This window comes from Vigna unguiculata, chromosome 9 (assembly GCF_004118075.2).
Source record: "Vigna unguiculata cultivar IT97K-499-35 chromosome 9, ASM411807v1, whole genome shotgun sequence".
NCBI lineage: Eukaryota > Viridiplantae > Streptophyta > Magnoliopsida > Fabales > Fabaceae > Vigna > Vigna unguiculata.
Window position 1 is genome coordinate 4,724,275 of NC_040287.1, and position 72,089 is coordinate 4,796,363.

At 29.7% G+C, this 72,089-nt stretch overlaps 4 protein-coding genes, 1 long non-coding RNA gene and 1 pseudogene across 20 annotated transcripts; 3 read left to right on the forward strand and 3 right to left on the reverse strand.

Moving 5' to 3' along the window:
- The first annotated feature begins 3,746 nt into the window (after positions 1-3,746).
- On the forward strand, positions 3,747-19,387 carry LOC114162570 (regulator of nonsense transcripts UPF2). Its single transcript, XM_028046500.1, has 18 exons — positions 3,747-3,977; positions 4,171-4,245; positions 4,488-4,575; positions 6,718-6,920; positions 7,610-7,954; positions 8,190-8,294; positions 8,452-8,579; positions 9,156-9,332; positions 9,492-9,573; positions 9,868-10,155; positions 10,264-10,461; positions 10,561-10,662; positions 11,636-11,887; positions 11,966-12,184; positions 12,493-12,663; positions 15,785-15,970; positions 17,053-17,529; positions 18,214-19,387. Exons 2-18 carry the CDS (start codon positions 4,201-4,203, stop codon positions 18,715-18,717), a joined length of 3,570 nt encoding a protein of 1,189 aa, XP_027902301.1. The 5' UTR covers positions 3,747-3,977; positions 4,171-4,200; the 3' UTR covers positions 18,718-19,387.
- A 1,634-nt stretch (positions 19,388-21,021) lies between these two features.
- On the forward strand, positions 21,022-22,276 carry LOC114163129 (photosystem I reaction center subunit psaK, chloroplastic). Its single transcript, XM_028047246.1, has 3 exons — positions 21,022-21,227; positions 21,446-21,526; positions 21,979-22,276. The coding sequence occupies exons 1-3, from the start codon at positions 21,147-21,149 to the stop codon at positions 22,204-22,206; spliced, it is 390 nt and encodes a 129-aa protein (XP_027903047.1). The 5' UTR covers positions 21,022-21,146; the 3' UTR covers positions 22,207-22,276.
- Positions 22,277-22,710: 434 nt separating this feature from the next.
- On the reverse strand, positions 22,711-24,002 carry LOC114162787 (annotated as a pseudogene).
- On the reverse strand, positions 22,711-30,759 carry LOC114163128 (pentatricopeptide repeat-containing protein At4g21300). Of its 15 annotated transcripts, none has more exons than XM_028047244.1 (4): positions 30,328-30,759; positions 25,533-28,211; positions 24,451-24,563; positions 22,711-23,976 (listed from the first exon to the last, which is right to left on the reverse strand). In XM_028047244.1, the coding sequence occupies exons 2-3, from the start codon at positions 28,021-28,023 to the stop codon at positions 24,526-24,528; spliced, it is 2,529 nt and encodes an 842-aa protein (XP_027903045.1). In that variant the 5' UTR covers positions 28,024-28,211; positions 30,328-30,759; the 3' UTR covers positions 22,711-23,976; positions 24,451-24,525. The 15 variants fall into 15 exon arrangements, with proteins under 15 accessions (XP_027903045.1, XP_027903044.1, XP_027903042.1 ...); XM_028047243.1 differs by having other exon boundaries at positions 22,711-23,988; XM_028047241.1 differs by having other exon boundaries at positions 22,711-23,988; positions 25,246-28,211.
- Positions 30,760-31,861: 1,102 nt separating this feature from the next.
- Positions 31,862-37,079, reverse strand: LOC114164024 (probable inositol transporter 2). Of its 2 annotated transcripts, XM_028048481.1 has the most exons (6): positions 36,838-37,079; positions 36,383-36,453; positions 34,312-34,647; positions 33,766-33,873; positions 33,085-33,678; positions 31,862-32,592 (listed from the first exon to the last, which is right to left on the reverse strand). In XM_028048481.1, the coding sequence occupies exons 1-6, from the start codon at positions 36,968-36,970 to the stop codon at positions 32,119-32,121; spliced, it is 1,716 nt and encodes a 571-aa protein (XP_027904282.1). In that variant the 5' UTR covers positions 36,971-37,079; the 3' UTR covers positions 31,862-32,118. The 2 variants fall into 2 exon arrangements, with proteins under 2 accessions (XP_027904282.1, XP_027904283.1); XM_028048482.1 differs by lacking the exons at positions 36,383-36,453; positions 36,838-37,079 and adding an exon at positions 34,876-35,062 and having other exon boundaries at positions 31,866-32,592.
- A 1,741-nt stretch (positions 37,080-38,820) lies between these two features.
- On the forward strand, positions 38,821-40,591 carry LOC114162216. The gene is made up of 3 exons (XR_003599166.1): positions 38,821-38,912; positions 38,998-39,068; positions 40,373-40,591. It is a non-coding gene; the product is annotated as an uncharacterized LOC114162216 (long non-coding RNA).
- The last annotated feature ends 31,498 nt before the right edge of the window (positions 40,592-72,089 follow it).

Genomic DNA, 72,089 nt, shown 5'->3' on the forward strand with positions numbered 1-72,089 from the left:
TTTAAAGTTAAATGACTTGTTTTGATGAAGAAATTAAAAAAAAAAAATTGAAATTGAAGAATTTCAAAAAGGTATTTCAAATAACTAAAATAGTAGAATTTGAAATTCACTCAAAAACTAAGGAAATTGAAATTCCAATCATTTTCACTCCACTCACAAAGGTTGATCCAAATTGGCCCGTGATAAAGGTCAAACCGAGTCAACTTTGGTCAAATGTTGAGCCTGTGGACTCGGTCGAAGGTTAAGTCAAGTTGGTATGAAAAATTGAAGTCGAGTTAAGTCAGCCTGGGCTGAAGTCGAGCCAAGTTGACCCAGGTTTAAGGTCGAGCCGAGCAGGCCCGAGCTGGAGGTTAAACCGAGTCGAGTCAGGTCGAAGGTCGAGTTTAGTTGGTCTAGGTCAAACATCTCGTCGAGTTGGCTCATGCTAAAGGTCGAGCAAAGTTGAACCAATCTGATGGGCAAGTCGAGTCAGTTTGGGTTAAAGGTCGAATCGAGATTGTTCGACCCAAAGTAGAATTGAGTCTGACAGAACCAACGTCAAACAGAGTTCGTTTGAGCTACGTCGGCCCAAACCGAAGGTCGAGCTTATGGGCGAGTCAAGTAAGCACAAATCGAAGATGGAGCCGAGTCGACACTGAACAAAGAACGAGTTGAGTTGACCCGGGCGAAGGTTGAGTCGAGTTGTCTAGACCGAATGTCGAGTCAAATCGCCCCAAATTTAATTTTCGTTAGTCAATCCAAATCGAAAGACGAGATAAGTCATCCTAGATCGTAGGTCGAGCTAATTCAATTCAGACTTGAGGATAAAGTTGAGTTTGTCTTAAATTATAAATTAAATTGTTTTATCCAAACAAGAAAATTAAAATCTAAGATATTTCAATAACTCCATCAAAACAAACTATTTTATAAACGAAGGGAATTCAACTAAGTAATTCAAATACTATGTATTTCAATTTCTTAAAATTTTTGAAATCCCTCATCCAAACACATGGTAAAGACTTCAAGAAACATGTAATTGAAAAAAAAAGTTTAATCAAATTCTTGAAAAACTTGGATATTTTTATTAAATTTTTTTAGTACATTGAGTTCTCAATTTTTAAATACCTTTTTTTAATTTTTTCATAATTTATTTGTTATATATATATATATTAAGAGATGTAATATTATTTTTGTGATTAACATAAAAATAATAATGTAATTAATGAATGTTATTATTTTCATTAATGTGTCAAGGTATGGTTTAATTAAGAAATATAAAAAAAATATATACTAATATAAAAAAATAATTTAATAAAGACTTAGCATATCTAACTTAAATAAGAAGATGAAAATTAATTAAATGAAAAAATTTGCACCAAAAATTTAAGTGCAAATCTGTTTCAAAAGTTTACACCGATGATTTCTTCAAATGTATCATTTCTTAAAGGCAAGAAACAAAACACGTGTGATATTCGATACATATATCGTATTTGTACTCATCACATAAGAATCGTGATCATAATGTATTATTTTTTTTCAAGTAAAAAATAGTCTATATTTATAAATAAATATAAATGACTCAATATTTTTACAATTTTGAAAATAAATTCATTATTTAAATATACAAAATCAAATTTAATTTTAAGCAAAATATATGAATATCTAAATCACATTTTGCTTTTACCTCAGTTTAATGTTTTTACTTCAGTTTACGCAAAAAAATAATCTTATCAAAAAGATAAATCATGAATCATAAAACTGAAAATACAATATCTATTTTTAAAAACATTTATTTTTTATAGTTACAACAATTTATATATTTAAATAAGTTTATTCATTATAAATTGTAATTATATTCGTAACTATTTTACCATGGGTATTGCACGTGATAAAACATGGATTATAGAATTAAATTAGAATAAAATATATTTTTAATCTATGTAAGACGTGAGAGTTTTTTTTCTTCTTTTTTATACAAAAAATACTTACGTTTGTCATTCAAAAATTTAAAAAATTATTTTCTATTCTAATTATTATGGCGTGATGTTTGTTAGCAACACTGAGAGCAATAATCAATTGACTAGTGCATGTCATTTTAAAATTTGATATTTTGAAAATCATTTTAAGATTTGACAAACAAAATCTTGTTTACCTATTTTAATAAAATGTTAAAGATAAGAGTTGCACTTTCAAATTTTGAAAAACAAAGTTAAAAGAAAAATATTTTATAAAGATTACAACAAAATTTCTGTTATCCACTTTGGTATCGTATCTCATATTTCATATTTGAAATAATGTGTACTCAAGAAATAAAATTTCTCCCACTGAAATAATATAATTTTGTAAAAGAATAGTTGAGATCATTTACTTCTCTTTTACTGATTATAAATTGTAACCGATTATATAAAATTTTAACAATTTATTTTCTTAGAATAACAACTTGTTCTCCAGTTGTATAATATAAATTTCACAGTAATTACACACTACTACACCATCACAAATATTTTTCACAAACTAGTGAAAGCATATACAAAATATATGTATGTATATATTTTTTTATGATAATAAAAATTAATAAAATGATTAAGATTAAAAAAATAATCAAATAAAAAAATCGATTAAATTTTTAAAAAATACATATAAAGGATAAAATTAAAATAATTATTTTAATTTAAAAAAATACTTAAAAGGTAAAATTAGAAAATAAATGTCTATAAAAATTCTCTTTATAGGTAAATATAGATAGATTAAAATAATATATATATATATATATATATATATATATATATATATATATATATATATATATTGTGTTTATAAAAAATATAAGAGAGAAAAATGCTACTATTGTGTTTGATTGTGTAATAAGGAATACTAAATTTTGTAAGTAGTTTTGGTGTCAATATTTTTATCTCTCTTTCCTTTTCCATATTAGTTAACTATTTATTTCATTATAAAAATTTGAAAGCATTTTTATTGTATAATTATAATAATAAATTTTGTAAATAAAAATTGAAATATCCTATAATTACTTATATAAATATATTATTAAAATATTACTAATTACTTTTAGTTATGGTAAATATTTATAAATATTCCTATTATATAAGTACAATATTACAAAATATAATAAAAAAATATTTCTATAATTATTTTATGTGTACCTTTGTTATAATTTTAATAATATTTTATAGTTAATTTAGCTTTCGGGATAACCATCAGTAATTATATTAATTTTTATTACAAACTTTTATAACTCTAATATAATTTTTAATATTATTTTGTTAATTATTTATTCATAATAATTAATTTTTAATTATAATTTTATTTTTTATTATTATAAAATAAAGCAAACACATGCATGTAAAAGCATGCGTTTCTACTATTCATCTATCTCCACCGGTAAACATTAATAATAATAAACATAAATTAAATTTGATCTTTAATTATTTATAATAAGTTTATATGTTTTATTTTAAATTTTAATAATCTAAATAGGTATTTACTACGCTACAAATACATTAAAAAAATATTATTAGCAATGAATAATTCACACTAGTCATTGTAACTTTTTCAGTGCATAATATTATTTATTTATTACTTTTATCATTATTAACAACATTCATTTGACATTTTTTTCTGTTATTATTTTTATTTGGATAATTTTGTTAAACTATGAATAACAATAATAATAAATATAAATATAAATAAATAAATAAATAATTAAATAATTAACCTTCTTCGCTTACTCTTGTTCTAAGGTGGTTTTCTTTTTCGAACACGAACAGTGGTGCAAATAAGACCCAAAAACACACACAGACTCATCTCTCAAATTCGCACTTTCATCTAAACAAAACCACCATTTTCTTCGAATATCAAACCAATACTCACCACTTCCATCTCTTATTCTTCTCTCATTTTTCCCACTCAAAGCAACCTGTTACGGTTACACCAAAACTCACTTCGTTCCTCTACCCGAAATTACGACCCTCACACCGGTAATTTCATCTTTGATCCGTTTTATCCCCTTAAATCCATGCATATGCTGTGTTATCTTTTATCGCTACTGTGTTTTAACCATTCAATTACAGTTTTCTCCAACTATTATTCTGCCTGGGGAACAACTTTCTTTTCTCGCGCTGAACCCTAAGCTAATTGGTGTCAGTGTTCTTCCAATTGTTGCTGTGGCAGGGGCGTGTTTTGGGAGCACAATATACGGCTATGGATCACCACGAGGATGAGAGCAACAGCAAACAAGACGATGAGGTTTAAGCATTAGTCTTTTGTGGACTGCTTTGTTTGAGTTACATAAATGGTTTAGTTTTTTTTTTTTTTTTTTTTTCTTTCTTCTCTTCACTTTCTGTGAGTATTCAGTTGGAAAATTTAGCAGTTTTGTAAGGGTAACTGTAAATTGGCTGCTAATTTTGGTATTCATTAGCATTTGTGGATGTGTATTTTGTATTAGCAAGATGACTTAGTTGAGGCCTAACTTCTCTAATCTTATGCAGGAAGCTGTTGCTCGCCTTGAGGAAATAAAGAAGTCCGTTGAGGCAAAAATGGCTTTACGTCAAAGCAATTTGAATCCTGAAAGGCCTGGTTAGTTAATCTTCTGCTAGTTTTGAATAAGTAGTTATATGCTAAATGACTTTTTGCTGTCAATAGGAATGCATATAATTCTTCCAAGGACTGGAGAGAATATTATTACTTAAGTTCTCCCTCGTTGAGTACCTTTGATAGATGACTACTTTATCTTAGGGTTGACTCCTAGCCATCATGACGTTAGGTCTTATAGCTCGTTCATGACGAAATCAGAAAGCAACAAAATGGCTTCGTAAATAATAGTTTTACTGTTGTAAATAAAAGTCCTTTCTTATGCATGATGTGCTAAACTTGATTGGAAAAGTGCACTAGAGTTGCATTTGTGATCAGAGAGATTCTTATCTTGTTATTGATTTAACATGATTCAGAGCTTCTACCTTTGACAACTATTGCTTGGGCACATACTGCTAGCAGTATGTATTGCTTCAAAGATCATGTATTGGAAGATAGATGGGAAACTCAGTATTTGAGAAAATGAATCTTGATGACACTCTTATGTTAGTTTTTATATAATATAATTCCTTAGTTTGTGTTTTCTAATGCAAATATTTGCAGACACATTCTGGTAGATAGATAGCTGAAGCTGCTTCTTTTTGAATGCGATTCTGGACTGCTTCCTTGATCCTTGATCCTGGAAGCTGCTAGTTGTTTAAACACAACTATCATTACTCAATGTTGTAGTATTTGATTTTTTTTGTTCAATATAGAAGCTTCTCTAATTTAGGAAATTAGTATGTAAGTTTTCAGTGTATTTTTAAACTAATACATAATTTGAGATATAAAAGCAATTCATGTCATTCTCCTTAATAGGTTAAGCTTTTAAAAGAACTGCTCTGTAGCTTGGTGTCAGTTTTTATGACCAAATCATCAGTATTCGTGCTTCTAGTCCAAAAGGCTCTGGCCTGAGGGGAGTGTCTTGGAGATATGAAAACTATTATTGGGCCTTCACTGGAGGATTTCTAAGCACAGTTCATTTCCAAATAGCTCATACTTTGAAATTTTATACATAAACAAATCCAGTTTGTGAATATTGATTATTGGTAATCGACAAATCATAACATAAGTCCTATCTATAATTCTGCTTGAAAAATAAATGAGCAACTCCAAGAAATGTAAGAACAAAATACTGAGAGTCTTGCAACAATTTTTGGGGCTCTCCACTCAAACTATATTAGACTCCCTGCCTCTGTCTGGAGGAGTATAATAAGAAGCTCCATTTTCCTTTATTTGAAAGTAGATTTCCATTATTTGATTTAGAACACAATGAGCTATCAATACTGTGCTATAACTGAAATAGCACAAGCAAGCAAAATACATGGTTTTTATTGAGAAATATGAACATGCCATGCAAAAAATTTAAATTAAGCCATTTTGAAACTTAAACCTACAAAATAAACTGAATGCTTAAAAGATTTCTCGTCGTTCAAGATCACCAAGATTATGATCTCAGAACAGTGTAGAAAGCCAATGGTAAGTTCTGATAATTTTTCTTGACTTGGGAGTCCTTTTGGATCCAAAATGTTCAAACCCCTGCAACACAATTCAGTTGGAAACTAAGAAGCATTCCTGTCTGTAGTGTAGTAATTAAAAATCACATGCATCATTTATAGATTTACTATTGGTCTTCCCCTCAAAATTCACTCCACACCATTCTATAACCATAGAAATTTGAAAATTTCTAAAATGAAATACCGTTACCCTTAATTCACTATTCTATCCTTCCTTTGTAGACAAAGTAATTGCTCAAGCTTTCGGCTCCAAGATCTAATTGCTTGTTTAGGTAATCATTTCAGCAGGGTGAACGTACATTTAAACTACGATAGAGGAAGGATACCCTTTGCTATTTTTGGTTTAAAAGTAATTTTTAGAGGTTGAAACAGAAAACCAAACGTTGGATAAATAAGTCTTAAGAAATGGGTGGCAATCTCCCTTACAGCACGATTCCTAAGTGTTTTCAGAACCCAAGGAAAGTAATTTCACCAAAACGTCAAAAATGTAATGTAGTTGAAATTACAGGCAGAAAAACTGAAAGTGAAAGAACAAAGGAAGAGTGAGGGAGGAGGTGGCAGAACAAGGTCTTTGACCTGTTCAATGCTTGTTGTATTGTCTTAGTATTAATCAAGCTACACTTACTTGCAGATTCAGGATTCTTAAGGACATTGGATTCCAGTATTAAGCGCAACACTGCGGTTATTAAGAAGCTGAAGCAGATCAATGAGGAGCAGCGTGAATCTTTGATGGATGAGTTAAGAAGTGTCAACTTAAGCAAATTTGTCAGTGAAGCCGTGACTGCAATATGTGATGCCAAACTTAGAAGTTCTGATATACAAGCTGCAGTTCAGGTATGTGCTTTTGCAGTTTTTCACCCTGTTTTCTATGTCATTTGATGTTTTTTCCTAAGAAGCAAGGGGATCCATTGATTAGATATTGTTACTGTGTGAATTTTGTACCAAAGTTAGTTTTCAGTTAGTTCATTCTAGTCTGCTGGCATGTGACAACTGGATGTAGTTGTTTCTGTTCTTTGTAGGGCAAGCAGTAAGTTCAGCCTAGCCAGTTGACATGTGACATTTGGCTGTAACTGTTTTTGTTCCTTGTAGAGCAAGCTACTCTTAGCAATATAATCTTTGTTTGTTGTTATGGGATTTTAATGCAATGACAATTATGATTTTCTTGCTTCAATTCTCCCTCTCCTTTCTCTTCTTTATAAACTCTAATTGTACCTGGAGCTCCAAGATCCTATTGGCATAGTGCTCCATCTTCTTCTTCCTCTGCACTTATATCTTTCTCTCACTCAATGATTTGAAAAACCATACAAATCAAGTCTAATTAAATCTGTCCTAAATTATGGTAACTGTACTGCACAACACTTCCTTTTCTTAAATGTTCTATTAATCAAAGATAAATAATTAATTACATAATTTAGCACACAGATGATTTTTCCGCAGAAATTTTATTTCTATATTAATTTATATAGTGCATATCTTAACTACTTGCTTCTGATATGCTCCATCATTTGCTTCTTTTTGGAAAGATTTGTTCTTTGCTTCATCAAAGGTACAAGGACTTTGCACCAAGCCTGATTCAAGGGCTTCTCAAAATCTTCTCTCCTGGAAAGCCTGGCGATGAATCAGATGCTGATAGAAACTTGAAGGCAATGAAGAAGCGCAGCACCCTGAAACTTCTTATGGAACTTTTCTTTGTCGGAGTTATTGAAGATGGTGGCATTTTTATAAATATCATAAAAGATCTTACCAATGGGGAACAGCTGAAAGATCGGGATGCTGCACAAACAAGTTTGACCCTTCTTTCTAGTTTTGCTCGTCAGGGGAGAATTTTTCTTGGACTCTCTGTTAGTGGGCCGGAAATTCATGAAGAGGTATTTTTTTTATTAATCTCAAGTAGAATATTCTCATGCTTTCTATAGCTTACATTTGTCCTTTTTTCCTTTTAGATTTTGATTGACTTTCAAATTACCTTTAGTCATTTTTCATCAGGATTGCAAGTTTAGCTATAGCTCTCATTTCTATTTTTATATTTCTCTGTATCAATCGAAGAATGTTCCCTGTTACTAGCTGAATTCTATATTATCCTGTACTGACATTCTGATGCAGTTTTTTAAAGGCCTTAACATCACAGCTGATCAGAAGAAAGTTTTCCGGAAAGCATGCTATTCCTTTTATGATGCTGCTGCTGAACTACTTCAGTCTGAGCATTCTGTAAGAGCTTGTGCCTTTTAAAACACAGACACATGTATTAGAGATTTCTGAGAGTAAAATATAGTATGAAACCTGAGAATTGTATTTCTAAAGGTCACTTACAAACAGAAGGTTGTTATGCCCTCTATGATTATTGATCAATTTTTCTTTCTGACAGTCACTTCGATTAATGGAGCATGAAAATTCAAAGATTTTGAATGCAAAAGGAGAACTCAGTGATGAAAATATTGCTTCATATGAAAAGCTTCGTAAATCCTATGATCATTTATACAGAAATGTTTCATCGTAAGTTGTTTTGTTTACTTGACTATTTCACTGCTGTTCATCAAATATGTTCTCAGTGTATACTGGCTAAATATATTCTTGAAATACTAAGAACCCCAGTTATGGTTTACATGTGTAGCTTTACATGCATATTTCAGGCCATCACAAGCATATATGTGTGTTCTTGAAAGCTTTGATCTAGTGAGACATTCAGTCAAGCAAATTTGAGGCAAATCTGGATATAATTATATGTTGGTTAGGTTAGTTCAGGGAGATATCTGTCTTTTAGAAACATAATGCATTTAGGTTCATCGATTCCTATATGTTAACATCTCATTGTCTGAGGTGAGGTCCACCCTCCAGCAAGTGTTTATCTCTCTTGGCCTGGTACCCCAAATTGGTTAAAAAAAGAATTTGTTGCCTTTGTATGATAACTCTGCTTCACTATCCACTGAATTCAGTTATTCTTAAATTCAGTCTGTCACTCTCCTGTCTAATGAACACTAAAAGTTTAATGAATCTTGAGTGAATATTGCTTTGATGTCACTAATTATTCCTTTTTTCTTGGATCCTGTAATTATGATTTTCTCGTACTAGATTAGCAGAAGCACTTGATATGCAGCCTCCTGTTATGCCAGAGGATGGACACACGACTAGGGTTACCAGTGGTGAGGAGGGTATGTCTTCTGCTTCGGGTAAAGATTCTTCTGCTGTTGAACCAATATGGGATGATGAAGATACAAGGACTTTCTATGAATGTTTACCTGATCTTAGGTTTGTACTTCTAAAATACTTCTCTGTAACAAATATATTCGTCCAGTTGATTTCTGTTTAATGTTTTGATGTAATCATGGATGGTTTGAAGTTTTCCTTTTAGTTGGTTCAACAGTGTTTTATTTTATAAGGAACTTTTTCCTGCATTGTTTTCTCTAGAGCGTTTGTTCCTGCTGTGCTTTTGGGAGAAACAGAGCCAAAAAGCAGTGAGCAATCTGCAAAGGGTCAAGACCAACCAACTGTAAGAACTTATTGGTGATTGTTTCTGAACATGCCATAAAATTTAGACAATTTATTTATATCTGGTTGTCCTTGTATTGGAACATATCTTATTGTGTGCATTCTTGTATTTCTCTTTTCTGTCTAATAAAATTCCTTTTCTATTAAAAGAATTTTTCTGTCAATTTAGTCACTGTGCCATATAATTCTCTGAAACAATATTATAAGCATTTACTCATATAACCATCCTGTTGGTGTTTTTTCTTTCCTTACCAACCTTCTGAAACTACTCACTTCAAGATATATGTTTATCTAGGAAATAGTACCTGAATCAGACAAAGGTCAACAGACCACCCATGAAAGTGGAGAGATCTCTACAGAGTCTAATGCTTTGCCAGAGGCAGAAAGCACAGAAAGAGTGAAGGATAAGGAAGAAAAAGACAAGTCTAAAGAATCGGACAGAGAGAAGGAAAAAGAAAAAGATAATGATAAAAAGGGGGAAAATGAAAAGGACAAACTCAGAAGTCTTGAAGGGACAAATTTGGATGCTCTACTGCAGAGGCTTCCTGGCTGTGTGAGCCGGGACCTTATAGATCAATTAACTGTGAGGATACTTTATTTTGCTGTATTACTTATTCTTATGTTCTTTCATTGTATTGTTGATTTTTTTGACATTGTTAACTGTTATGCCTTTTTGTTTAAAACATGTTAGGTTGAGTTCTGTTATCTGAATTCAAAATCAAATCGAAAAAAGCTTGTGAGGGCTTTGTTCAATGTTCCAAGGACATCTCTAGAACTGCTAGCATATTATTCACGCATGGTTGCCACACTCTCAACTTGTATGAAGGATGTCTCCTCCATTCTGTTACAAATGCTGGAGGAGGAATTCAATTTCTTAATAAATAAAAAGGTTATTTTGCACAATTTTGCATATATGATTAATATTTTACCCTCTGCTCCAAATTTAGCTGATTACTTTTGTTATCTGTTTTTTGAAATGTCTTTACAGGATCAGATGAACATTGAGACAAAGATAAGGAACATCAGGTTCATTGGAGAACTTTGCAAGTTCAAAATTGCTTCTCCTGGCCTAGTCTTTAGTTGTTTGAAGGTACAATAGATTAATAATCAAATTTTTCTAAATGAAGGCCAGATCCTTCCAATTATGATTACAAATTTCTTAATGGTGCAAGTTATGTTTTTGAGGCATTCCTATATTGTCAACGTGCTTCAGTTTTGCCATGATGATATGTTGTGTTTTTTTAGAACTCCCCTTTTATGTATTTTCTGATATGGAATGGAAGTCTTAGGTATTTATAAGTTGTATGATGATTTATACTTTGTTATCCTCCATATTTGATGAAGTTATTAATGACTGCACAAAACCAATAAATAACTTCTCACTTGAAAACTTTGGATTGTCATTTACTTCGACCACACCCCAAATCAATTATTTTCTCTAATATCTTTTTGAAAAGAGGAAAGTATGTTAGTTAGTCACCTGTTCTCAAGCTGCGCTTAACCTTTTATGAGTAATAAACTATGAAAGAGTTATCTGACACTTGCTTTAGTAAACTCGAATAAGTTCTAGAAACATAGTGTTGGGTTTTCCTAACACATAGCCTTCCAAATGTTGGATAAAAATCTTTTCAATCTGGTTGAGATAACTAATCTCTATCTTGATAATTGACCAAGTTAAACAGCTTAGGAATAATTGATCTTGATTTAGTTGAAGATAATACAAAGGAATTAATTGAATTTGAGAGAGTATGTTTCCCTCTCTTAGGATTTCATATCTATAATAATTTTGGATAAATCAGATACAATGTATGGGAGGGAAGAGAAGAGAATTCAAAGAGATGCACCTAGGAACTAGGTTCAGCACAAAGCACAATAAGTTCTATTTAAGACTATTTATTCTAACAGAATTAATTTGTTCTCTGTTTCCCCCTTTACTTGCTTCAGGTTTAAATCTATTGCACCCTTTCTCTATTTGTTGACAGTCAAAGAGAACGAGTTTATGTAATCTTGATGTGTTTGTATAGTAAATTCAATCCTTGATTGATGTCTTCTTGTCCTTCCAGGCCTGTTTAGATGATTTTACACATCACAACATTGATGTAGCTTGCAATCTTCTTGAAACATGTGGCCGTTTTCTGTATCGGTCTCCAGAAACTAGTATACGAATGGCTAACATGTTGGAGATACTGATGCGCTTGAAAAATGTAAAAAATTTGGATCCGAGACATAGCACTTTAGTGGAGAATGCATACTACCTTTGCAAACCACCAGAAAGATCTGCACGAGTAGCTAAAGTTCGTCCTCCATTGCATCAGGTGAGATTTTTATTTTTCTTTTTTTCTGTTACAAAAAATTTTCCTACTCAATTAGTATTGATGACATCTTCATTGCAGTATATCAGAAAATTACTTTTCTCTGATCTTGACAAGTCTACCATTGAGCATGTGCTAAGGCAACTGCGCAAATTACCATGGAATGAATGTGAAACCTATCTTTTGAAGTGCTTCATGAAGGTCTACAAAGGAAAGTATGGTCAGATCCACCTCATTGCATCTCTTGCTGCTGGATTAAGTCGCTATCATGATGAGTTTGCTGTAGCTATTGTTGATGAGGTATGTTTGATATTACTCTTGATTTGGGGTCTCTTTATTGTACGATAATGCATAGTTTCAGCAATACCTACCCGTTTGTGTGGGAATTTGGTCAGACTGAACAAGGGTTGCCTCAATTTGAATCTATACACTTAATTCAACACATTAACAATAACCAAATTATTTTATTTGTTTAATGATGAAACATTTAATATTTCAAGTTATAGAACAAACAGTATTTCCAAGGCATGAGAGTTTTGCTGAAGATTTAACATTCCAAAAGTTTTGAAGTATTGGAGTGACATTCTGACTTTAGATGAGATTTTCAGGTTCTTGAGGAGATTAGAGTTGGGCTGGAGTTAAATGACTATGGTATGCAGCAAAGACGCATTGCTTACATGCGATTCTTAGGGGAGCTTTACAACTATGAGCATGTGGACTCTTCTGTTATTTTTGAGACGCTATATCTCATTCTCGTCTATGGTCATGGGACATCAGAGGTATTGATTTTTCACTATTACCTATTTTTAGGAGCAGAAGGAATTAGTCTTTCACAGTCTTCTGTATTGCTAAAACCTGAAAGGATGTTTCTTTAAAACAAAGGCTTTCACTCAATATGTAACAAAGTTTGTTTATGTGCCTTAAATTTTTCATGAGCTTTCCTTTCCATAGTCAGTATGAAGATTATACACTTCCCTCTTGTGTCATCTATTTTTTTATCATAAATCCTTACCCATTTAAGTATTACTTTATTTTTAATGACCAATAATTTATTATTCTCTTCGGTAAAAGGTTAAATTTGTTAGAGATATGAGGGAAGATACAATAAAGGGAGGATGATATACTATTCAATTTAGAAGGATTTGAGGATGCAATATCATTGGTTTCATTAGAATTTCATTTGGTCTTGATTAGTTTTGCAATATTTATCACTATTCAACAATCAACAACCAACAACCATAGGTTTCAGGTCTCAGTTAGCTCAACTGGTAAAGTCCTTTGCAGCTTTTGCAACTGCATGTAACAAAATCCCGCCTACACCCATTTCCCTTCATGTTGTGCATAAATAAAAAGAATTATTGCTTCAGTTGTAATGGATTTTGCCAACCAAACTATATATGGACAAGAGAAAAATCATCAATTAAAGCTTACGCTGGTGCTGGCTACACTGATGACTTGATCCTTTTTTATCAAAAGCCAAAACTTTCAACTGAGCATTTTGAATGTTTTTCTTAGATGTTTCTTGTCTCTTGAAGTACACTTTGACATTATCACTTCTCAAAATTTTAAATTATTTTTCTAAATTTGTTCTTGATCTCATTCAAAAATCAACAAAAATAGACAAAAAGTTAGATCCATCTTTCATTAAGTGTACATAAAAAATATTCAGTCTATAAATGTAACAAAATATCTGAAATTTAAAGAAGTTACAATGCTTGGACCCTAATTATTTGTATGATTGGCACTAAAAACTAACTTACATATTTTTCAATTTTTCTTGGGAAAAGCTGACGTAAAATGTTTTCTTAAATGACTTAATTGACAACCTCACGCTTCCAAATTTTTGGGACTTGGAATTGAAGGCTTCAATTTGAACAAACTCAATGGACTATGAATAAGCTTTGGAGACTTTTAGAAGTATAAGAAATATTTATAGATATTGTCTGAAAATATTTTAGAATATCTTAGATTATCTCTTACAATATATATTTTTATTTTATATTTGCTTTGCTATATTTAATAGTGTATTATTAGTTGTAGAAATATCTGATTAGAATCAGATTATTAGAATATGATATATAGATATATTTATATGTATTCATTCATTGTCATCAACTTATAAAAATGGACCCTGTCACTCAATTTTAGCATCTCTTTCAACATAGACAAAACAACAGCGCAAGCTGCCGAGGACTGCATTTCAAAATAGTGGAGACCATGATGTTCATGTCGTTACAAAAATATAAGGACTTAGTCAATTGACTTGTATAAGATTAAAAAGAAGGGATAGATAGAACAAAATTTAGATTCAATGAAGGAGAAAAAGAAACTTGTATGCAAAAGAAACTTGGAGATGTCATAGAACATAGATCCGAGAAGAAGAGATCAAGAAAGAGGGTGTAAAAGGAATATCCATTTCCCACCAGTATGCAAAAGGGAAATGTTATGGCTTGGAATAGATTGCCAACTAGTATGCAATAGTGAAAAAATAATGCTTGGACTAGATCAACAATGCTTCAACAAATACTGCAGTGGTGGATCATGCGTCCACAGAAAATGATTGGCACTTGAGCTGTTAGTGTGTGTGTGAGTCTGATTATGGATCAAGGAACAAGCGTGAAAGTGTGCGTGGGCTGGATTGAGCTTGACAAGTCACATGTGAACCACAGATGTCAAACATCAGTGTGTAGCGACCACCTTCCATTCTGCTATAGCAGGATAGTGGTAGCGGATGATTGCTATTTTGACCCTTAAGTGGACTTATATTGCATTATATACAATGTGCTTAAAAATAATAAAAAAATGCCTAAAATTAAAATCATATTCTCATTAAGTTTCACGCGCGAGTAAGCCAAAGGAAAAGTTATAAAACATGTTACCATGTCTAAAGTGGTAAAATAGAAAGAAGAGGTTGGCCGAACGGGTTGAGTGGCAGAGGGTGGTTGATCAGGTGAAGCCATTGCAGCTGAATAGAAAAGAAAGAAGAGAGAATTGTGAAGTTTTTTGTCGGATGTTGCAGGTTAAGTTGATAGTGCCGCCAGAAGCATCAGTGGAAAACCTCATTGGAATACTGAGGCTGAATGCGGGAAGATGAGAGGCAGCTGGAGGGAGGGAAGGGCTGATTTCCAAAAGAGGGGAGTGAAAATCGTGGGTTATAGGTTATATATATATATATATATATATATATATATATATATATATATATATATATATATATATATATATATGCAGCTTTCTAATAGCTGAACAAGGGATATTAAACTATTTTAACATATGTAATATGAATTACCCTTTTTCTCTAGGCCTGTTAATGATATTTCTCATGGCATTCAATTGTAGATCTTTTCCTGATCTATGAATGTGATTTGATTTTGCTTTTTCCTTTGTATATTCCTATCAAGCCTACACACACACACACACACACTCCATTATTGTTGAATTGGTAAAAAACCAATTTGGTCCTCTGATGATATATATGTTTCTTGTTTTATTCCACTCTTAAACTACTTTTTCCTGTTTTGTAATATGATTCGTGAGCTTGATGTCTTCGAAATGTGCACTACTTAGTATGTCATTTACTCTGTTCATATCAAACTGCTTCTCTTCCTTCATTATTTGGCACTTTCATAGATCTAATCTTCTATTTGGACTGAGTAAGTGCAACTATACCCGGTAAACATTTCCAAACTTAAATGGGTATACGTTTTGATGCGTTGTCATTATTATTCATCTACTGCTTCGTTTACCTCATTTTACTGAACACTTTGTTGCTAAAAAAAATTAGCTGTCAACATGTGGCTTGAATCTAGACATGTTTCAATGTTTTTTGTTGACTCAGTTTACTTATTTTTGTGTGTGAGCCTTCTTGTGATTATGGAATCTGTTCTTTAATCTTATCAGCAAGATGTACTTGATCCACCTGAAGATTGTTTTCGCATAAGGTTGATCATTACTCTACTTGAAACTTGTGGGCATTACTTTGATCGTGGCTCTTCTAAGAGGAAACTTGATCGGTTCCTAATACACTTCCAGAGGTATATTTTAAGCAAAGGGGCACTACCTCTGGACATTGAATTTGACTTACAGGTCAGTCAGGCAGCCCTTTTCTTAATTGTATTTCATTATTTGGGTATGGTTAATATGCTGATTTGTTTGTTTATTTATTTGATTTAGCCATAGTTTATTGTTTTATCCTGTAAATGCTGGGCTACTATACTAATGCTATAGATATGGATTTGTTTTAGTGGCCTTATATCTACTTATTTGGAAATTGCAGCTAACATCTGGATATTTAGAATTTTGATGAGTAGAAGATTTGGTAGCTTTACATTTTCCTAGCTGCTTTCTTGAATTTTATTATTATTTTTGATTTGATACTTTCGGATAACTAATTGTTCTTTATTCTAATGTTTTGTGAAAGGTATATTGGTTTTCTTGTTTATTCTTGCTTTTAATGGTCAGTAACATCATCTGCGTGCATGACCACACTGTGGAATACCTTTCAAAGGTGGAATTAGTATCAATGAGATCTGTTTATATGACTAGCATGTTGTACTACCCCGTTTGCTTTAACCTGAATTCCAAATTGGCAAATTCTTGATTTTCAATGAATTATTCTGTTCATAATTTGTCCCCTTATAAGTTACATCAATGTTTGTATTTGCAGCAAATAAAAGCAATGCATTTATTGAGATGAGAGAATGTGATTATTTGAATAAAAATGTTTGGAGTAACACACTGATATTCTTAATTTATATGAAAAAACCTTAAACTGCAGTCATTTTGGAACTGAGGTAGTCTTATTTTGACAATTTCCGACAATTGGATAAGGTTACATCAGTGCTGATGTTTGGAATAAAAACTGAACTTGCATGTTATGCCTGTCTTGGAAAACTAAATAGTTTTATAAGAGAATGCTAGCTGCCAAAATTTACCCTATACCTCATCGTCTCTTCATATTATAATGCCCATCGACTCAAGTATTCCTTTTAGAATTGTTTATGTATTTGTAGATTTCGAAAACTATCCCACTAACTACAAGGTGGCATTTCCATGCTAACTTCGTTCCTTTAGTAAAATCATTTTAAGTTAACCTTTGTCATGATAAATGGTATATGTATCTTTGTTGTCTTGCATTTAATATTTTTGTTCATTATCTGTTGTGGCAGGATCTGTTTGCCGACTTACGACCCAATATGGTTCGTTACACTTCTATTGAGGAAGTGAATACAGCTCTAGTAGAACTGGAGGAACATGATCGGATAGTTTCTGCTGATAAGGCTAGTGGTGAAAAACATTCTGACAATGAAAAGCCTTCGAGTAGGACCATTTCCACTATTACTGTGGTTGGCAATGGACAGAGCATTGATAATGGCACGGAGGAAAATGGAGTGCAAGATGATGTTAATGACAGTGAGACTGATTCAGGGAGTGACACAATTGATGTAGAGGGTCATGATGATGAAGAGTTGGATGAGGAGAATCATGATGATGGCTGTGAAACTGAGGATGATGACGATGACGATGACGATGGACCTGGACCTGCCTCCGATGAAGAGGATGAAGTGCACGTGAGACAAAAGGTGACGGAGGTGGATCCTCTAGAAGAAGCTGATTTTGATCAGGAGCTCAAGGCTGTAGTGCAGGCAAGTATTTGCATAATTTATTGCATGTGTATGCTCCTTTTACATTTCTGCAAAAGTTTTATGCTTCCTTTATGAATTTTAATTTTTTTTCCAGGAATTTGACTGCTATACTATTATGATAAAGAAAAACTAAACCAATTCCCTCTAATTGAACAACACCTGGAATTAAAAAGAATAGGAAAAGGAAATCTGGAGAACCGATAGATGAATCTATTCATATTTGTTTGGATATTAGATTAAGATTATAACTTCACTAGTAGACTATCATAATTATTAAGCTGGTCGTGAACTAGTTGAGCTGCACTTGTACACTGAGTTTATATTTTTTTTTTATAATATGATATCACAATGAGAATGGGCTTTGGCACAAAAGTAATGTCACTACTTTTTGACTTAGAAGTCACATGTTCAATTTTTGGAAATAGCCTCATCACTTGTTGGGGGTAAGTCTCAAACCTTTTCATGGTTTCACTAGGTGGGAGACCTGTGCACTGATTTGAACTTTTATATCTCAATTATTTGGAGATTTTATTCTTTCAAATATATTCTGTCTTCTCTTAGCTCTTTTCCATCCAATCCCTAAATTTCAACAATCTTTTGTAATTTAAAATATATTTTGTCTTGTTTAGCTATGTCTGGCTGCATTTCTAACTTTTCAGAGTAATTGCTTGATATATTCTGTAGGAGAGTATGGAACAGAGAAGGCAGGAACTAAGGGGTCGTCCTACATTGAACATGATGATTCCAATGAATGTCTTTGAGGGATCTACAAAGGATCACCACGGGAGGGGAGTTAGTGGGGAAAGTGGTGATGAGGCACTAGATGAGGATACTGGTGGAAACAAAGAGGTTCAGGTGAGAGTTCTAGTGAAGCGAGGAAACAAGCAGCAAACAAAACAGATGTTCATCCCACGGAATTCCTCACTAGTGCAGAGTACAAAACAGAAAGAAGCAGCCGAGCTTCAAGAGAAAGAAGACATCAAGAGACTTGTTTTGGAGTATAATGACAGAGAAGAGGAGGAGCTTAATGGATTAGGAACCCAGCCAGCAAACTGGATGCAGAGTGTAGGTAACAAGACTGGTGGCCGTGGTAGCACTTTGGAAGGAAACAGTGGCAGGGGTAGTGGATCAAGACATCGACATCATAACTATTCTGGCAGTGGAACATATTATAGCAGAAGAAAGTGAATACAGAAGGCAGATATTTGGTGCCTTCTTCTTCCTCTCTGCATGACAAGTATCTGGAAACAAAGTTCATCCGATATTCCTTAGTATGGCCTAGCCTTGTCTTTCGCCTCTTCCCTATTTATTAGCAAAAAATTAATGGCAAAGGCTAGTTATCACTTATCTTGCTGGTGAGTGGTGGTTTGAACAGCGTGTTGGAGATGCAGGGATTGTAGAGATGTACACACTGATGATAAGTGAGATCCAGGATGTAAGAGTGTGGTTTTGCCTGCATTCATGTCGCAAATGGATCGCGACCTCCAAGCTTCTTGTATAGCTATCTGTATGGAGCTAAAAATCAGTGTTTGGTTTTGGTGGTTTCATTTCAAGTCAGCCAGAGGTTGAGTTATATCTTATGTGAAGAAAGAATATAGGCAAAAGAAAATGGTGTTGATGCTTTGTTAACGTATACCAAAAACCATGTCAATCAGTGCAAGAATCGACCTCACTTTTAGACATTTGGATTGCATATTATCATTTTTCTTGTAGAAACAACTTCTATAATGAGGTTTGGTACACCAAGAATATTCGCTATTCATGCATGAAGCCTAGACGTTGATGGGGGTATTCATTAGTTGGGTTGCTTAAATTTTACCTATAATATGAAATCCAAATGAGTATTTAGTTGGGTTAATTGTGTTTGTGTTATCCTATTAAAAGTAATTTGGATTTTGACCTTTTATTTTCACATGTTAATTATTGAATTTTGTTACGAAATTTCATCAATAATTTTAGATGATAGATAGTTAAAGAGGAGATCAATCAAGTTACTCTAGGAAAACCTGTGGTAGAAGGAATTTTTTATATATGAAAATTATTGTTAAGAATTATGAATTATAGGAATGATTATATTTTGTCTGGATGGCGAAAGTCATTGAGAATATTTATATTAGCATTAAAATAAAAAGGTAATGTATTATTTTATCGAAATATTTAATTTGTTATCATATTAAGTTTAATACAAGTAATCTCGCAAATATTTTTGGCAAAATATTTATTTTTATTTGGTAAGTTAGTTTTTTCAAAAGATGTTTATTTGGAAAATTAAACTAAAAATTATTTTGGAAATGTACCTCTTCATATTTAGATTTTCAAGATTTAAGATCATTGGATAACTACGTGTGTAACAAACTTCTTGCATTGGTTTCTTTTCAATAATCTTTTACTTTATTTTATTATGACTAATAATGTAACCTTCACATTACAAGGATAACTCTCATTCCAACTCAACAACTCAATTCTTTTGTTAAACATAACATTTTTGTTACTCTTCTGCAACAAATTTACAAATATTAACCAAGTGAGACACATTAGATCAGTTTTAAAGTGTCAAAGAAATTAACTAAATAACTTTATTCTAGAAAAAAAAGATCCAAATCAATTCAAAAATATTTATTTTAATCTATTATCAATTTTTCGGATAGGGTTTTAATTATTTTATTTTTATCAGTTCTGTATTGAACATTCCTAATATGTATTATCTTAACTATCAGGATTAAACTGTCTCATTCTATATACTTTTATGTTCATTTCAAAATCTATTCCAATTATCTATTATGCCTAAAATAAGAAGAAAAAAATTTAATGTAATTCACAGAGTGACCTTTAATCCTTAAAATGACCTTAGACATTATTCTTGGGTGAAACTACTCATGTTAGTTATATAAACTGTGTGGACTAAATATTTTATAATTTAATATAGAAACAAAACAATTTTTTTCTTTATAATAGCATTTCAAACTCTATTTCAATTATCTATTATGCTTAAAATAAGAAAAAAAACTTAATGTAATTCACAGAGTGTGACCTTTACTCCTTAAAATGACCCTAGTTTGAGACATTTTTGGGTGAAACCACTCATATTAGTTATATAAACTGTGTGTACTAAATATTTTATAACTTAATTTAGAACTAAAACAATTTTTTTTTTATAATAGTGAATCCGATTTCTATTAAAAATCACAAACTCAATAAATATAAATGAAAACAAAATGACTAGAATTAAACTGTGGGATAAATGTTAACTTTTTTTCTCTCTCCAATAAACTTAACTTTATTATTTGTTATACAAAAATTTCTTTTATCCTATAAATCAAATTAAATAATATAAATAAATTTTATATTATGCCATTTTGTTTTATGAAAAAAATAGGGTGTTACATAGCGGCTATTAAGACATTATCCATTATCCATTCCTCCAAATCATATAATGCCACGTCGGAATAACGAATCTTTGGTCATCTCACTTTGGCCTTCTGAGGCCACAAATTCCTCATGTGGCTGCCATTAGATACATCATAGTCAGAGAAGAAAGCCACAAAACATTTCAAGAAAAAGGAGACTCAGAGAAGAAACCAAACATATTTTCATTTTCCTCTTCTTAGTTTTAACAAATGGCAACCACTGCAATCACCACTCTTCCCCAATTCACTGGTCTCAGACCCCAATTCTCAGCTGCCCCTGTGCAGAACTTGGTCAGCACATTTTATATTTACAAATTTACCATGTTTTATTTAGTATACATATATCATCTTCTTGTTTCTGCTCTTATAATTTGGATTTTCAGCTGAGAGATTTCAGTTTTGTTTCTCTACTTAGGTTTCAAAATACATTTATAGATATTAATTTGATGTTTTAAAATATATAAAATTTTCAATTGTAATGTGATTGTGATAACTGGGTATGTTCACAGGTTGCTGTCCAACCCTTGAGGCGCAAGGGAAAGGGTGGTTTGGGAGTTCGATGTGACTACATTGGTTCATCCACTAATCTGGTAGGATCTTATGGATTTGTTTCATTACAAAGCCTAGCTTAATAGATAAAAGCTCAGTTTTTTAGAAGGGTACAAAGAAATTCTTGTTAATACATACCTCAATCATGTGAATTGCTTGGTGGATCTGCATAATGGTGCTAATAATCATACTGTTTCTTGTTCAAATGAATGAGAAAGAAGTGAGGGAGAACATTCATTTAAGTTAAATATGTTTTTTTCTTTAATTCTTTTTCAAAATTTAGTCTAATTTAGTTTTCTAATTTTAAAAGTACGTAAATCTAATTTTTTTAACTAAATTTTATTAAAAATTTATTCGAAGTCAAAATGTGTTTTATAATATTATTTGAGTTATTTATATTATTTGATAAATTTACACTTCGGTGTGTTAAATGAGAAACAGAAATCATTGGTTTGAAATGATCGATAATTGAGATTGTTGAAATGTTGAACAGATCATGGTGGCTTCTACAAGCCTGATGCTGTTTGCTGGAAGGTTTGGATTGGCTCCATCAGCAAACAGGAAAGCGACTGCAGGGCTAAAGCTGGAGGTGAGGGACTCAGGGTTGCAGACTGGTGATCCTGCTGGTTTCACTCTTGCAGACACCTTGGCCTGTGGTACTGTTGGCCACATCATTGGGGTTGGGATTGTTCTTGGTCTCAAGAACATTGGTGCAATTTAAACATTCCCTTCACTGAATCTGTAATCAATTACTCATCTACTTTATTTTCCCTCTTCTTTCTCAACCTTAACTTCATCTTCTGCTTATCCTCTCCCTTCTAAACGCAGCAAAATATAGCTGTGATGAAATTCATAAGCACTCCCTTCGATGCAAACATAATAACGTAAAAAAAACCCCACAACTAAGAGAGAAAAGCAGTACATTTAAAAGAAAAAAATAAAAGCTTCTTACATATTTTTCATATGCGTGTTTTTTTTTTTACATATGCATAAATCTAAGAACCAGAAGCTTACTGAACTTGAACTCCTAACACTTGGTGCCAACACAATGGTAACACATTCTTACATGGGACAATGATTTGATGTTATTGTATTTCAAGAAGGAGAGACCTTATTTGAAGTGTTACCCACAAAACTTGTACAAAAGTTTAGTTAGTATATTATTGAAAATAAGTAAATGATACTATAGTACACAATTGTCACTTCAGATGTCTGTGTGCCCGAGTTTCAAGGACCATAAAAACTTTAATTAAGAATATCTGATGTTTGAAGTTCAACCAGAAAAACTTAACAACCATAAACTAAGGTTTCTGTTAAATAAGAAATCTGCATCCTCTGTGAAGTAATGCTTTCAAACTCGGGTTTTCCCCTGTCAAAAAACTTAAAATACACATTAAAAAGCTACGTTTTTATTTGCTACATCAAGTAATAATTTAGAGAAACAGCAGCTGATTGTCATGTACCAGCTTCTGTAGATTGTTGTCTAAACTCTTCATCTCCACTCCATAGAAATTGATCCCAACCACTGCTGCCCGCACTCGTATCCAAGTAATCAAAAGGAACTGCTGTTTTCAGGCCTGGCCTAACAGCGCAACGATCTTCCACAATTCTAAACTCCACATCATTTCCTTCACTATGAATACTCTCTAATTCATCCCATGCAAACAAGGGCAATGTAAAGGCATCCCAAGGGTTGAAATCCACAATCTTAACTCTCTCGTCCTTTGTGATATAAACATCAAATGTGTAGTTTTCTGACTCAAATTTAGACTTCACATGACTGTTAAAAAATGCTAGGATCAATGAAAGGAGATCATTCTTCTTTTCAAGCAAAATAGGATAAAAAGTAGTAACCTCACGTTGAGAAATTCTAATTAACTTCTGATCTCGTATGAAAGAAACATCGAAATTCCATGTCTGGATGGAGAGATGGATACCATTTACGGAGTGCAAGAAAGAAATTATGGGGCCTTGTTGAAGATTTATCCTGGCATGAATCATACGCATGGCACAAGTCATGGACCAACGAGTCAGATGCTCAAAATAAAAGTGCAATCTAACTGAAACTGGTGCACCGAAGGCTACCAGCGGTACTTATCCATGCTGAATCTTTTGGAGCACTCCAATTCAGTTTGGGAAAGACTGCACCCCCAAGGGACTCAATAGATTCCTTAATTTTCAATTCAAGTTCTGGAAACAAAGATGGTGGAGAATCTTCTGCTTCATCTCCAGATCCCTCTGAAACCTGAAATCTTCTTCCTCATTTGGATTATGAACTCTATTGGGTAATGCATCTTCATTTAAGACAGAAGCAGGTAAGAGGAAGGGCCCAGAGTCATCAAGAAGGTACTGAATAAATGACTCGGGGAGTTGATGAATTACAGTCTTGATGGATACAGATTTGAACTTTGGATACCACTCTTGAATCTGACATCGATTCACCTCTTTCACTTTGATATTCTGTAACCGAAGTTTCTCTACCAAAAACAACCTGTTGAAGTGCCTATTCTTCAACAATCAGTATCTTGTATTCAGTAACCATAAGTATAAGAGATCAATTGGGTGACTCAAGAGAAAAGAACATGCAGAGTAGCTTATATATTAGATAAGAACAGTGGATGATAACTGGAGGGTTTTGATTGGACCAGTAGAGGATATAGATAATAAAGTCACCATTGAGAAGGCAGGAAAGTCTGAGTAAATATAGGATAGAAGCACTGCATTGAGATTATGCTGTAGCTTTTTCAGTTGCTTTCTTTGTATTCATACACCACTATCTTAATAATACGCCTTAAATTTCATACCCTCTTCTCCAAGAATACGTGGTAAACTTGATTTTCAATAAATATGAACTATTAAACAGTCTCCCTACCTAGACAACCTTCCTTGCAGCAGAGATAAAAAAACACGCATATTATTGAGTTGAGATAGAATTAAATAGAGGTTTGGACTTAAGGAAAATTACCTCTTAAAGGACAAATATGATAGGCCACGTTAGTTGTGCTCAATTTCTTGTTTGGCTTGTTTATGAAATGCTTCATCACCAAAATAGATGCAGAGTCACTTCCTCTTCATCAACTACAACAAATAATATAAATTAATGTAAGAAAATGTGTTCCAACCTAAGCAAAATATAAAGCATATCTTCGAAAGTAACAAAGGTTTGTGTAAACTAAGGTATAGCTGATTAACGCAACTAACAGCTTGTTTTGATGTATAACAATTGCAATCTGTTCGGTTGGAGGAAAATGGAGAAGACAGGAAGGCATATCTACACGTTGTAATTGTAAGCTATTTAATACAGTTTTTAGGAGCAGAATGAAAGAGAGAAGAATCCCTGCTTGGTCAATTTCAAAGAATGATAAACAGTGGTCTTATTTTTTTTCTGTTAAGTGCCCTTACAGTTATTGCTGGTCTTTTCATTCTTCCTGCAGTATGCACACTTTAACTAAAAGAAGAATATACCGCTGATAATTCTCCCATCTCAGCATGCCCTAAGCTACATTGCAAGGACATACAAGTACAATAGTCAAACCAAAGTCAACAAAATTTCCAAGACTTCGATATGAATCTACTTATACTTGAACATAACAAAAATTTCTGTTAAATGGTAAATGCAAATAGAGATTGGAATGCATAAATTCAACAAAAAAACTAAAAGAGAAGAAGGGGAATTATGTTCGACAAGTCATCAACGTTGGTTACAAAGAATTTGATAAAAAGGAAGGTAGAAGTAACAAGAATGATTGAAATAATTTACCCAATCATGAAGCTCATAAACCATGTGGGTGACAATTCTCAAGTAAATACTAGATTCAGGTGAGACTGTTGGAAACCTTCGAAGAATATTCTGACGTAATAACTACTTGCTTAAGAGATAACTTAAAGCATACTCATACGTTTGGATAGAAGTTATCTCAAAATGATTAGTTGCATCAAGTATTTGCTATGACTATAACTGAGAATACGAAAGAAATCAATCATTCTTATTTCAATGCCTGCCCATGATTTGAGGGTGCAACGGAAGGTATGGTTGAGGAATATAACCCTGTTTTCTCAACTCAGGAAGGAGACTCTTCAGAATCAAATATATCTCAACAGATTTTGGGTGATTTCCATCGGCAGCAGAAAACATATGAGTTCTCCCATTAACATCAATCCAGCTGTATCCAGGTATCTTCTGAACTCCTTTCTCCTTCATTAAACTTCTAATTTTAAGAACACTTGCCCATTCACCAGCATCAGCATGTACATTAGAAAGCAATACATAGTATCCAGAATTATTTGGATCCAGATCTACAAGATGCCTTGAAGCTAGTTTAGCTAACTCCACATTGCCATGGAGCCGGCAAGCTCCTAGCAATGTCCCCCAAACACCAGCATCTGGAGTGAATGGTATGCTCTTCATGGTATCAAATGCTTCTTGCAAACGGCCAGCACGACCATACAAATCTACCATGCATGCATAGTGCTCCATCCTAGCACTGATACCATATTCTGTAGTCATGCAACGAAAGTAGTGTATGCCTTCATCAACTAAGCCTGCATGGCCACAAGCAGAAAGTATGACAAGAAAAGTAACATGGTCAGGGTGAATCCCAGCTCCTAACATCTCATGGAATAGTTCAAGGCACTCTCTAGGGAAACCATGGTTTCCATAGGCAGCAATGATGCTGTTCCATGAAACTTCATTCTTCCCATCCATCAGGTCAAACACACATCGAGCCAACGCTAGTTTTCCACATTTAGAATACATGTCTATCAGTGCACTTGCAACAAAAGTGTCAAAACTAAATGCATTTCTTATCACATAGGCATGCATCTCTTTCCCATAATAGAGTGCTGGTAAATTTGAAGCAGCAGAGAGAGCAGATGATAGGCTCACAGTATCATACTTGGCTCCACTAATTCCCATTTGGCGAAAGAGATCAATGGCCATTTCTGGTTTTCCATTCTGTGAGAAGCTTGAAAGCATTGAGTTCCAACATACACTATCTTTTTCGGACATTCTTCTAAAAAATTCATAAGCAAGATCCACTCTTCCACATTTTGCATACATATCCGTGATGGCAGATCCCACATTAACTATATTCTCTAGTCGTTTCTTTAGAATGTCACAATGCAACTCCTTCCCTAATTTTGTAGCAGCCATTGCAGCACAAGCTGGCAGAACACTAGCCATGGTTAGGCAATTAGGAACCATTCCCTCTTTAATTAACCACCGAAAAATGTTTATAGCATCCCTATTCAGCCCATTAAGAACATAACCTGATATCATAGCAGTGCACACTGCAACATCAACCAAAGTATTCTGCTGGAAAATATTGTATGCCATCTTTACATCTCCACCCTTGAAGTATATGTCAATAAGAGCACTCTTCAAATAGACATCAAAAGGCACCCTATGTCGCACTATGTAACCATGAGCTTCCTTACAATGTTTGAGACTCCCGGTTCTAAGGATAGAAGGAAGGAAACTTGCAAAAGTGACCGCATCTGGTTTGACACCGGCAGAGATCATTGCATTAAACAAAGGTGCAGCCTCATCTGAAAACCCATTTTGTACATATCCAGCAATCAACCCATTCCAACTTACCGTATCAGTTTGTGACATTGTATTAAATAACTTGCGAGCATCTAAAAGGTTCCCGCATTTTGAATACATGGCAACCAGTGTGTTTGCTACCTGTGGATCAAACTCAAATCCACTACCAATAACAAGACCATGAAGCTGAGTACCAACACAAAAATTCCCTTTCATAGCACATATAGACAAAATACAAGTATATGTCACTGAATTAAGCCTACTATAAGAGGTCCTCATGTCAAGAAAAGTCCCTATTGCATTTTCAAAATTTCCAATTTTGACATAACCATGAAGCATCACATTCCACAAAATGGTGTCTCTCAGGGGCAATTCATCAAACACAAGTCGTGCATCATGAATATAACCATTGTCTGCATACAACTTGATCAAAGCACTGCCGACAAACAAGTCCACATGAAATCCCATCAATCGAGCCATATTATGAACCACCATACACAACGGCACATTATTCAAACCACCACAAGCTTTAATCACATAAGGGAATGTGTATTTGTCAGGTGAAACTTTACTACCCAACATCTTGAAGTAAAACAACAACGCAAAATCAAACCACCCCAACATGTAAAGCCCTCTCATCATCCAATTCCAAGGAAGAGCGTAGCACAATTCAAGCCTGAAGAACAAGTTTCCTGCATCCTTGATTCTACCACAAAGAACATATAGGCCCAAAATTCTGGAACTCAGTGAGCAAATATCATTCATGCCACCAACAACGACTTGAGTGTGAACTTGTCTAACTTGTTGAAGCAAAGAAGCATTTGAACAGGCCCGGAACAAAGATTCCAAATGGGTTGTGAGGGAATCTTGGGTCTCCAAGGCCAAAAGATGTGATTTTGATACAACATTGTTGCCTATATTTGTTGCTGTGTGCATGAATTTGGACCTTGAAATTGCGAGTCTAAACATAGAGCATAGATTTTGAGATAACATTGTTGCCTATGTTTGTTGCTGTGTGCATGAATTTGGACCTTGAAATTGAGTCTAGACATAAAGCATATATTGAATCTTGGATACCACTCTTGAATCTGACATCGATTCACCTCTTCCACTATCATATTCTGTAACAGTAGTTTATCTACCAAATATAACCTGTTGAAGTCCCTCTTCTTCAACAATATCTGGTATTTAGTAACCATAAGTACAAGAGATCAATTGGGTTGCTTAAGAAAAAAGAACATGCAGATTATATTAGATTAGATATTACACAAGAACAGCGAATGAATGATGGTTGGATGGTTTTGATTGGACCAGTGGAGGATATAGATAATAAAGTCACCATGGAGAAGGCAGGAAAATCTGAGTGAATACAGGATAGAAACACTGATTGAGAAACTTCTAATGATACTAAAGCTAGTTGGGATAAAAGCACTGCATTGAGATTATGCTGTAGCTTTTTCAGTTGCTTTCTTTATATTCATGCACCAAGACTATCTTAATACTCCTTAAATTTCATACCTTGTCCTCAAATAAATGGTAACTTGATTTTCGAAAACATGAACTATTAAATTGTCTCCCTAGACAGACAGCCCTTCTTGCAGCAGACATAAAACTAGGCATATGTAACCACGTACAGACTAAATCTATAAGTAACTGAGTACACACAGATCAAAATCCATAGGTAAGATCCGTATATCATTATGCACAAATTATAATCTGTCAATTAACTACATAAACATTTTCTTAAAATTGGTGTCTTTTTCCTGGAATCATTGCTGCATGAGTATAACTGCAATTATTGCTGAAATAATTGACCATATAAAGAAGTCAATTTAGGGTGGCAATTTAGAGGCATACTTCAACTATGTTTCCAAAGGACTAGAGTGAGTTTAGAGACTCTACACATAACACTATTGATTATTAAAATCAATGCATAGAAGGGGGAATTTGGTTCCTAAATTTAATTTACAATAATAATTTTATTATGTGACCGAAACATTACTATTGAATTTGAAGGTCGAAACTATATTAAACAGTTACATTTGGTTTCAATTTCTATTTAACAAAATGCATTACTATTGAAATTGCACAAACGAGAAACTATTGAAATCCTTAGCAGGTTCTGTTAACTACCATAAGGGAATAAAATTAAAAAGACATACACATAATATTTCTATATTATATTAATTTGAGAATTTAAGGTCCAGATGTTCTAGTATTGAGATACAATCTCTCCAGTCCAATTATGAACATATCATATTTCCTAGTTTAATTGTTTAAGAGCATATTTACTATGTTAGGTCCAATATGAAAGATTCATAAATAGTTTTGAAAAGTTGAGAACAAAACAAAAATAATCCCTACTCTAGATTAGATATATTTCAGTACTTGAGTTGGGAAGAAGCTTGGTACAATTTCAATTGGTCAAAAAGTGTTCCAGTCTCAATTTGAAGGGACTGAATTTGTACTCAAGTTCCTGTATATATTGAGTCTTTCTTTGTTTTGAACGCAAGTTAGATGGTTGATTAACTACTATTATATACAAACAATAATACTTGTTTAGAATAACTAAAGAAATGCATAACAACTACTGAGTTACCCAGACTAAAAGTTAATGAAACTAGAAAGTAATATGTTTGCCATCCTGTATGTTCGACACTCCTAAAAGTAAAATGGCATATTACTACAAATTAAATTTCCCAAAGAAAAAAAAAAGGATGTATATGTTAATTAAGCTTCAAATATATCAGTCACATACCAATGAATGTTAAAGTAAAATCTTCTAAACAAAACTTGATCCATAGGACTGTCCAACAAACAATTCACGCCCTTGTGAAAATGTGTACCGGCTTAAGAAATACCATTAAAAGGAAATCAACTTCAAGAATTTCATACAATAAGACTATATGAAATCACACACATAAAAACAATATTCTCATGCTCGAAAGTTGGTCACTTGAATTGAAACGTGTGCAGGAATAATTACAACATCATTAGAAATAAGAACAATGCTGTTAGCAATAAACAAAGTTGATTGGCAAATGTGAATGAAAAAACCAGTGAAACGAGTACAACAAGTCTTCAAACCATGCATTCTTGAGATAAGGATTCCCAGTCAGCAAAAATAAAAAGTTATTCTAGCCTAAACAGGTACTAACAACCTATTCATGATCGTCCAGACATTAAGACCTGATAAGAATATCATATCATAATTAAAGTGAACTACTATATTGTCTACATGTAATCTAGGACTAAAAGTAGATTGCAGTCGTATATGTATAATGAAGGAAAACGTACTTAAACCATAGAGGATTCCATTTTGGCAGAAGATTTTGACAACTACTTAAGAAACAGATAATTCGTAAAGGGCATTCTCTGTTCTAAAACTTTGTTTCGCGGTGCTCCAAACTCCCCTCGACCAATGAATGGCAACCTCCGACAATAAACAAGGAACTCTGACCATCTACGATGACCTCCGACAATGCTCTCTGTTTCAGATTCTCCTTGGGCACGACGAGACTTTGCTAGATTTTGCCATTTTAGTTTAATTTGGGATTAGGGCACGAATACTATAAAAAAAAAGGAAACTTTTTGTTTTTCACTTTTTCAATAATCTGTATGTAAAATCTTTAAATCTCTATGTATCAAGTTTCTGTGTTGATGTTGAGTTCTTCGTTCTGTGTTTGGAGTTCTCTGCGTTCGCACCATTCTCTCGGTTTCTTTCTCTTGTCCATTTCACACATCGGGTAGTCCAAGCTACAAATTAGTGGGCTGGGTTATTTTAGGGTTTCAGGTTTGCAAATTACTTTTTGCAGTTTACAATTTCTTCATTCACTCCCATAAAGTGTTGAAAAGCTTAAAATATTGGATAATGATATTTTAATCCATTTTTTTATCCACTTTTAATTCATTACTTTAATCATCTTTCAATTATTTATTTTAATTTTTTTAAATAATGTGATGTAATAATCTAAGAATGATTATAATCATAGATTAAAAATGAGTCAAAATATCCTTATCATAAAATATTCGTGTTTTATATACTTTTAGGATAAAATTTGAAAACATACTAACAATTATGCAATTTTAAATTCAGATATAATTTAAAAATATTTTTTGAATTATATAATACAATATATATATATATATATATATATATATATATATATATATATATGTATTCCCAATTAACAACAAAATAAAAAGAAAATTATGAGAGTAATTACGGGTTGGTGACAATAAGCAATTGGTAGAAAATTAAAGGTAAATTTAAGATTACATAGATGAAAGTAAGTTACCAAATCATTATTCTAAAGTTTTGGATTAAAAATCTATATTATTTTATGATTTTGGAGTAGAAATAATATGGTATACAAGTAGTACATAATTTTATACCTTAATAGGTGAGTGTGATGTGATTTTTTGAAATTATTTGATGAAGGTGTTTGCTACTTGCTGATTCTTTGACTAACTATTGTAAAGTGTGGAAGTGAGTGGAGGTTAAGCAGTCTCAGGTTTGTCTTGTTGGATATTGATTTTCTTCTATTTTATCTTTGGGCTAATCTCTGATGTGATGTTCTTCATACTCTGTTTTTTCAAGTAAAATGGTTTTTCTCGCTCAACAATGAGACTCCTTATTATTCCATCCTTTTTTGTAATAATTGGTGAAAAATCAAAGGGACTGCAGGAAGCTACAGAAAAATACTTTTTTTTCTTCTGTTGTTACCATTAGTTGGTGTGAAGGAGAAAAAGAAGCCAAATAGAAAATGTTCATGTTAGAAGATCAAATTCTTTATATTGAATAAGTTTCATAATATTGAGAAAGAAAATGTAAAGCAATCGATAATAATTTAACATTTTTTATTAGTTCATAAAGAAGAGCTTAATATCAATCCTCTAGGGATCTCATAAGGATTTTCAGCAACCCAACTAATCAACTACATACACATTAGGGCTAAAATTCTAGCTATCACAAATCTTACCCAAAGAAACCATTGTCAATACCATATTTCACAAGCCACTTAATTCACTATTTAGAGCTATAACAACTAAACATGACTCAAACAAGGTTCTTTGTTCTTATTTGAGTCAGTGCTTCTCAGAGCTAGAATATCTCTTCTGCCAAAACTTAAACTGCAAAGATCTTTGTTCCAGCATCTTCTCTACTTCTTCCATTGGAACCCCTTTGGTCTCAGGTACATAAACAACGACAAAGAAAATGGCCACAACGGCTACAATTCCAAACATCATGAATGTCCACGCTGTCCCAATAGCTTCTGTCAAGGACAAAAAGGATTCTGAAACAATGAGGTTGGAAATCCAAACAGTTGTGGATGCTATTCCTCCACAGATTCCTCTGTACCTCAAGGGATAGATCTCAGAGTTCACAACCCATGGAACAGTTCCCATCCCAGGTGAGAAGAAAATTATGTAAAGAGCAAGGCCTACTAAGGCAGTCCAACCATATTTGCTAGGACACCCTCTGGTGTACCATGCCCTATGATCACTGCCACACAACTTCTTTGTCACATCATTGGAGATCAAACATGCCCCGGGTAAAAGCTGCAAATTTAATAGAAATTAGTGTCAATGGATATAAAATGCAAAATTGTATGTATGGTGGTGTCAACATTTGGAATTGAAGTAACTTGTTTCATTGCTTTCCCTCTCAATAATTGACAGTAACATGACATGCAAAATCCTGCCATATGCATTATGTGTGATCTTGAACTAGTTTTCTAGCCCTTCCCTCCCAGTAATTGGTAAGAGTGTTGTGAACCACAAAATTGAAACATGATGTTGGTCATTGGTAAGAGTGTTCTGAACCACAAAATTGAAACATGACGTTGGTCGGTAGGGGATCTAAGACCCTAAGTCAGTGGGGACAGTATGTTGATGGAGGCAAATATATAAGATTAAGTGGACAAAGTAAATTTTTTTCATACACTTAGTAATAATTTTAATAAAACCAGGAGGTACCTTTGCCCAAACTGGTGTATATGTAGGTCTGTTAGTGGTGTTGTTAAAATGTAAAATGGTGGAATGGATTTGTACCTTGTCATCTGCAGCACAAAAACCACAAGATGGTGAAGCCTTTAGGCATGTCATGCAACTCCATTCACCAGGGTTCGCAGCTGCTTTGTAATCAGGACATGTGTTGTTGAACTGAGAGGTTCCAATGGCACTAACCATTGGAGCATGAATTTCACTTTCTCGAAAAGATACAGTTAGCATAGCCAAGGAGAACACAACTCCAAACAAACTGATGAGAGCAAGCTTTTTCCTCCCAGTCTTGTCAATAAAGTATATACTCAGAATTGAACCAAATGCATTCAGACCAGATGTGATGAGTGACAGAAGCAGTGCTGTTCTGTTAGATGCAAAACCAGCCAACTGAACAATGGTGGGGCTGTAGTACATCACAGTGTTGATCCCCACAAACTGCTGGAAGATTAGAAGACCCATGCCTGCATATAAACCTCTTCTCACAGCTGGGGTTCTCAACAGTTTGATCAAGCTCACTTTCTCTGATGATTCTGTTTCCTTAATTTCCATATCAACTGATTCCTTCAAAGCCTGAATTTCACCTTCAACTTCGCTAGGCGGGTAAATCTTTCTCAGAATTGCTTTTGCCTCCTCTTCCCTACCCTGTGGGAACAAAAATGTAACAACAATTAAGATTTACAGTTTCACATATCAATGACAACTGATCAATGATGATGATGATGATCCAACCTTGCGGTACAGCCAACGAGGCGATTCTGGGAGTGTCAACATTAATACAACTTGAAACAGAGCTGGTGCTGCTGCTACCCCTAACATCCACCTCCATGTCCCTGGTGCCTGAATGACAAAAACATGCACAAACTCATTTACCATATACTAAATGAACAAAAGAACACCAAGACCAAAGTTCAACGATCCACCACATGTTAATTTTAAAACCAACCTTCTGTATGCAAATGGAAATAGATTCTCTCATGTATGTTCAATTTCTTTCCTAGTAAACATTAAATAGCTAATGCCTATCTAACACTATCAATAAGGAGAGATACAAGACAAAAAATTTTCAATCAGTGTCAGAAAAGTTTCACCCTAGTTACCCTCTTTACCCCATGGATTACAGAAGGTTAAACTACAAATTTTGATTAGAGAACAGCTTGAGAGACGCTCATGGAATTGCATGTATGAAAAACCCATTTCATGAACACCAACATTTATTATCACATTCATATAGCACAAATTTGTAAGAAAGTGAAAAGTGACAGCACAGTTTCTCACCTTGGTAAAGGCCAAGTTGATGAGGTATGAAAGGAACTGTCCTCCAGTGATGAGAAAACTGTTGAGACTCACAAGGGCTCCTCGTACTCTGGTCGGAGAAGCCTCTGAAATGTAGAGAGGTGATGCCATTGAAGCCATACCAACACCAATGCCAACGAACACACGACCCACGATGAGAACAGTTGGGCCATTCGCAGCAGCCATGATTACAGACCCAGCAAAAAAGAGGGTATCTGCAAGAACAATTCCTTTCTTTCTTCCAAATCGATCGTTGATCCATCCTCCAACTGAAGCCCCTATGATTGCTCCAGCAATTGCAGTACTCACTATGGCTTCCTGACATTTTTTACAATTCACACAGAATGAGAATAATACCAAAAGTCACACATCACCATCAATTTGCTTTACAGCAAAGAATCACAGTTTCAGATTTGTGGCACCCCAAGTGTAATTCACTCACAACAATTCCAATTCATTCACACATACTATATGAAATTGAACTCAAACAGTGAGATGAAAAAAGTAAAATTGAAAAAAAAAAAAAGAAAAAAAAAAGAATCTGACCTTTAGGACAGATTTGAGACCATTTAGTAATTAAACAATGGAACTAAATCAGAATTAAAGTGTACCACAAGTTACTTCCTTCTCTTAATTATATGTTTGATGATTGATTACGCAGGTTAAGAATATAATTAGGATTTGGGGATTTTCAGTGGTTGCTGCAGCTAGTGCTCAATTTTGCTTTTGTTGGCCAACACCCCAACGGGACCAACGGAACATTTCTTCAGCTAACACATGATTGTGACACAAGACACATGTCAACTTCTCAGGTGATGATACCCTTTTTAATTTTTTTATTATTTTGTATTTCATTATACTATATAAAAAAACATGAAACATTTATTCATACACACATCTCCAGAAATACTAGTTTTTTATTTTACTCTACCAATCAAGTAAGAGAGCACTGTTATAAAATTTAAAGGTTTTCCTTTCACTAATTAAACATCACCAACCATAAAATGATTATTTTATAATTATAAATTGGATTTATTTCATTCTTTACAGTGTGATTAACACAAACCAAGTATTTGGTTTGTGGTTGGTTCATTTTTCAAAGCATCCTAACGTGAAAGAAACAAATCTATGATGTCAGTTCATTCAATGCGGAAATGAACTCTTAAATCGGGCGTTAACTGAATTGAGATATACGCAAGTGTTATGTTAATTATGGAAATAAAAAAACGGGGTTAGTTTAATAATAATTATTATTATAATTAAATAATAGTTAATTTTATTAACCGAATCTCATCCCGTGAATCGGGATCAGACAATTCAAATGTTTGCAACCGAACATTAAAAATATTATCTTGAAAACTACCTTAATTCATCCTAAGTTAAAGTTTATCTTTAAAGATAATAAGAAAAATATATCACTAAGAAATTAAGTCATGATTTTCGCACTTCCCAAAATTATGAATAAAATACGGAAAATAAATAAAATAAATAAAATTTTACTACCAAGTTGACTCTAGTAGCAAAAATTTTTGTTATTTAATAAATTTAAAGCAAAAGGAAAACTTACCTAAAAATTAGTTAAAACTAAAGTGATTTGCAAATACAAACTTTACAAAAAAGAAGGAGTATTATCTTCTTCCCAAACTAGTTAGGGTTTTAATCTCTTTAATCTGTCCTAAAATAATTGATGAAATTATTGTTCTTTTTTTTTTTAATTTGGTCTTACGACCATCATAATTATTTTATATATCATTCAGTGTATTTCTTGAAAAAAAAAACTATTTTAACAAAAATTGTATGCAAAAAGATATATTTATTATGCAAAAATATGGAATATGTTGATTATAATAATAGTATGAGGCTATTTGTGTGAGTGTTTGAAACATAGAAAAAGATGAGTTTGTTTTTTCTGCAAGTTGGTGGCTGTGAACAGAGAAGATGTAAGCAAGGGCAATAAAGTCCATGAAAGTAGGTTCAGAGTCACAAGAATTTTGAATTCATTGAAAGACTGAAACTTCATCAATGGTCTCAGAGAATAGAATATTAATAATACCTGAAGCCAAGTTTTTCTATCCACTGATCTGAAATCGTCTCTGATATACAACAGAGCCCCAGATATAACTCCTGCACTTACACACACCCCAATTAATCATCAAAAATCATAATAACAACACTAATCATAATACTATATGCTAATTATACATATATATTAATCATATTGTAAAAATAAACCTCGTGTACCCTTTTGAAATATACTAATCTATCGTAAATAATATGATTCAGAACAGTTTTCAACATAAATAAAAGAGTGATTTTGTGGTTAGAACATAGAAAAGCATGGAGATTTACAAGTGGGAATGGTGAGAGGGTGAGAAACAGAGGAAGGGTTGTTTCATTACAAGAAACTTGAAAAACAAAACAAGATTTTTGATGTTTTTTGAGAGAGACAAGAGAATGGTTAAAAATGGAGTATGATAACTTAGATTTTTTGTTTTCTGTGTTATTTACCAGTGTCATAACCAAAGAGAAGACCACCGATTCCAGCGGAAAAAGCAAGACGAAGAACATAAGGGTTTTTCCATGAAAGAGATAAACATTCTCTGAAAGCTGAGACATCAGCTTCAGGCACACCTCCTTCCATGGGGGAAGAGAAAAGAAGAAGAAGAGAAAGAGGAAAAACAACGTTGGTGTTTTTTGTTTGAGCAAAGGTAGTGTGTGTTGAGTTTGAGATACGGAGAGAAGAGGGTGCAATGGGTGGTGTATTTATAATGGAACAAAAATGTTGTGATGACGAGTTTGGACACTACACTAATAATGGAGTCAAAATGGTTTTCTTTTTCTTTTTATTTTTCACTTCTTCTCTCTTCTCTCTTTTCTGATGTTAAAGATCAATTCTTTTTCTCACCACAGAAAAAAATATGAAGGATAAAGACAATAATCAATCTGGCATGCAAGATACGTTAACAAAAATGAACTTGCCAAAATGATAAAAGGTTTAGATAAATTATTCTCTTAAATATTTTAACCATAAAAAAGGTGTCTTTTAAATGTTCTTAATTGTTAAAAAAAATTGTTGAATCATTTGCAACAATGTTTTATATTTTTACCTCTTTAATTCATGCCTTTAATTTTGATATATGAGATAGAAAAACTAGAACAGAAAATTACCATTACATATAGTGTTTCGTTTTCATGAACTATTTATAAGCATTGTCCTAGTGTCTCACTATGACAGCTTCATTCAATTTTTTTAATATTATATAATAATAATAATTATATAAATACCGAAGTTTTCATCAGATTGTATGTTTAAATAAAAGTATCAATATATTATATATAATTTATATATATGCTTTTCAATTTTTATCTACGATGAAAAAACGCGGAAAAAGTGAATTTTTATTTTAAGGGAATATAAAATATTATTTAAGAAAAATATAAATAGATAGCTGGTAATTTAAAAACAAATAATATTTTGTAAAAAAGAAGTAGTGGATTTAATTGTATAGGGGTCCACAATTTTATTAGAACAGTGCAGAAGTGGACAAGTCAACTTGGTCGGCTTATAAGCACATTAAGTCTATTTTTGTTTCAGTGAAATGAAACTGCATTTGAAAATGTAGGAGTTTTATCCATATAAATTTTTTATATAACATACTTTGAAAATAAAAAAAAGTGATAAAAATAGAATAGAAGAGTATGAGCTGAAATGAGTAACGTAATTGACAGAGACACGAATAAAAGTATTTTATATTTTTTTATGGATAATAGTTCTTCTGGATATTGATTCTGTACCGATATAGAAGGTTGGTTTTTTCTTTCTTATGTGTAAGTTTTATCTGTTCAAATTCTGATATAAAAGAGTTTTTCTTTCTTTCTTTTAGGAACCATAAGATGTAAATACTGTTCTTTTTTTTTATTAAAGCAATGTGTTAACTCACTGATACTATTTGAATTGGTTTGATTACTTATTTAATTTCATTTCAAATTCAAAGTACATGCGTAATATTTTGTTCAGCTCATGATCATGTAAAAATTACTTTTTGACATCACTTGTAAAAGTAAATGATGTCAGAAGTTGCCCATTTAATACTGCACCGTGGACGGCGGCATCGGATGCGCAACCACCGTCACTGGCGGTGGAAAAGCTATCAACACCAACACTTTCTGCCGGTCGCCACCGCTCACGGTGGTTCTTCTGCCGCTATAGGGGTTTCTTTGTCACGGTAGTTTACGGAATGCAGTTAAATTTTTTTTGTTGATATTTAATTTTCTAAATTTTATTTTATTTATTCCTCATTGTAAAATTTGTTGGTAATAATGCTATTTACATTCAAATTTAGGTATTGGATGTAAGGCCCAGTTTTTCCTACTGCCTTATTTTTGTAAGGACTGTCCCAAATCGAATGGGTCTAAAGGCTAGCCCAAAATGAATTCAAACCCTAAGACTGTCCTAACCCTAACTCTTCCCTTCATTTTTTAGAAAAATGTTCCTTGTCCTTGAGCCGCAGCCGCCTCTCAATCTCTGCTAGGGTTTGGTACCACCGTAGGCACGCAAGTTCGAACCAGCTCTCTTCCTCTACGTAAGTATCCTTTCATTCGTGCTTGTGGTTCTGCTACTGTTACACTGGGTAACTCATTTTTCCATTGCTTCTCATTTCTTTCCAGCACCTTAAGTCGCTCCTTGAACTGCCGCTTTCCGCTGTTTAGGGTCGAGGTCTCGTGCTAGCCATTTCCAGGTAAGGAAGCTATGGCTTACTCATATATTCCGATTTTCCATGTTGGTTGGCTGTTATTTCGAGGTTAGGTGGTTGGTGTGATGTTATGTTAGCTGTGAACGTCTGAGTATGTTGTTTTGGACTGGTGTGTGTGGCTGTTGTAGGAAAACAGTGGCGAGACTTGATAATCTCGCCCAAGCGAACTAGTCTCGCCTAGGCGAGATGGACAGGGACTCACCTAGACCCTTTTTACGCGAAAGGTCGCTCAGGCGACCAACTAAGTTTTTGAGCGAGCGAACGTCTCGCCTAAGCGAGATCCCGCGTGAGCTCCTGTTTCCTTTTTCCGAGCCCTCGCCTAAGCGAAGGTGGCTCGCCTGAGTGAGACCCTTCAGTCTGAGCGAGGAGTTGGGCGAGACAGTGTGATTGTGTGGTTGTTTCTGACATTCTGAAATGGTTTATGCTTGCTTGGATGTTGATTACTGTGTTAAATGCATGAGACAAATAAATATGCATGAGTGATGTGATTCATGAATTATAAATGATGGTTTGGGGCGTGAACCTTCGCATGTGAAGTGAATGAGGTGGTTGGTATTAAATTGACACGACATTGGCATGAGATGAAATTCCACTATGTTGGTTGAGAATGATGAACTGGTATGGATTTACTGGAAAAATGAAAGAGATGGATTATGAAGAACTAGTATGCAATATGTATGTATAAATCTATATGATGAATCTTTATTGATTAGTTGAGCATGTTTAGTCTGTGTCAGTGCATAATTCCTTGGAGTCTCTAGGTGAGGCTTTCAGGGTCGCGCTTCAGTGGTCGGGACGTAATTCCATGGCTCCTGTTAGTGGGTGTCCATGGTGGTGCCCCATTTGTATAACTAGGTAAGGATTCAAGATAAGGTTGCGTCCTGACACTCTAAGGAGTCAGTTAGTCTCACTTAGAGCGGATTGACTCTTGTGGTGAGAGTAGCAGGAGGCCTGAAATTTATTAAGGGCTAACCTTGTGGTGAGGGAAATTGATTCATTGTAACACTTGTAACACATTGCTTGGGGGTGAGCAGAGGTATACACCATAAGTGCGAGCATCCGCTGAATCCGACCAGGTTATATGTATCCGGATGAGTTGAGTCGTGTCTTAGTGTATTGTTTGGAAAGTCATAACATGCTTAGTTGATATGTGTATATGGGATTGTGAAAATATATTTGATTGTATGGATGAAATAGTTTGTGCTCTAGCTTACCATACTTTCGTTGTTGTGTGTTATGTTGTGTGGTACTCTCTTTTGCGATGATCATCAACTTGTTGGTGTGAGCAGATGCGAGAAACGCCCGTGGACAACAGGGAGGTGATGGTTCCGCTATATAGTCTGCGTGGACTGGACCTTATTTCTTAATGGGCTTTTCTTTAGGGCTATGGCCCATGTATTGCTTTATGCTTTATTACTCTACTTTCATCTATTAGACCTTTCAACTGTTTTTTGTTGGCATCGTGGTGTGCCTAGTTTTGTAGGAGTGGTGTTAAGGACCCCAGGACTGTGCTGTTATACTATTTATGTGTAGCGTTTCTTTTAATTCCGCTTATTAATTAAATGGGACGTTACATTGGATGTAAAATTGAACTACTACATAACATTATTGATTGATATGTTGGAATGCTCAATAATTTTGAAAAATCTTTACACCGATCAATTTTTTTTTATAATTTTCATCGAATTTTGTTAAATCAGTTTTTATTTTATTTTTTTTAAAATTGGTTTTAATTTTTGTTAATTTTATTCAATGTGATCTTTTGTTGTTAATACAGTTTAAATAATTAACAGTAAAAAATAATGACGGTCACGTGTCATTTCGTAATTTATTCTATTTTAATTGTATTTTTTTTAATTTTTTCTTAAATGTCAACGATTCAATCAAAAAACTTATCAAGTGTCAGAGTTAATGTTTGATATTCAATTTGGTCCTTATATTAATTATTTTGTTCAATTTAGTTTCAATTTTTTTTTAAAATGAAACAATTTTGTCATTCTCCAAATTAAGATCAAATTTACTTTTTTATATTAAAATTCACATTTTTATTAAATATTTTTGTTTAGAATTACAATTAGTTTAAAATTAGAACGAAAATTGTAAGGATAAAGACTAATTTTAAAAATTTAGATCAATGATATTAGTTTTCATCCTTAAAATTCTCGTTCTAATTTTAAATTAATTTTAACCTTAAACAAAAAATATTTAATAAAAATGTGAATTTTAATAAAAACATCATTATAACTTTTATATAAAAATTAAATTTGATCTCAATTTTGAGAATTTCTCAATTTTAAACAAAATTAGAATTAAATTGAACAAAAATAACAAACAAAGGGACTAAATTGAATATAAAGCATTGATTATGACACATGGCACGATGCTAGGTTAACACATATGCATTTTTTTAAAATTATATAATTTTTTTAAAATTTTTCAATTTTTAAACAAAATTTGAACTAAATTGAACAAAAATAACAAATATAGGGACTGCATATAAAATTTTGACTCTAACACGTCGACATTTTTTTCAAAAATTAAAATAAAATTAAAAAAATCAAATAAACCACGAACTAAATTAAACAAAAATAACAAATATAAGGACTACATACAAAATATTGACTGTGATAGGTAGACATTTAAAAAATAATAATTAAAAAATTAAAAAAAATCAAATAAATCAGGAAGTGACACGTGACAGTCACGATTCATTATCGTTAATAATTTAAATTGGATTAGAAAAAAAATTAAACGAAATTGACGAAAATTAGAATTATTTAAATAAATAAATTATGAAAATTATAACTGATTTGATAAAACTTGACAAAAAATTAAAAAAAAAATTAACCTTAGTTAGACAACAACTGGTTGCTAGTAATAAATAAATATTGATTTCGAATCTGTTTTCCGGCAAATTATTTATGTAGCTAAACCTAGGAAACTGTTTTTTTCTAGCAATATATGGTCCGGTTGTCAGAAAATTAATTGAAATTTGATTCCGGCGAACCAAATCGTATTATTCATTATCATCTTATTCATTGTCTTGCATTTTCTTACAAGTAAACAAAGAATATCATTGGAAATAATGTATTAGTGATTCTCATGTTAGCCTATGAAATGTAGACTATTATTTTGTATTATAACAAAGGACCTTTTCATCATGGGTGAAAATTAATGTTATGATGATCATCGTGATTTTTTCGTGTTTGTATTATATCAAGTCATAGCAAAATGAAGAGGGTTTTTAATGTATTTATCAAGTTGAAATACATTAAACACATTATGAAGTTTTGAAATGTTTGGAGATAAAACAATTTGGTAGGTGAAAAAATCAATCTAGTTAAAAATTTAATAAGGATCAATAAATTTGAGTGAAAGTTTTTTAGATTTGAAAGTTCTATAATTTTAACCATATGTTTAACTTTCAAGAAAACATAATTTCTTTTTTAAAAGTCAAGGTTTTCTTTGTTGTCATAACATTTCTTTACTTATTTTGTGAAATTTTAATCTTTACTATAATTATTTTAATCTTATAGTTTCTCCGTAAATTATTTCTCAACCCATAATTAAAAAATGTTCATTTTCATACGGATACAATGGGGTTCTATATCTCTTTCTTATAGAACCCCATATAAACAAAAATCAATTTTAATTATATTTAATCTAATAAAATACAAATTAAATTTAACATAATAAAATATAAATTAAATTTTATTTATTTTGTTGTTGCAGATAATGGATATTTGCATATATGCATAATATGATATTCGTACCCGATTACAAACGGGTATTATTTCTAGTGACATAAATTGATCATAACTTACACTTTGTCCTAAGACAACCTCTTAACAAATCATTTAAAGATTGGACAGTACTTTTAGATTCTTGATCACTTTGAGAGTGATCAGCTAAACTACAAGTCTAACTTTTGTTTTCAATACTCCTTGTAAATTATTCCAAAGTTTAGAGGTGGAATTAGAGTCTCTACATAAAATTATACTATAAGGTACGTGATGCATTTAATATATTTTTTTTTTCATTTACAAATGAACTAGAACTAATCTCAATGAGGAAAATGTAATGTTATAATAGATAGAAAGCAAACACGTTTTGTTAATATGTCCACAATGATTCACATTGCATCATGACCAAACTTAGTCATTGCTAAACCTCCCTTAAAATCCATGGTTTTGCATACACATTTCCATTTTGGAACATCTAAAGATTGTAGTTCCCAATAAAAGTTTTATATGTTCTATTTTTGTTTTTTTGTCACATTAAATAATGGTGACAAACTCTCTGAATGGCAATGTCGGCCAGTCCGCCTTGTTTTGGCCTGCATCGCATAAGAAATATGGGTTAATTTCTCTGGTCCGCCTCGCATTATGTTTGTCCCACGGGTTTGCGGGTTGTCCTGCGGCCTGCATGAGAAATTATTCATTTTGTATTTTTTCATTAAGGTGTAGAATTTTAATAACCTTATTTTATCTAATTAAATTAGTAAAAATAAAAAATTTATAAGCCTAATTCTTAAAGAAATAAGTACTATTCAAATTTTATAATTCCTAACTTTTAAGTACATGTTGAAAACAAAAATGACTTATCTAGATTAAAACAAGGAAATAAACACAAACAATCAAGTTGCTTTTTGATGGACTAGAGAAAAAACTCTAATGACTAACTTGCTTATGAGAAACACACATTATGTATTGTATTAGTGCAACCAGATTTTAGAGATTTAAGTCGATGCGAACTAAAGTGGGTTGACCTATTGTTGGCCCGCACAGATTGCGGGTTAAGCGGGTCATTGAGCCAAATTACTCAGTCCGTCCCACACTTTTTCTTGCAGACTTGCAGGCTGAACCGCATGGTCCGTCCCACATTATCATTCCTATTCTCCTAATGTTTTCTTCATTCTAGATCACCAAAACATTTTCTCAAGTCTTAATATATTTTTGTGGTAACTAGATAAATACTCAAACTACACTTACAAGCTTTTCACAAATATTAGTTTTCTCATATATTATCTCTAAATTTTACTATTTTACTACAAACATGGGAGAATTTATATCCTTTTCCTTTTATTCTTATTGTGAATTTTTCTTGCAAAAATTGTTCTCTTTTTTTATATTTCTTTATTTCTTCCAAATATTCACCGAAGATTTTTATCATTTCTAAGCATATAATATAAAATCTCAGTTTCATAATTAAATTCGAATCTTTGAATGATTTTATGAAATCTAATTCCTTCATTATAATAACAAATACATAGATAGATTTTCGTCTCAAAGCATTTGTCACAATGCTTGCTTTCCCAAGGCAATACTGCAACTTATAGTCATTTCAATTATGCTTGCTTCATTTTTAGTAAACAAGCTAAGCTACTCTTAAATTTACAAAAACAATTTCTCTTTAAATGATTCATTAATTCAATTGATTTTAAAAACCTTATTTACTTAACTAATATCCCTTAATTTCTAAGTTAACTTGGCGCAATAACTCTAAGACTCTAAACCAATCAATAAATTTCATAAAAATGCAAAAGCCAGAAGACTATACCAAAATTGTTGATTGGTCCTAATTCAAACATTTTAGTCTTCCTCTTTTATATACATTTTTTTATCTACTTATTGAATGAAAATGCAAAAATGATATTTATTTGCAATAATAAAGTTTCTCTACTATAGGGACCATTACTAAAATTAACTTTTGGTTCCACAAGGACTTCAAAAATACCTTTTAGGGGCAATGATAATTTCTCCAAACATTTTTTCATGCTTCACAAAATATGACAAACATCTTCTCCAAAACATCAGACACCATTGTTCCCAGGGTAAACCTACTACTAAAAATTCTTATATTATATGAAATTTTTCTTGTAAATTTATTAAAAAACTTTACGACTTTTTTCTGTTATTTTTTCTAAGAATCTTAATTGGCAGGTAATTCTTTTGTGGGTAATTATTTCTTACAAAATTATAAAATTTATAGGTATTTCCTACAAAATTTGTTGCGAAAAATGTTTTATACAAAATATTTTGCAGAAAAATTGACAACAATTTTCTACATTTTTTTATAACAAAATTTATAAATATTTCTTAAAAACAATTCAAAACAAAATTGACAAGAAATATGAATTTTTTTAGTAATATCCATAACAACGTAGCGAAGGAAAACCAATTTTAATTTGTGATACTAATTTTATAATTTTATATTTTTCTTTTTCTTTTGTTTCTTTGTGCACCAATGAAATTATATAAATATTTCAAAATATACCTCTCTACAAAGAACACCAATGCTGTTGTGAAATAATAATTCTAAGCTTTGAACTTTCTATAGGATAGGCTCTTAACTTTTTTAACTCTTAAGACTTTTCCAACTTCATAAATATCTCATCTTAATTTAATTATGCTTTTGTTACAATTAAACATCTAATTTATTTTGGAAGTAGTTATGTATAGTCAACTTTTTATTTTATTTTATATCATTTTGTGTTCAGTGTACTCATTATTTATCCTCTATAATAGGAGTTCCAGCAAGGACAAATATTAGTTTTAGAAGCTTATTTATTACCATTAATTTACAACACAGGTGTCTAGTGATGTTACCACATATTAATTATCCTCAAATCAAAGGGTTAGACAAAAATAGTTGATATATTAAAGTAAGGATAAAGAATTGGGACAATCTTTGATGAAATCAACCTTTTAGTCATACCTTTTTGTTTTATATATCTTCCAACAAATCAGATTAATTTAAAACATACAGCACTATATATATGTATGTGGAAATGAAATATTAATTATCATAGTATTTCTCTAACTTTTACATTTACGAGGTATTATTCGATATAGTACTTGATATAGTACTTGAAAAACACCATATGAGTCAAAATAAAATTAAACTAAGAGTGTATTCTTTTAAGAGAGTGAATTTAAGGAAAAATGAGTTGATAGATTTGAATATATTTGAAAATATTAGAGTGGATGAATTTTAGTTGTTTTTTTTAAGAAATTGGGATGTAAAGTGATTGAATTTGAGAATAAAATTTATGAATTATTTAATTGATGTGATAGATAAAAAAATTTAATTAAATAAAATGTGAGATTACTATTTTACCCTTTTATTTAAAATTGATATATTATTATTATTGGTATTATTTTCTACTTTTATACCACTCACTCAGAAAAATAATAAAGAAAAGCTCACATTTTTGACATGTGAATTAGACAAGAATAATGATGAAAACGTATTTTTATCTCAATAGATCTTCTCAATTCGGAGAAGTGAGTAATACTTTTAATAAGTTAATTATAAAATATTAATCATAGATTTTAATTAAGGTTTTTGTAAATTTGGATATTTTTAATTATATTGAGTATTTAAAAAAGTTTATATTTTATAATTGAATTCAGTTTAATTTTCTTATTACTCGATAAAGTGACTGTTATCTTATATGATTATTTAATTCTTACTATATATTGTTTTATATTTTTACAATTTTACAATTTTATGACTTCACCTTAGCTAGTCTACATTAACTATCGATAAAATCGATTTAAAACGTATAAAACATTTGAAAATCTTACATTTATTGAGATAGAGTTGAACTTAAATTTTATTACTTACTTATATATATATATATATATATATATATATATATATATATATATATATATATATATATATTAATTGAGTTTATTTTAAATTTTATTAACTTTATACATATTAATTAAGTTAAACTTAAATTTTATTACCTTTATATACATATTAATGAATGAATGAAACAAAAATTATTAGCAATTGACTAAAAGATAAAATCCTTTTAAAGCTTTTTTTTTTTTATTAAGACAACCAGGTATATATACTACCTAAACCTTTATACAAATGAAGAGGCCTTATAGAGTATCAAAATTCAATACACTTCACATAAAAATTGTTGACAAAAATCTTCAAAAAAATTGAAGGATCATTCAATAAAAGAAACAAAATCTCTGTATTTTTGTTGACAATCACAACCAAGATTTTAGTTTAATAAGCTCCAAAATCATTGGAAAGTTTGACTTTTATTGTCTATATAGTGATATCTGTAAACTAATTACAAAAGTTCATGATGAAATGTTTAATCAATTGCCTTAATTCAACCATCATTGACATAACAAAGTTGTCAATTTCATGGTTCATTTCAATAAAATAATACAGTTTATGAGTTTTCTAATGTGAATTAATTGAGAGGCTAACATAATTAATTACATTAAGCATATCCATAACCTAGTTCGTCTATGAGTTGGAAATGTAAATAGCATGGCTTCCTTAATAATGCTTAGTATGTTTATCTTTATATGAAAAATATGCATAACAATTTACGAATATATTGAATATCATTAATTGACTTCAACTTTTAAAATTATTTACTTTATCGATTCTCATTTCTAGGAATCATAATCAAAATTATAAATACTTGATTATCGGTCGAACAATATAAATTAGTAAAGTAAATAAGATTTTCACATATGGTACTATACTAATTTTAGACGTTGGTTCATACGAATATGAAAGATATTTAAATTATTCAAAATTAGCCAAATTTACTAAATGAAATGAATAAATTTGTTTTTACGTGCATGAAAACTTATATAAGTTATTTGTGTTTGATACTATATAATAGCTTTAAAGTAACCAAATACTCCAAAATCACACGAATCACTTGAGACAACAAAGAACAATATGTGACCTATTTTGAATAATTAAACAAACAAATACGATACCTCGAGGCAAAAATGGACAAGAAATTCAAAGTGATTGGATAAAGTACTGTTAATTCAAGTTGTGATTTCAATTATAAGTTATTAATAAAAATTAAGAGAGAAAAAAACCCACATGATTATGGTAGTGAATAACAACGAAGGTACAACCAGAATGTTTTGTTGTTTAGTTGTTGCAACTTGCAATGCCCACTATGGTACTTCACATGCAAAGAATCATAGAAATCGTTATTTTTTATGATGTTTTTGTTCTAAGAATCACATGCAATGCCGTTTGCCTTTGAGAAAAGAGGGAACAAAGAAAGAGAGAGAGGATGATTCTTATTGGTGCCATTAGTGCTTAAGTATGTATTGAAATTGATGTTTTTTCTCAATCACATTTGGAAGTAATAATTAATTGAAAGATGGAAAATCTTTCTAGTTATAACCTCCTAAATTTTATGATTGATTACATAAAATTTAATGTCACTTTTAATGTTAACATTAATTCCCTTTTAGCCTTTTTCATAAAATTCATTTTGTTCTTTTTTGCTTTAGAAGTTTTATATTGACCTTTTAGTTTTATAAAAAAAGTCAATTCAATTATTTCGTAAGTTGGAAACTAAAACCTTATTTTTTATTGAATTTCAAAGAAAAATGTGTTGGAAGTCCCAATTCAAATAGAGATAAGGCAATTTCATAATATATAAGTTAAGTGAAGTGTAAACTTTACCTTACAAGCCAGTTTTGCAGGGTTGAATTAGGCTTAAAGCCTACTTTTAACATGCTACTAAACCTTAAAAAAAAAAAAGCTTATCCAGTAAAAAGGATGAAACTTAGAATTAGGAGTTGTCAAAGATTGATTTATAAAATTGTGATTATTATTATTATTATTATTATTATTATTATTATTATTATTATTATTATTATTATTATTATGTTGATTTTGTCTTCTCTTGATGTGAGATGTCTTTTTATAATGTTCTTCCTTAGGTGAGATGTCTTTTTATAATGTTCTTGAAAGGACTAGTAGATGAAGATGTTTGTGAAAACTCTCTGACTTTCAAATTAGACGAAGTATATACCTCACATGATAAATTAATAATGCTTACTTTAGAATTTTTACTTATTTTATAATATATTTTTTTGGCTTATACTACTATGAAATTTGGTTTAGTGCCTAATGCGGTTTAATCGTTTATTTAGTGCAAACGATCTTTCGTATACTTCATGTTTTTGTTGAAAGGTGTTGTTAATTTCTATCACCATCTATAAACTTTTTTTTTTCCATGTATATGTGATCCTAATAACAAATGTTCCTATTCATTTTTCTTTGATGAATTGACAATGGACATTTTCTACACGTTAACTATATTGTATTCAATACTTCATTTTTCCTTCTGCAAGATTTGTGTATGCCTATCTAACTTTGTTCACCAACAATTACTATTTATAATGCTCATATTATATAAATGCCTCTTATATCATAAAACACAAGTTATATGTTACCTTCTTTTCCGAATAATATTTAGAATCTCATTAACCTGTTATAATTATCACACCCACTAGAAATATACCAAGTTTAAAGTATATAAGTGAATATAAATTTTATTTTACAGGTCAATTAAGTTAAACTTAAAATTCATTTTATAAAATATATCAGAATCATCTAAAATCTATTTTAACGAAATTATTTATGTTAGACCTAATGTATTACTAACTATGATATCATACCATGATTTTCTAGGATCTAGTAAGACTTGTTTCTTAACGGTGCATGTTTTAAGGAAACTCATGACTCCTATGACTTGGTGAGAGTTGTGGACATATACAGCATAATTTTGGATCTCAGCATCAAATTTCAAAGTTTTAAATTTCTTAGCTTCTCTTTCTCAAATTGCTTTCTTGACTTGTATATGTAGTTTGGTACTATATGGTCATCATAACACAAGCCACCACTATAATTTTATACCAATAATACCTACCCAAGATGTGAAAAAAAAAGATATGAAGATTCAATAAAAAGAAAAAAAAAATATATATATATATTTCAATAACAAAGTATTATGTATACAACATTATTAAGAGTGCCTTTGAATCTATATATATACAATTAAAAAAAGTGTAGCGTGCAACTTTATTTATTAGAGAGATATATTTGTTATTAAATGGAGATAGAACAAAAAATTTCGTAATCATTAAATATGGGAAGAAATAAATATAAATTTTTATTTCAAGAATAAGGATGAGACGATGAAATTCCTATTTATTTCCTGTTGATTTTTTGTAAATTTTCATCCTTTAGATAATATGATTTTCTCCTCTTATTCTTGGTTTACTTATTTGATATTTTTTTTATTTTAATATGTTTTGATATTTCATCAAATACAAATGTTTTTATAATAAAATCGTATACCTATAATTCATTTATATTCTCTTCAACATGTAATTGGATTTTTCTATGATAAAAATTAATTTTTAAAGAACCAAATATTGTGATATGTCATATTTATAAGGTTTAAATCATTTTTATTTTCTGACTTTTACTTAATAAGTTGAGCATTTTGGTTTAAATTTGTTCTGTTACTTGGGTTAGTTTTATAACATAAGAAAGTATTATAAAATGATAGTGAAAAATATATTTTTTTAACCAAATAAAATTAGAAACTACTAAATAATTATTTTTTTTTCTCAAAAAACAAGTCTAATTTGATTAAATTACTTTTTATATTCTTTTATAATATTTGCTTACATACTACAGTTGTTTCATCACTCACCTTTCTATATCTTAATGAGGAATTAAGAAAAAATATCAGGCTAATTAATTAAATAAACACAAACTTAGTCCTAAACTAAAACCTTGCTAATCACATTCTATACCTAACACTAACACTAGTTCTAACAACCAACAATGCTAACACAAATTTTGGGATAGTCAACGATTTATTTATAGGGGAGCCCCACCCATCCTCCATTCATTAATTTTTATTTCATAGCATTCATTAGTTACTCCGAGTTTTATCTTCAATTAGAAAAAAAATCAAAACTTGATTTTTGAAAAAAAAAACATTTAGATAAATCTATCAAATTACAAATATTAGTATTAAACAAATTTAAATATTAGATAAATTTTGTTCATATAAAAATAAATATTTGTGTCGTGAATACTCTTTCCTTTTTGTGATAACCAAGTCGGCATGTATATGGTCAACAAAGTAGGCAGAAATTAATTCTATTATCATTTTATGATGATTTGACAACATTGAATTAATTGAAGTGCACTAGAGACCACACATTTTATCCAAAACATTAGGGTTCTGACATGTATCTTCTGAAGTAATTATTTTAACATAAAATAAGTACTCATGCGAATCAGAACATGAAAAACAATATTTGACTCTGCTAGCACAGTATTTTAGTTCAAATTATCGAAATTTTTTTTATCAAAGAATAAGGTGGAGGATTAATGTTATGTGTGATGATTGCCACGTTAAAGTGATAAAATAAAGTTATTGTTGTGCAATGTGTGAAGAAGAAAAATATGTGCAATTAAATATTATCTTATGTTCAAGAAGTTTATTATGAGAACATTTTGTACTTATTATGAGATTTTGAAAAAATGTCTTAAGCCAGACAACATGTTAATAGTTTTGATAAGTCAAACTTTATAAAATTCATCAATCACCGAGATAAATAAATCTTCGATTATAAAAGAAAAAAAAAACTATCACACATGTAAGAGATGCAAAAGAAATACTATAAGCACATGTGAGAGATGCAACTTTATAACAAGATCATTTATCATGAAAGTGCAAAAGTCATAGGCAAAACGGAGGTTTAAGATTTTTCGAAAAAAAAAAAACTTAGGACTATTTACAATGTAAGCTTAGGACTATTTGAGGAAAAAAAAAATCCAAATTTGACATTGAAATCCCACCAAATGTTGAAAAATCGATAAATTTAATGATAAAAAAGAACACATACTTTAACACATCCTATTTACTTATTCTACTTACTAACATATAATGAATTCGTCGTATAACTTATATTTAATGCATTAGTTGCAAAAAAAAAAATATTGATAACAAAAATAAAACCTAAAATCTTGATTAACATTTTTTTTTATCGGCAACAAAGTTTAAAAGGTTGATTAACAATAAACTCTAAGTAATCCACTCAACAGAAAGATAGCATAACATAATTCATGAACTGAACTTTAATTAACACTCAACAAAACATGACATAATTAAATCCATTTTTATTTTGTGTGAATTTAAAATATTAAATTTTAAATTAAAAGAAACAGAAAATGGATGAAGCAATCGTATATGACTTAAACTGTGTTTCTAATAATTCAGTCGTATATAACCATATCTTATCTTTTTTTTTTTAAATATAAAAACAATTATATACTTCTAAAATACGTATTTAGTGTATCGGGACAGTGTTGGTGTTTATTACGGTACAACATTGGTACTTTTGCCATTTAAGACTTAAACTGCTAATTTTGAGAAGTGGCACAACAAAAAGTTAAAAATTCCTTTTGTATAATAAAAATGAAGAAGAGTATATTTTGTGTTAGATTATTCCAACGCTTGAGAATATTAGTGATGTCTAAGTATGACAAATTGACAAATTTTCAAAACAAAAATTCATCCTATTTCCAAATCAATGTTTAAGGAGTATAAAATTGTTGTTTTATTTTTATTCTCACCGGATAACTAATTGATGTAACATATTATTTTAATGTTTCAATATTAACTAATTAATTTTTGTAAAAAAAAATAAAAATTATAGTAAACACGATACAATTAAATATTAAATGGAGATATTCTTTTTAATGTCAAATAATTAAAAATAAATTATAATTCCGAATTTTAAGTTAGAGAACCAAATAACAATTGGATAAAAATTAAAAAAATATATAAAATATCACACATAAATAAAATTTTATGACATTCAAAACATCTATTACCTAAAGTTGACAAAATTTAAAATTATTTTTTTGAAAATTATAAAAAGAAAATAAATGATACAGTTTAAAAATATTTCAAATGTCTTTTTCTTTCTCTAAATTTGGATAAAATATATTTTTTCATACATTAATAATATATTATAATATACCATTTGAAAAAAATCACAGAGAAAAAAAAGTTAAACTAATAATAATTTAAATTTAAATATAAATCATTCATCTTTTGAACTTAATTTTGTGGGATGATGATAAATAAGATTTATTACAATGACATTAACTTATTTTATTATAGTAAATAAAACATCTTTATGTAATTGTTGTGTTAAAATTACACTTATGAAAAAAAAGTTAGAAAATAAAAATAGTGATATAAAAGAATCATCAAAATAATATTTTATACATTAAAAAGGAAAAAAAAATTAACAAAAGTAAAAATATATAACATGTGTCCTAAAAGTAATTTGATACATCATTGAATAAAATTTCATAAAGAAAAAAATGTATGGTGAAGAGTATGATCAAATGGAAACTATCTAAGTGTAGATGGCAAATAAACCTATGTACGTGGGTATTGTCTGAATGCGTCAATGTTTTGACAAGTAATCCCTACATTAACTAAGTACGGTATGAGTATGAGCAATATCAAATATTTTCAATTGAGTATGAGGATGATAATGCGTATATCTATACTTGTCATGTCCCCCTCCACACCCCGTCTCAATATCCATCCATGTACTTGTGCTCATACATGCTTTTTGTTTCAATATCATTTACTTAATTTTTAAAAGAAAAACACATTTGCCACAAAATATATATATTATATTATCAATTAATTAATATTAAAATGACATGTTATCGTTTCTTCAATGTTAAATGTATTATATGGGCCAGAGGGGCTTATAGGGTCAAATGACAAGGACAAGCGAGAGTTGAGTAGATGACCACATGTCACATGAAGAAGCCTTTCCTAGTTGCCAATAGTTGAACTGTTCAAAGGATTCTCGAGTCCTTTACACAAATTATGTAGCATAACAAACTGCACGACGAATCACGCATCACGAGAAATTCTTGTTGTCACCAGTTGGATTGTCCACAAGATTCCACTTGAGTTCTTTATACAATTTATGTGTCGCTTCGAGCGGCTAGCCGCATAACCAAGATTCAGTTAATAGTTTCATTAATGTAAACAAGTTTGTACTCAAGTTTAAAAGGTAATTGAGTCGTGATTAGACCAACCCTAATCACGAGTCCATGAGTAAAACTATAAATACATAACAATATGATAGTAAAAACTTTTGTCTCGCATTAATTACAACATTTATTGCTTACATTGACTTTAGCATCAGATCATCTTTGACATGTACACACCAATCGGTGATGTACAGGCACACCAAACAGACAACAAGATAGGAGACTTGAGGATTTTACAAATTATTTTAGTAGACGTTCGACCCCTTATACCTGAAACATTAAATATTTAGAAATAAATTATAATTGTATAAATTTAAAATCAAAGTATCACATAACAATTAGATAATAGTGAACAAATGATGCAAAAATATTACACAATTACACATGAATAAAATTTTATGACAACCAAAACTTTTATAAATTTTGAAAATATTAATAAAATGGTGTTGATAAAATTAAAAAATACTTTGAATTTAAAAAAAAATCAAAAAAAATTATAAAAGAAAAGAAATATTCATGTTTAAAAGAATTTCAAATGTCTCTTTTCTTCTTTTATATAAATTCTAATAATTTTCTTTTATATATACTAATAAGAATTATAATACATCAGTCGAATGATATAATATAGAAAACAATATTAAACTAATAATAATAATTGAATTTAGGCATATATATTTATTTTCTTTTGAACTTTAATCTATGTTGGATAATAGTAAATAATATTCATGACAATGACCATTAAATTGTTATATAATAATAAATAAAATGTCTCTATAAAATTTCAATGCAAAAATTACACTTATAAAAATAAATTAGAAAATAAGAATAATTATATAAAAATCATGAAAATAGTATTTTTAATAATAATAATAATAAACAACAAATAAAATATTAAAAATAAATAAAAATGATTAAACGTATGTTTTATAAACAATCTGATACACCACTAAATAAAATTATAAAAAAACAAAAATTTTGATTAAAAAACAATAAAATAAAAAATACCTTAAAGATAACAAAAATTTTCAAATATTGAATTAACCAAATTATCTAGAAATAATGAAATTTGCTTCAATGATTAAGAAAATCATCCTCAAAATAAATCTGAATCCATATTCTAGTATTGAGCTTCAAACTGGTCTCATCGTATTGGTGCTTTTATGAGTACCTTTTAAGTCCAATGAAGCAGAGTCAGGCGTTGAATAATCTCATCTCAATGCATAAAATTAAACTTTGTGAAAGCACGTTTGTGCAATCAATGATAGGCAAAAATTAAATACTACTAATTAGTACTACTTTAAGACCTAAGTCCAATGTGCATAAACTATGATGTCTGAAACAACAAGTGTTCCACCCACAGAACTGTGCTTCTCTCACTTTATTTTTAAATATCGAAGCTACTTTCAGAAACAAATAAATTATTACAGTCTACGTTTATGTGTCATATTAGTCTAAATTCAACGTGGGTAACCTCAAAATAAGGATCACATTTGTGTTTGTTTATGTTATGCAACAAACTCTTCAACAACAACAACAAAAAAGTCCTCTTCACAAGTGTTTTCTACATGTAGATGATAATATTGTAAATGGAACACAAACCTAGAAATGGTATAATCATTTGCTAAACGTTTCAATCTTTTGACTTTAAAAGACTAAAAAATATCATTCATTTTTTATAGTTTCACTATTTTTACTCTTAGTATTTTCAATGGTGGTGGATGTTCATAATTATTTTGGGTGTCAAAATAGATATAAAAAAACTTTAAATGACAGGGTTAGATATATTTTTGATCTGTTTAACTTATATGAAAGTAAAATTCGTTTTTGTCTCAAATTTTAATATAATTTTGATCATTAAATTTAAAAAATGAATAAATATATATAATCTTCTTAACCCAACTGCGCTGAAATTTTTTTACGTGTCAAATGACGTTTTAAATTGTTAATTGTTTAAATGTCTCTGAAAGATGTCGTAAACGATAATATCATTAGAATAAAGAAACTATATTAATTCATTTTTAAAGTTTAGAAACCAAAATATATCAAAATTTGATACACGAACAAATTACAATTTCACAATATATATAATATTTTGAAATTAAAAACATATTTAACTATATTAAAATATTAAAATTGTAAAAATTTATTTTTATTTATATATTAATCTATTTATTTGAAAAAAAATTGGGGAGTCAAACATCCTCACAACACACTAAGGTCCGTCGCTGATCTTGAATGTTGTAAATCAAAACTTGTTTCTTTAAACATCTATTTAGGGACGAACTTTCTCAATAAATATATGTTTCATATACACACAAATAAAGATTGAACCCTTGTTATCTTCCACTAATATTTTATTGAATTTGTTTGGTTTATTTTACATCTTTTAATGTGAAAACTAAAAATAAATTGAAATCATCTTTTCTATTTTAAAATTACATTTAGGTAATTTGTATAAATTCTTTTACATTTTTTTAATTTATTCATAAACTAAAATGAACTTCTAAAGCAATTTATTTCATTTTTTTTTCTTCTGATTTTTTCTATAAATATTTATGAAAAAAGAAATCCAAACATACCCATAATGTAATCAATTTGGATTTTTGTTTCCGTATATTCATTCAGCATGTTTGATTTTATTTAATTTCTCTATAAAATCAGCTTTATTTGTATCATTTTAATCATAAAGTTACTTGATATAAAATAAGCTATTTCTTTTTCTCAAAAGTAATGAGTTATCTTTATATTAATAATTTATAAATATATAATTGTATTATATAAAAATAAAATTAACCCTATAATAGTGATTTTTCACAATAATTTTGATTTATATTAAATATTAGACATGATCTCATGGATATAATTATCGACATAGGGTCCACTAAGAACCAAGAAACAAAAATTGGTATCGCTAAGTCTAATCCAAAAGGGAAAATTGAAATGTAAAATTTGCTTATTTTGAACATCACAATCAACCAAGAAGTGGCACTATGCATTAACAACATCCACACACAATTTCGTAAGATTTGAGTTTGGATTTATCGGAGGAAAAATGTTTTAGGTCTTTTTTGTTGCCACATAAAGGTGCTGTCTTTGAACCGTGGGACACTGTTCTACAACAGTTCTAATGTTGTTGTTTGGTTCCTTTCAGAACGTTTGTTGTTCAGGAAATTCAATTCAATGCACATAAACAGAAAACCTGCACATGCATTAACTTACAAAAGTTCCCTCAACAACTTGCAAATTTTTCTTTGGATGTGTCTACATTTTAGCTGTGTCTGATAGAGAAGAAAACAGAAAGAGAAATGAGAAAAAGAAAAAATACAAGACAGTAACAAGGATCGTTGTTTTTTCAAGGATTTTCTTAAATGTATTTCAATCTTTCTTTCGAATTTTAGCTTCTGGTTCTTAAAGGCATTAGGGTTATTGAATTTAAAAATTTATTAGCCTTTACTCGATATTAATATGAAAATCAATTTAATTCTCCAATATAAAAGCAACAATTAGCTACTTTTCATATTTTATCTTTTAATTGATTTTGGAAACCAAAAATCATTTTGACGCAAAACAAAATCCATGAACCAGGAGTAAGTTGTGATGTTATAGAATTGCATATAAGATATTAATATTTTTAATTTAAAATCATAAAATTATATTTATGTCTTTTTTTTAGATTTGAGTTTTTTATTCTATAAATTATTTAACCTTTTCTTTTATCAATCTTTCTCTCAAGTAGACAATCTTAATCACCGTGAAAGATCATAACAATTCATAACATGACATGAGGACCATGTACAAAGATGTTGAAGAGCATACATGTGTATAAGAGTGATATCCATTCTTACACTCACAACATGCAAACTTAGAAAACTTATACATATAACTGTTAAAACGGGAAAATTATTCCGGTTCAGTTCGATCCATCACGGATTGATCATTTAATGAGTCAACTCAACCCGACTTATTAATTAGCAAGCCAAAAAGATTCGAATTCGGTTCGGCCAACCACGGATTGGTGGGTTAAACGAGTTGGCTCACAGACTCACTTGATTAAAAAAAATACAAATTTTTTCATTTTTTTTAGTCAAAACTAAATTATACTCTAATTAAAATCAAAATAAACTTAATACAATCCAAATACAAATCAAAATCACAAAAGTACAAATTATCTATGTGTTGGCTAAACATAACCTGGCCCAAATGTAAAGCCCAACTTAATAAAAAATATTTGTGACTCTTTATTTGTGGGTTGGTGATACAACCTGATTCATCACGGGTTCTAGGTGAGTCGGATAAAAAATCAACCCGTATTGAAATTTGAATCCAATCCAAACCCGTGATGGGTCGAGTTAGCTTGTATGTTCCAATCCATTTTGACAACTCTACTTATAAACATTTTTTAAGAATAATTTTAAAAAAAATAGCAAATACATTTTTCAAACGTAAAAGTTGGGTTTGAAAGAAAATCATGTGAAAAATATCGAAAGTTACAAATTCAGAGCCATTTTTGTCAAGTAAAAGATAATTTAAAAATATTGCAAACAGAAAATAAAATAAGAGTAGAAACTTCATACATAAATGATAAAGAACGGTAGAGTGAGAATGAAAATAACCATGGGAATGTAACATTCTTTTTTAATGATGTTCTTGTTTTGATGGATTGCATTAAATTAAAAAAAAAATAGAAAAAATTTATATCAGAAAAGTGTTGAGAAAAAAAAAGGTATTATTAACATTCGTGTGATCTTTATATTGAATTTCATGTTAGCTTATTATTGATTTAAATAAAACTAAACTAAAATAAGATCACTCAAAATGATGGTCTAAAACACATATTAAAAGATTTGTGGATAATATTCATTAAGAAGTTAATTTTAAGTGTAATTAAATCTTATAAATCTAACTTGTAAAGTGATATTTGTATTTATTTATATACTATAAACTCATCATATATATTTTGGTAGGATAGACTTTAACTCATGACTATAATATTATTTTAAAAAATAAATTTTAAATTTAGCTTAATTCCACATCAACTTGAAATTTACATTCACTTGTATATTATAAATTCGTTATATCTTTAGTGAATATAAAACTCTCAACAGATCTATTAACACTTAATAAAATATCTTATTTTTTGTAATAACTTTTTGTTATATTATATTATATATATATATATATATATATATATATATATATATATATATATATATTTATTTATTTATTTGTCACGCAACGTGAATAATACGTGTCACGTTTATGAGAAACGGCGCTTGTTACATTAAACAAAATTTAATGTATTGAATAAAAAAAATTAAATTCACTATTCTTTTTAAACAAAATAAACAGAATTAAAGTTTCTAACATATACCAATTATAATTTTATGTTATAATTATAATTAATAGATAAAAATATATTTAACCCGTATTATATCTTACAAACATTACATATAAATGTTTGCGGGTAAATTTTTTTATCATGCCTAAAAAATTGATGGCCTTACTAATATGATAAGTACCTGATAATGATGGGATTATGGATGATTTTACAAAAGATAGATAATTTTTGCACATGATTATTGGTAAATCAATTAACTAAAACTATATTAAAATTAAGATAAACCCAGGATGAAAGTAACATAAATCATATTAAAATTAGAAAACAAGTTATATATACTTACATAATTCATAAACCCATGGCTATAAGTTCAGTGATTATTCTCGATGGAAGAAAAAATCCATAGTGAACAAAAAGTAAAAATAAAATAAAATTTCCTAACTAGGAAGAATTTATTCTAAATCTCCTTGATAATCCTCTGAGGAAGGTTTTAGAAGCTCCATAGAAGAGAGAAAATAAAAGGGTAGAATCAATTCTATTTTTTGTGTAGTAGCTTCTATATTTATAATTTTCTCTTCCTTTCATAAAGGTGGATGGTGCTTTTTTATTTCCACCAAATTTTATATTTGGATTATATTTCCTTTTCGAACATAATCCTTTAAAATTACGCTTTTTGATTATTACCAAAACTGTCTTCAACAAATTTTTCTTAGATTCTTTTGTGTATTCATCAAACCTTTTCGAACTTCTTTTATTCAAACCTATCCGATTATTAATCCTATACTAAAAAATATAATTGGTGAAAAATGTATTCAAAATAATTAATAAAAGGTTTTCATGATATCCCTATATACTAGTAGAAAGAAAGATATAGACATGGAAGGGATTAACAAATATATGAACAATAAACCTTAAACCCTAAAAACCTTGGGTGTTAACTATTTTTTCAATTTCTATTGTTTAAAAAAATATATCCCAAGAACACTATTCACCTTAAAGGACAAGAAATTAATATTTGCAGTTAATAAAGTTTTTCATGTACTATTATTTTCTCATTCGTATGAGGCAAAGATATCGTAATGAAACCCCTTATAAATAAAATAATAAAGAAAAATATCATAAAATATTGAAGTTTGTAATGGTTGAAAGAACTAAAGGTTGGTAAATTTTTATTACGTACATTGTTACATAATATAAATTAGCTTTTTACATAGGAAAAATATTTAGTGGTTGTAGAACGAATAAAATTAAAATATTTTCTTAAACTTGGGTGGAAAGTTGTGGATGGTCTTTAAGAATTTTAGGTTCCAATGAAAGTTCATCAAAGTTCTAAGCTTCGATATGCCTTTCGTAAAGATATATTCAGAGAATATCTTTCAGAAAAAGAGAGAAAAGAAAGAGGAGGATCTTTGTGTTTGTGATGGCCTATTTAATTATATCAATTATGTCAAATATTACATTATAATATTCTATACAACATGTATTTTTTATTCATCTAAAAACTATAATTATATATTATTTTTGTCAATTTTACTAAAAAGAATAAAATATTTTCTTCGGATCCATGACATCGTTAGGGTCGATCATTATGCATCTGAGATATTGTTCGCTTTGAAGCGTGTGCTCTACCACAATTTTACTTTTAGAAGGCACGTCAGAGACAAGGCAACCATAGGGGGAACCGCTCCCCCAACGATTTATTTTTTATTTTTTTATTTTAAAAAATATATTTATAAATTATTACTTTATTTATTTATAATAATCCCAACGATTTATTTTATTTTATTTTATTTTCTATATATTTAAAAGAAATATATTTATATATATTATTACTTTATTTATATTAATTTAGTTTAAAAAATTCTTTTTAAAATTTAAAAATCACGGTTTTTCCTCTCTATTATAATTTCTTATATTTTTTATTTGGTTTCTCTCTCTTATGTGCCTCCATCTCTTTCTCTCTTCTTATTTTCATCTCAATTTTCACCATCAATTCTTTATTATTTTCAAAATCAAATTGCACTACAACAAGATTGAGGAGTGAAGGAATATTTTGAACCGAACAATTTATTCTTTTGAGTAAGTTCATTTTTTATCCTTTTTTTTTTTTGTTTCGAAGCAATATGTCCTCTTGTATGTGGTTTTTCTACGTTCTACGCATATCTTTATCTGTTAGAGATCATAAAATCATGCTTTAAAATTATTGATCAAACTCTTCTTTGAGTTGATAGAGTATTTTAGGCTTTGAAGTTTGGTAAGGAAAGAGTAAGATTAGGAATCTACTCTAAGGTAAGGGAAGCTAATCATTTAGAAGTTATTAGTTTTCTTAAAATATTGAGTCTTTCTTTTAAGATTTAATTTGGGGTATACATAATTTTATCTTTTTGAAATAGCTGATTGGTGACACTTTCAAATATTAACTTTTAAGATTAGGAATCCGTGACACATGTTTTTGAAGATGCTTCATCGGATCACGTTCTAAAGCTTTTTCAAATTCATTATATATAACTTTAGGATCCTTAGAGAGTTATTTTTCATTTTCTCTAGTTCTTGGATTCTCATGAAGTTTCTCAATTTTGGATGATGTAGATGCATTTTTTTCCTCTTCATCACAAGTCTTCCTCTTGAAAAAAGAATCAATTCTTTCACTCATTGCCATAATTTTTTTAATATAAATTTGTCACCAATTACCTATTTCAAAAAATAAAATTATGTATACCCCAAAAAAGCAAGACTCAATATTTTAAGAAAACTAATAACGTCTAAATGATTAGTTTCCCTTACCTAGCTCACTGATCTTGCTCTTCCCTTACACAACTTCAAAGCCTAAAATACCTCTATTTATACAAAGAAGAGTTTGGTCAACAATTAGAGCATGATTTTATGATTTTTAACAGATAGAGATATGTATAAAGCGTAGAAAAGTCACGTATAAGAGGAAAACATACTGTTTCGAAAAAAAAAAAGGTAAAAAATAAACTTACTGAATAGAAGAAAGTGTTCGATCCAAAATGTTCCTTAACTGCTTAATTTTGCCATAGTGCAATTAGATTTTGAAAATAATAAGGACTTGATGGTGAAAATTGAGAATAGAAATAAGAAAAGAGAAAGAGATGGAGACACAAAATAGAGAAACCAAATAAAGAAGTATAAGAAATTATAATAGAAAGGGAAAACATGATTTTTAATTTTTAAAAGAAATATTTTTAACTAAATTAATATAAATAAATTAATAATATATAAATATATTTCTTTTAAATATATAAAAAATAAAATAAAATAAAAATAGTTGGGATTAGTAAAAATAAAGTAATAATATATAAATATGGATTTTAGATATTAGTTAAGCATGATATATTTCTGAATTAGAGAGGATAAATATGTTTATTGGAATAAATTGGTTAAATCATTTAAATAATTTGCTGTTGTTGTTTTGATTTTCTAATTATGTATATCAATGGAACATCATCAAATGATACTAACACTTATCATAATCATTATTATTATAGGACACTATATCATTCAAATACTATATTGATAAATCGAATGACATTACCTTTCATGTTATAGGTTAAAGTTTTAACGATTTTTGCTTTTTTAATCAATTCTTTTTCTTAGAACTCTTATTACATAATCGATCCTAAGTCGTTGAAGATAATAGTGAAAATTTTGAAATGACTTTTAAAATATTGTAGTTAAATATATAGTAATATATAATAGGACTTTTAAGTATACATATCTATATCTATCTATATATATATATATTATAGATTCATCTTGCATCGATAATTATTATAAGTTTTGTATTAAATATTGTATATATATGTTTTATATATAAATTTTAGAATGGTATATTGGATTTTGGTGGATATTTGTAGAATCCTAATAAAGTTAAATATATTTTTAGTATCTAAATTTGGATGTGAAATTAGAATTTATTCATATCGTTTCTTAAACTTTAAACATGAATAGATAGAATTATTTTAATTTAATAGTATCAATTTTTATTTTACGTGTTAAATGATATTCTAAAATGACATTTTAGTTAAAATGTGTCAAATTGTATTACAACTGAAACATTGAAACATTATTTCACACGTAAAAAAATATATACCCAATTTAAAATAATTATATTTATTATTTTTAAAATTTGAAGATGAAATTGTATCCAAATTTGAATTATGAACAAATTTTAATTTTTTATTTAAGATTAGAATTAAAAATACATTTAACACATTTTAATACCTTTGGCGCAGAATGGGATCTATCAAAGTAATTTGAAATTTGTCATTCTAAAAGTTGGAGTATGCTATATCAAAACAATTTCAAATTTCTCATTCTAAAGGTTGGAGAATAATATAATATGGGATTGGAATGTAATTTTAAACTTGTGGTACAAGCTATACTTAACCTAGATTTGATACCACGAGATTTTCGGCTAGGATTAAATAATTTTTTAAATATGATTAAAATAATATACAATTTCATGTTTCAAATGTTTATCGCGAAGAAAATTAATGTGTGGATAAACTTGGTAGTTTTGGTCTTAGTATTATTACTAGTCCAAGATGGTGGGATAATATTCTTTATTTTTTTTTAAGCTTTTTATCTTTTTAGAGATATATTTGATTTCCAAACTTTAGGTTTTTTTTTTTTTTATTTACATTGAGTTTTAGTTCGACCCTTAGATATATTTATTAAATGCTACATATGATTCGAATGGATTAATAACCTAGTAAAGATTGTGAGAAAAATTGGACTAATATAAACTTTTTTTTAAGTACTTTGAAAGTAAATTTTTAACTAAACTTCATTAGACAATTATAGTTAATACATTAAATAGGTGTATGTTAATGTCTTTGATTGCATATTAACATAAGATAATTTTGTAGAGAGGTGTTGGATAAAATTTAAACTAACTTATTAATCGTTCTATTAAAAGAATATTGGATTGGATTGAGTTGAGATTCTACTTTTTTTTTATGCTAACTCCAACCCAACTCAACTCAGTCTCAAGTGGTTGGTCAATTTTTTACTATAAAATGATAATTTGTAAGTATCAATTTAATTAAAAAAAATAACACAATATTTACAAAAATTAATTTATAAGGTTTCAAGTAAGTTAATAAATCAAATCACACCAAGTGTTTTTAAACTATTCAAGATTTGAAAAGAAAAACATAACACAGTTTGTTAATAAACCAAGTATCAAATCACTCATAATAAATCTATTACCTAAAAATAAGGGTATATATTAGTTTGAATTAAGTTAGATTTAACCTAATATTAAGTGAAATTCAACCTAATCTAATTCAGTTAGGTTGGATTATTAACTAATTCGAACTAATAAAGAACCCTACTTTTGTAAGTATACTTATATTTATGTATTTATATTTTTATTACATTAAAATAATATAATTTTAAAAATAATATATGTGGTTATTATTTTTAGGTAAAATAGTCATGCAATAAAAATAATTTATTTAATAATTTATTTTTTTAAATAACTATAATATTTTTATTCATTAAAATGTCAAACTATTTAATTAAAATATAATACTAAAAGATGTATTAAATTATTAATTAAATTAAAACAACATATAAGTTGATTCAATGAGTTGTTATACTAAAAACTTGATGGCTACATTGCCAGCAACAAATGTTTTCAATTTTAAATTTCAGCACCATTTGATTCAATAATAGAACCATTTGATTAAGAAAATTTGTTGTTAATTAAGAATACAAGAACAATATTAATAAAAAATTATAATATGTGTGACTCTACTGACGTATAGATATCAACTTAATTAATCTAAACAATTATTGAAGTATACAGAATATAGTAAAATTTCAACTATCACAACTATATTTTGAAAATTTTTGCTTGTTATCTCAGATCATCTTTGCTTATATATATGTAAATTAGTTTGAATATTTTATGTTGTGACAGGTATCATCACATGTAAACAAACATTATATATTTGAATTTTCTTTGTATTCCTTTGAAAACGACAAGTTTGTACAATATTATTATCTTCAGTAGTGAAATATATTATAAACAATACAAACAAAAAATACAAATAGAAGTCAAATTCTCATTAAAAAAAAATAAGTCAGTAATGGCAACTCTCCGGTCAATACATGTCGTTGACTGACAAACCAATCTGATGAACCAGTGAAAGAGTGCGTCTATATGAAATTCAGAAATAGAATAAGGAAAAAAAAAACATATTAATATTTTTTTTATTGAAAATAAAAAAATTAAAAATTTTTTTTTTTGAACTTTTCATTCAATGTTATCATATCATTAGAAAATAGATTTTTATCTAAACTCAAACTCACAAAACTAATATTATAACTTATGAGGCGAGCGAGATTCCAAACAATAACTATTTTGTGAGAGAAATTCATAAAATAAAAAGAGTGAAGTAAATGAAAAATGATAAAAAAATAATATAAGAAATACTTAAAATAATAATAATAATAATAATAAAATATTGTTATTGTAACAGGAAATCTTGAAAGGATTGCTTGTTAATCTTATATCCTTCTCTTGGTCGGGGAACAAACATTAAATTTCTTTTAGATAATAATTAATTTTAGTGATTAATAATTATTTGTAATTATAATAATAAATTTAAATATTATTTATAAAATTAAAAGTTATTGATTAAAAAAAATAGTTATTATTATGAATATAAAATTATAATTAGTCTTTAAAATTAAAAGTTAATTATTTTTTATTTAATAATATGACTTAATTTTTAAATTAGTTTCTAATTAATTAATAACTAATTAAATAATAATTATATTTTTTTATTTATAACAGTAAATAATAATTTTTCATTTTATAATGTAGTATACCATTGTTTTAGTATATTGTTATTATTGAATTCTGTATTTTTGGCACCATGATCAAATTTTGGTTTTCGAGCTTGTTCATAGTGAAAAAAAAAATTAACAATTGGTGGAATTTCTCAATTAAATACCTACAAAGACATTCTAACAACTATGCCTGTAGGGTAATAAAATTGATGGTTCATTTTGGGTAACAAAGAAAAGCTTATCTCAGTTTTAACGAACAGTTTCTTATAATAATAACAATAATAATGAGAAATGATATTTATATATTCTTATAATAATTTGTACACGGAAAATGTAGATACTTAACTGTAAAATAAATATATTTGTATAATTTTATTTTTTTTATATTTTTATTTGTTACATGTGTAAAATGAAAGAGATAAATACAAAAAATATATCTTATAGGTTGACATAATATATTAGTCAAACTAGTCATCATATTTGGGTTGGGCTAGTGTATTAGAATATGGTCCCCAAAGTGTATTGCAATGATTAACACGTGCATATTCCTTAAGTTTAAAAACATTACACTTACACTTCTTTTTAAATAAAAGTAGTGTAGTGGTGAAAAATGTTGGGGATGTAAGTGTAATTTGAGAAACTTTCAAAAGCATCATGATAATTTATTCTAGTAATTATCTCTAGTTTGAAGTTAAAGACATGGTAAAAAGAATCTAAATAGGTCTTTTAGATGCAAGAAACGTTAGAACCAACAACACCATACCCCTCAAACACACTTGGATTTATAAAAGAAGGATGGTAGAGAAATAAAAAAGAAAACTATAAAGGTACAATAACTATAGAATGATATAAGGTAATAATGGTAACAATAACCATTATAATAGTTCCAATCTTACGAATTATTTCTAACACTTGTTATAAGTTTATAATCCATTTAAAAAAATTTATCGTAAACAATAATATTTAAGAATACATTCATTATTATTTACTTGTTTGTCTTCATTTTAAGATTCGTGAACCAGTCTGACCCATCCTACTACTAATGATTTTATTTATATGTCTTAGTTTTAGAATAATATGTTCATTTAACTATATACAAGGGAGTTGACTTGAGTTAGCTCGAGTGAAAGATTAATTTGGACTCATTAGGATCAAAAGTTGAGATAAGTTGGTCCCAACAAAGATTGACCTAAGTCATTCCAAGACGAAGTTCAAACCGAGTTGACCTAGGCCAAATATTAAGTCGAGACAACATAAGTCAAAGGTCAACACAAATCGATGGAGTTGAAGAATCGAGTCAAGTCAAAGTAGGCCCAAAGTCAAGCCAACCAACTTAAGGCAAAGGTCAAGTTAAGTCGATCAAGCCTAAGAATTACCGAGTTGGATCAGGTCAAAGGTCGAGCTAAACTGAATTGAGTCAAAGGTTGAGTGGTCGAAGGTCAAACCAAGTTGCCTTGGTTGAAGGGGCGAAAGGTCTAACCAAGTTGAATCGATTAAAAGGTTGAGCATAGTGAGTCCAACCAAAAGTCAAGTCGAGTCACTCCGATCGATGGTCGAGTCGAGTTTGTCCAAACCAAAGGTCGATCCAAGTCAACGTAACCGAATAATCAAGTTGAGTAGCTCATGTCAAAGGTTGAGTCGAATCGTTATGGTTGAAGGTTGAGTAATGTCAGCTCGGATCGAAAGTCAACATGAGTCAACCTATGCAAAGGTCGACTTGAGTTGGCTCAACCGAAGATTAATCAAGTCAACCCGATGGACCAATAAAATGAATGTTTACTTAAAAGTGTGTTGGGCTAGTCCATGGACCGTGAATAAAATTGAGACCTCTAAGAGAAATGACTAGTTGGATAGTTTCAATTTTCTTCCATTTTGAATGAATTTAAAATTCTATAATTTTAATTATTTAAAATACATTCTTAAAATTCCTAAATTTTAACTTTTTTTTAATTTTTTCATCAAAACAACTAATTTTTTCAAAAAATTTCAAATTTACTAAATAAATGAGTTATTTTCTTAAAATTTTCTCATCTAAACTCACTACAAAGAAAGTTAGTCTTTTAATTTTATTTTTTCTATAAGAAATTTATGGCGATTTCCTTCTAAACTCTTATCATTGTTTTGCATTGTTTCATACCTAGATTTGGTTTTGTTATGCAATAGGTTTTTCATGTGGATTCCTTTTCTATGGGATTTACATTAAACGTTGCATATGTGATCATGGAGGAAGAATTACACAGTGGTAGTTCTCTAAAAAAAAATAGTGAAACAGTTCACCTTAATTGATTGGGTTGAACTGAATATAGATTCTGATAACATCGTTCTCACCAACCAAATAACATGTTTTGAACCTAGTACCCTTCTTGTTAACACTGATAATGAAGTTCTGAGTTTTGCATCTTGTTGTTGCAGGAACAGGAAGAGATATGTATGATTCAACGTGTCAAAGATTGATGGATATGTACGATTCTGCAACCTCTGCAATGTGTCTGAACTTTTATTATGGTTCATTCACATGCCATATGTCACACTTCCTGGGTCTCATTAAATGCTTTTATTTGTGAAAGAAAGAAAGGATTAGATGGAAAAAAACTTAGAATTTGTTGCACTAGACGTAATGAACAACACTAATGTCCCTTTTGTACACGATTTAATAAGTAGTGAGCACACATAGCTTCTGCTTTTGTAGTCTTACATCATCGTGTCGTATTAAAAGATACAATCATTGTTCTCCCACTACCTTCCATTCTGGCCTGCACCTCCACATATTCATACCACCAAATTCTGCTCTCACGGATTCCAAGGAATCATATCATTCATTCATATATTATTTTTATGTATGATTATAGTTTTAGTATAAATATTTTAATATTTTGAATTTTTTTTTAATTTTATTAATAATTATGTCCAGTAAATTTTTAGGTTCTAACATGTTTACGATAACATGACTAATAGCATATAAATAAATTTAAAATTTTATTTAAATTTTAATAATAATTATGTGTAAGAAATTTGTATGTTCTAATCTGATTCTAATAATGTAGATTTTTAATACATCTCTGTCAAGTCGATGTATGCCGAAAATGGATAGTTCAATAATGAATGGAATAATATATTTATTAAATTTTGTTAAAATAGACTCTAATTTATCTTATCAAAGTAAACTTTAAACTTAATTCAATTTCATAAAATTAATTTATAATATAAAATTTGTACTTTATTTATATATTATTAAATTGTCTTTATATATTATTATTGGTCTTTAATAATTATTACAATGGTTAATTAAAAAAATATTAATTTAAAAATATTGTCGAAGGGATTTGTTTTGTATTTGGTGATTATTTTAAGAATAATTGAATATTAACATTAATGTTTTCTTGAATAAATACAAGTGATAATACTAAAAACATCAAATAACCTTGTAAAGGTTTTCACATGAAAGAGAGTATTATAATATGTAATTTTTCATAATATTGTATGCTTCTTGATTAGAATAATTTAGGGGAAAAAAAGTAATTTTCAATCTCTAATCAGTATGCTCAATGATGATGTATTTTTATTTTAAAGAACTAATTAGTTTTTTAACATCAAAATTAGGTGGATTTATTTCTTAACAAAATTAGGTGTATTATATGTTTTTAAAATTTAAAGGCTAAATTATCATATGAAAGTATAAAACATCGACCACATTTAATACAAAGAATGAGGTCTAAGATCACTTTATACATCTTAAATAATCTTTTAAGATTAATTTCAAATTTTCCAAGAATTCTTAATTTGTTATAAAATGTTCATGAATAACATATATATTGATCAGTATAAAGAGAAATTAATATATATTTTATCTTCCACATCAATACACAATGCAAGAAGTTCCTTCTTTGGATCATTTTCCAATTTGAAATACCTAGTGTACTCCAAGCTTCACCCACTCTACTCTACTAGTATTTTTGGCAATTATTGAGTTCTTACTCTTTAGTAATATAGTTGTGGAGGATAGAACACCCTAGTTTAGAAAGTGGGAAAATATGATTCAATAGGAAAAAAATTCACCCATGAAAATAGACATTTATATAGTAAAAACAGAATAATAATAACTATAAATTTTGTAATTACTCAATTAACCTCTATAAATTTTAAAGTTTTATCTTTTGGTTCATATAATTAGTTTCTACTAGTGCCCTTTTGATCTACTTTATTATCTGAATGTATAAGAAGTACAAGAGATTAACATAATATGTACAAAAATTAAAAGAATTATTAAAAATTATGGTCTAAAAGATCAATTTTATTCAATTATAGAAATCAAATGAATGATTTAATAACCTAAATATAATAATAAGTAGAAGAAGAAAAAGAAGTTAATTAGAAAGATACCCATAATTTTTTTTTAAATTACATTTTAATTACCATTATCTGTATACTAAAATCTAAGTGGTGTTTTTAAAAATTAAAAAAAATGTGTAATCAAATTAGGTGATAACTTAATATTTTACAAAAAAAGAAAGTTTCTTCATTGTTTAAAAGATGGAATTTCGATACAATTTGAGAAAAAAACATCAGTGAGTGCGAATCAAATTTATTCTAAAATAGTTAATATATAAGAATGTCTATATATATATATATAATTATTCTAAAATTGTTAATATTTGATCTAAGGAAAATGAAGAATCAAAAGGAAATGTACCATTACTTTGTATGTAATAACACCAAACCGACCTTTGTGTCTTTCAAAGTTTGAAGGCATTCCTTCTTGGACACTCACATTACCTCAAAACATATTTCAGACACGTGTGCTTCATTCTCATCAACCCACTTTCAGCTCTTTCTGTCATTCCTTCTCCGACACACATTTATTGGAAACACATTTAGGTTCAACAGAAACAAAAATAATTTAATAATAAATAGGTAAAACCCTAGACACCACAAAATAGACGAAGGAATCACATTAAACCCTACATCATCATCATTATTGTCTATAGTGCAATAACATCATGTACTCCCAACTTTTTAATTTTTAATTGCGTATTTAACTTTCCCTTTGTTTGTCATGGTTGAAAACAAAAAGATTGAAAACATTAAAAAAAAAAAAAAAAGCATGTCATAGACTTTATATCTAACTTAATTAACCCATACAATTTGTTTGTAAGGTGAGATTTTTACCTACTTATATATTATAAACTGTATACATCTCGAGTATAACATTGAATATTAATGGGTGGTGCGATAGAACCTGATAATGGGTGGCACGAAATAAATTTATGATTTTCATACTATATTAAGAGGTAAATTTTAAGTCTAACTCAATCTTACAAAATCGACTTGTAAAGTAAAATTTGCACTCACTTATATTATAAAATCATCTTATCTGTAGTTGACGTGGGATATGTTAAAATAGCAATATGTTAAAATAGCAATGGATTTGAGAATTTGCTTCATAGTAAAAGAATACCCATGTTTGACATTATTGATCATGAACTTGAGAAATGATGAGTGGGATTTATCAAAATTGATTGTGACAAGAACCATAAAGAAGAGGGGAAAAAAGCCTTGTTTCTTTCCTTGTTCAGAGGGATCTAAAGTGAAAAAAAAGGGAGATAGAGATGGAAGAAGCATGAACTGTGGAGAAAAGGCAATGGATGGAAGAAGAAAAGGAAGTTGAGAGGAAAAAAAAGTAATGATAAAATGAAAGCACATGGTGCCATTGATGGTGATAGGTTTAAGCCTAAAGAATAATTACAAGGCAAGAGAAGAAAGTAGGAAGAAGATGAAAATTGAAAGAAGTTATAGTGGGTAGTTGTAAGGAGTCAAAGCAGAAGGAACCAAAAAAGTTCACAATTCTTTTACCTTAAAGATACGTGTTTTATACGTAACCGTTTTTCTCGTTGAGGTATCGGATACAAAATCCATATTCGGACGATAATAAACTT

What these genes read in the sequence shown, in the direction of transcription:
- LOC114163129 (XM_028047246.1), top strand. Translation starts at nt 21,147, where the DNA reads ATGGCAACCACTGCAATCACCACTCTTCCCCAATTCACTGGTCTCAGA. An exon ending in CTGCCCCTGTGCAGAACTTG is followed by an intron (nt 21,228 to 21,445) that starts GTCAGCACATTT and finishes GTATGTTCACAG; the next exon opens with GTTGCTGTCCAACCCTTGAG. An exon ending in TTGGTTCATCCACTAATCTG is followed by an intron (nt 21,527 to 21,978) that starts GTAGGATCTTAT and finishes AATGTTGAACAG; the next exon opens with ATCATGGTGGCTTCTACAAG.
- LOC114162570 (XM_028046500.1), top strand. Translation starts at nt 4,201, where the DNA reads ATGGATCACCACGAGGATGAGAGCAACAGCAAACAAGACGATGAG. An exon ending in ATTTCTTAATAAATAAAAAG is followed by an intron (nt 10,462 to 10,560) that starts GTTATTTTGCAC and finishes ATGTCTTTACAG; the next exon opens with GATCAGATGAACATTGAGAC. An exon ending in ATGGTCATGGGACATCAGAG is followed by an intron (nt 12,664 to 15,784) that starts GTATTGATTTTT and finishes TAATCTTATCAG; the next exon opens with CAAGATGTACTTGATCCACC.
- LOC114163128 (XM_028047241.1), bottom strand. Translation starts at nt 28,023, where the DNA reads ATGTTATCTCAAAATCTATGCTCTATGTTTAGACTCGCAATTTCAAGG.
- LOC114164024 (XM_028048481.1), bottom strand. Translation starts at nt 36,970, where the DNA reads ATGGAAGGAGGTGTGCCTGAAGCTGATGTCTCAGCTTTCAGAGAATGT. An exon ending in ATAGAAAAACTTGGCTTCAG is followed by an intron (nt 34,648 to 36,382) that starts GTATTATTAATA and finishes AAAAAATGTCAG; the next exon opens with GAAGCCATAGTGAGTACTGC. An exon ending in TCAACTTGGCCTTTACCAAG is followed by an intron (nt 33,874 to 34,311) that starts GTGAGAAACTGT and finishes TTTGTCATTCAG; the next exon opens with GCACCAGGGACATGGAGGTG.